The following is a 72,089-nucleotide window of genomic DNA, read 5'->3' as shown; positions in this document are numbered from 1 at the left end:
GCACGACAGATGTTACTGCCTATAAATTGTGTTAAGCTATGTCATTTACTGCAACACGAGTCGAAGTGCCGAGTTGGTTATATGAAGGTCGAAAACAGTTAAGTATCGTACCTGTCGCAGTGGAGCAACGCCACTAACATGCGACTGCACCTTTCGGGGGCCCTCTTCGCAGAACACTTCAATTTTTTACCCTCCGGACGTTTGAAAGGCGCTTTGTCTTTAAAAAACACTGATGCGACTCGCAGGGCAGGCCGGACGTTTGCGCGTACTATTGCCGCGGTTTCGTCGCCGAAGTCCTTCAGACTGATGAAAATAAGGTAATCGGTAGCAAGGATCCTTTTGGCTTCAATGAAACACCACAATGCTATGCCAGAAAACAAACTTCAGCAGAGCACCAAGCGAAAGTGCCTTCATGAAACTGGATGTCACAGCCATCTTTCCTTATTTAGACAATGTTGCCAGCACACGTAACAAATGCTGGAGTAGCCAATTGGCCAGCCGCTTCTGTGAATAATATGCCCAGCTTCAGGACTGGCTGTAATTTTTCAGTACAGAAATCTATAGCGCAAGGGATTTTGGTCTATACGGGACACGATTCGCCTAATTGCCAGTGCCTGTATTTATACCAACGCTCTTACGCTATGAAACTTTTCTGAGAAGTAGAAGTCATATAATCATGATGTCGCCTACATTATTTTAAAACGTGCCTGGTAATTTGCATAGATCACTAAGGAAATAACAGCCCTTGAAATTAGCTACAGAGAAGCAGTGGCCGAATTCACAAAGCCTTTTAACGCGATAACGTTTAGGGCCACGTGTCGCAGAAAATCCGGCGTCGGCAACCAGCGTGTCATTGCGGGTGGCAGAGAAAATCATCCAGCCACATCGACCGCGCAGGCCCTCCACATTGTGCAAGGTTTTCGTGAAAAAAATTGAACTTCTCACAGTGAACTCCGTCAGAAAGCTGGTAAAGTACGACTTTACCATTCGGCGTCGGATTCGCCGTCGGATTGTTTACCAATCGGCATCGGATTGTAATTTGAATGTACGAGAAAACCTAATTCTCCTACGAGGCAACTCATACATTTCTACCAGACCTCCTCGCGTCGGGGCAACAGCAAACAATTAATAAAATAATAAAAAAAGTGCTAGGGCCTTCCCATTTCATTATAAGACCACTTATATTGCCCCTGAAAAAACATCTTTCCAGCAATGCATTTCAGTTCAGAAGTGAAGCCGACTTTAAGAGGATCGGTGTAAGCTTGGTCTTTGTAAGCTGGCTTTCCCACGTTCAGTGTCTGCAGTGAATGAAACCTACTGGCCGTATGCGAGTGATGCGATGCGAACGGGTCCCGATAACGCTATCGCGTTCTACTCTTTAAGGCGAAGCTTAAGCGTCATCCAATTTTTGTTCATCAGTATTCCTAGCCCCATTCACAGGAAGACTTCGCAAATAATACATAAAACAACCCGATTGGCTACAGTTTCTTCTGACTAAAAATTGTAGCGTAAGTAGCTTTTGTGACATTAGGCCCAGTTTCTCGTCCTCTTTGCTATCACAAGGCGAAGAGAGCAGTTTTCTTTTATGTAGATCAATTCCTGTAGTTTTGTTTAAGTTGTGACGGTTCCTAAATTTTTGCTGCTAAAGTAGACGTTTGCAACCTACCCTTAGCGACTATGCAAAAAGCGACTATGCAAGAGCTCGAGTGCCTAGCGGGAAATTAGTAAAGGCTAAGTGTCGCGTCAGACAACGTGGTGAATGCATGCGCCACCAAAAAAAAAAAGGGCCTGCTAGTGTGCTGAAATGTTAAGGATCGTGAAGAGACATGACATTTCTAGCTCCCAAAAGTTTGGACTAACTGTATTCCAGTTCAATTTCGAGTTCGCAAAGCATGCATCTTTCATGATTTATGATGAATTTTTGACCTGTTGTGTTCTCTGTTTATTATTACAAGAAGTACCGAAGGGGGAGGACATCCAATAAGCCTACGCAACATTCTTTTCTCACAGGAACCCATTGCTTGACGATGCAACCGAGCCTCGCAACAGTGAGGCTGCCGCAGGTATACACATTACTATTGATATTCTTATATGCAAGTAGCATTTATGGAAAAAGTTTCTTGGTGCATGTATTACTCGGAATTGGAGCGACGAACTTCACTTCGAGAACTGTGGCAGGAGCGTTGACAATCTTTGGGATGAAAACATAGGCCGCAGTTAGTGTTGCTGAAACGCCGGCTTCGTTTTATACATCACGGATAGGTGACTGGAAAATCGTAAATTACACTTTGAAGCTTGCATGTTTTGAATTATTTACTACTGTGGCAAAATATGTCTTAGAAATTAAAGTCTACCTGGTAAAAAGTTGTAACAAAGGCCGTGTCTTCGGCAGTGGTCTCAACCAATGGAAGTTTTTGCACCAATCAAACAAATGCAGCAGTAGTGAAGCATTCATTTTTAAGAACGGATTTTTATTGGAGATCTGCGAAAGCAATGGCTTATATGTGAGTACATGTTTTTTATTTCTTTATTTTTATCCCGACGATATATATGGGTCCCTACGAGAAAGTAAGTGTTTTTACATTTCTGTAAAGGTGAGGGAAAAAAGAAAAAAAAATGTATATTATTCTATATAGCACAGCAACCATATAAGGCTAGTTTCTGAGTGTTTCAGTATACACAGCGTGCCACCAGGATCCTAAACTTTCCTCGTTTGTATTTGAGTACGTGACAAAGCTTCATGTACTCCTGGCTTACATTGGTGCCAAACCTGATCAAGAGTTGTCAAGCAAAGTATCAGTAGAGATAATGTTTCAACAAGACAGCTTCTTTTGTTTGTCAAACAAGCGAATATAAAATAAATGGTATGCAGGGCAGTTCATATCATCTGTATTCGGAAGAAGCGCAGCACAGTGGAGAGATGCCACAACAAGCCCAGATGCTTTGAAATTAAGGACCTATGTGAATGCTTGTGGCTAATCTCCCTGTCTTTCCGTCTATTCTTCCTTCCTTCCTTCCTTCCTTCCTTCCTTCCTTCCTTCCTTCCTTCCTTCCTTCCTTCCTTCCTTCCTTCCTGTGAACGCTGCATTGGCACTTCATCTTCATCTGCATGCACTCATCTTTGTGGCATGGGACCTTTGCACTGTAAATTAGAGAGACCTGAGACATAACCATTGCCTTACAAATGACGCATGTGCTCTACGGTCGCTATGTTTTCTGCACCTTTGGGTTTCACCTATAGAATGCTTTCGTGGAGATCAGTTATGGTCCCCTAAACCCTGCATGGCAGTGCTACAAAAACACCACATATCCACGGGGTGAATGATGATGAGTGGGCGAAGCTCCGGAGGGAATCATCGGTAAACCGTGAATCTTACGTGTAATTTGCCCAGTCTCGCGGCACTAAATCGAACGATTGACTTCCACCAATGACACGCGCCATATGTGACGTCATTCCTATTTTATAACAGCGCCCTTCATTATAATTGCACCATCTCCCACTTAAGGGGACGCTAGCACAAAGGCGTTAGAAACGTGCAGTACTCTCTAGTAAGGGGGAGCGGCCACAGCGTCTTACGCAGCCGTTTACACATGCTGGAACGTGCACCGCGTTTGCCGACGCCATCACATGACTGCTGAGAGAGTATAACCCCCGTATTCATAAACGCTCCTCGACTTGAACTTGACTTGCCACCGCCTTAATTGGGCAGCGCGTTCGAAACGCGTTGAAGGCGGTGGCAAGTCAAGTTCAAGTCGAGGAGCGTTTATGAATACGGGGGTAAGGCGGAGAGGCCACAGCGTCTTACACCAGCTTCTTACACGGGCCGTAACGCGCTAGCACAAACGCGTTAGAAACGCGCAGTCTTTCGTTAATGTTGACCCTCCTCTATACTTTTCGTGCCCGCGCGTTGGCGCGGAATACACAGGCGCCGTCCGTCCCTCATAGTTCCGGTGCTTGCCGCTAGAAGCCGCCCCGATCCCACAATAACAGCAGACGACGTGGCCTATGTGCACGCTTGCATTGGTGATCGTCTAGAAACGTCTTCATGGCATTAGACTATGCGTATACGCTAAATAGGGTGCACACATAAAATTTTTAACACAAACACTGTATGCGGAATGCAATGCGAACTTTTATATTTGATTTCGCGCTCATAGCTTGAGCACTTTTCGAGACAACGGTTTGGCGTGGAAATCTTTCGCAAAGTCGTGTTTGTCAGTCACGCTCGTCGCGAAGTTCACAAAAAGTGGACGGAGAAACTTCATAAACACAACGTCCAAGAGTTTTTCATGATGGCCTGGGGCTGACCACTTGAGTTGTTCACGTTTCTGAAGTACTTTCGCGGCGTTGTCAACGGCAGCCTTTAGTGGCTGCTTCATCTTTCTCGCTTTTGCGAGGAAAACTTCCAGGTACTTCTTTAGCGAATGCAGAACCATTACAAGCTCAGCAGACGGATAGAGGAGTCCACCTCTGTCCTGGTGCCTAATTAAGGCATCCGATGGCGTAGAAGTGTTTGGTTTCGTTACTAGAGTGAAGCATTCATCACAGGAAATGGTTTCGTGGATTTTTCGTGCGATATATCCACCAACCATTGCTAGTGCAGCAGCATCTGGTGTTGGGAGCAACGTCTTCCCCCTGTCGAGATGCTCCTCGAGGGTCGTGGTACGCTTCCTGAGGGCTGCATCGCTTCTTTCGGTTTGCTTTCGAGGCTGCAAATATGATGGATACTCTTGGAAGACGCTGGGCACAACGCCTTTCTTCAGTCTTCGCGTCGTGCACCCTTCTTTAAAGTCGGACGGGACGAATTATGTGTCGGCTACAAACAGTGGAATAACAAGATGTGCTATTTGGGGTCCAGTTGTCTCTCGAGATTACCTTAAGCCACTTTTCGCGAAGTTCTTGGTCACTGGGAATTTCGTGGAATGATACTCCGGTTTCTTTCCGGCCGCTCCATGATTTGCAGTGCGGTACGCAGCAGTACGGCATTGTGCAGCATTCGGGGCGCAACCAAACTTCTGAGCTTGGACAGCCGCCTTTTCTCTTTATCGGTAGTGCTGCACACAACAAAAATACCACTTTTAGGCATGTTGCCTTGAAACAAGCGAATTTTCTTTAAGATGTAACACATTTAACAGAGAACTTACCCGAGTCGACCAAAAGTTGGAAGAAAGCGCACACAGGCACGGCTGTCTCAGTGAGTGCTGCAGTTAGCAAAGCACTTTGGCGACACGCACCACACTAGAAAGAACATCAACTGGCAAGCAGAGTTTTAGAACAAGCACGGTAAACTAATTTTGCACGCGGCGGGAAAACCGCAGCGTAGCGGTGTGCACCTGCTGTTGCAGCGAACGCCGAGTGAGCTATTATGGGACGCGAGCGCCCCTAGGGGAACGCCGAGGCGTTCAGGGGACGGCGGTGAGGGACCGACCGCGCAGGCACAAAAGTTATAGAGGATGGTTGGGTATTTATTGTCATCGTGGTGCGTGTGTCCATGTGCGCTTCGTGGCGTAGTGGTTAGCGCCGCGCAGTTCGGAAGCGAGGGGTCCCTGGTACGATTCCGCGCTACGGACACAACTTTCGGATTTTTTTTCTCATAAAAGTAGGCGTGGCTACCTACTACGACGACTACTACTACTACTACAGAGGAGGGACAGACCCACACCCTACGGAGCTTCGCCCCTAAAAAATGCCGTCTTGGGCCAACATCACCCGTAGAAGGTGCCGCAGATGCTTTCTGGGCTTCGCGGTGACAGCATTCGGGATTGGTTGGAACATTACCACCCCTTAAGTGCAATCATCCACCGTAAAATTATGTGAAATTGGTAAACGAAATAGTCTGCCTACCTGAAGTTGCGAAACTTGAGTTTCTTAACCATGAACACTACTAACCTGACGAGACCTTCTTTAAATAACAGCTTCAACGTAATTTTGCAGTCAGTTATGTCCGCACAATAAACGTAATAAAGAAACTTACTGAGCGTGTCGAACATTCCGGTGAGCTGTATACGTTACACATTAATAACATTCTCGCAGCGGCAGCTTACACAGCCCAATTGTGGAGAAACACTACGTCAGTCAATAACTGAAAGGCATTGGAGGCGGCGCCTTCAATGCCCTTGCGGTGTACAACCCCAATACTGCGACTGATAATATGACTAATGCTAGCGTCTAAGGCACTATAACCCGTCTCATCTCTGGGCAATGAGTGACAACAACAAGCTAAACACGTTACCTGCGCCATCGTTTACGATGGAATGCATGCGAAAAGTACATCGGGTCCTATCGTTGCCAATTAAACGCCTCATAGTGGTATGTTACGGGCAAGTGAGGAAAAAGAACTCGCATGGATGGCGTGTCCAGGTGTTACGCCCACGTTGCTGTATGGCATCACCTTCTCCGCAGCACCCACACTACCGAAACACTTCACATCTCTCGCAGCAGGAGCATCATACTAAACTACCAGGCCCACACTCAAGCTTGTCTCCTTTCACTGGAGCTTTCGTGGTCATTGTTCACACATTTGTTGATGCCGCCAACAAGACAAACTACTGGCAGCGATGCTACTTACTGGGATAACGAAGCCAGATAAAGCATAGAAGTTATTTGCTATGCTGATTTACAATGTAGAAACAATAAGGTAAAAGGGAATCAAAGTGAACGAAAAGATAGTTTCCGTTAATGGGATTAGATGGAAGTATTTAGAACGGCAGAGGTGGTCGCAGTTACCGGAAATAAATCATCGGCACTGCAATACGAAAGTCACCGTTCGCGAAATCAAGTACAAAGTTTTCCCGTACAATAAAGACACAAAAGCGTGGCACAGATCATCAGCTATAATTGCTGGATACATTACAACAGATTCCACAAAACACTGTTTCAAATCATACGCAACACAGGCTTCACAGCAGACGTATAATACCCATATACACATCCAGAATATTGCCTTAAGGCCAAGTCTTATTCGCAACAAAAAAAGAAAAAAAAAAGATCACCAAGGGCAATATTTTAAACTCGGATAGAGTGTGTCGTATTGGGATAAGTGTTATAGCCGCAGTAGGATGAATGTTATGCACTGCTGCTAGGATGTATGAGCACTAGGGTATACAGAAATGACGAAATCAAATTCAGAACGGACTTTGGTACACACACTACAAAGCTTACATGCTTAACCTGTGAAATGACTAGTGGGGGTCCTATGTAGAATCTTGAAATTGTGCTTGCTCCCTTCCCACATCTCACTTGCGACGGAACTCGTACCGAATGAAGACGGATTTCAACTGCGCTGTATTCAACTTCCAGTTCCTGTGGTTCTCGGGCGCACGCTTAGTCAACTCCGGCTGTATTTTCTTACTCCGCCGGTTGAATGTATTTGGGAGACTCCTGCTTGATACTCATGGGCTGGTCTCGTCTACATTGATTGCATTTGCAGACTTCCACCTGATGGCTCGCGAGACTGCCTAGAGTACGTTTCACTCGTAGACATTTGGGCCTTCTGCGCTACAGCTCCGTATCGATACGCGCATTTTCCGCATAATCAAACGGGGGATCAAACGATTGGCATCCCTTTTTCTTTCTCCCCGAGTCTCTTCACGAAATTTTTGAGCTCTACGTCTGGAACGCGAGGGTGCCATTGCCAAGCAAGTGCAAAATGTGTTCTAGTTACAAACTCGTGAGCCCTTTAACCACTGATGAGCACCGGTGTGAGTTTGATGAAACATACTAACTGTGGTAGAGTGAGCTCTCTTAAACCTGACCATTCCCACTCGAATCGAGAAAGTACTCCTGAACTATGACCTTATGAAACAATGTGCGAGGCTAAATTGCGCTCCGTTTGCGTCATGCATGACGAAAGAAGGTACCATTTGCGCTGGCATCTACAGAAACGTACGGTACAATAATAGAAATTGTGCCTTCCACACGGCAAACAAATCCGAAGTCAGTTTACTGCAACTCCGAAGTAACGGTCTGAAACGATGACCGGGTGGTTTTAACGCCGCGGATGTAACCGATTCCCTGTTGAGGGTGCAGCGCCAAAGCACTTAGCACTAAATGACATTCACGGTGGTATTGTCAGAGTTGTCGGAATCTGAGGTAACGGTAAGCTCGGCACCTATGCGCATATTTTCCTAAATCCTGTTTGTACCTGCGAGCTATAAAGTGGTGCGAGAGGGGCCAGCGGAGTTCAGATGGTACTGTCTCAGAGAGAGAGAGAATAAACATCTTTAATGTGTAAATGCAGATTGCTCCCTCAAGGCAGAGACGCCTTAAGGCAATTTCCTTAGGAGGTGGGGAACATACTACTGCTTCTCTAAAGAGCTTCCGAAATGTGCCGTGCTGAATCATGAAGTTACTCAAGAGATGAGAAGGTTCAGCCAGATAGGTTTGACTGATAGCGAGGATGACAACGCAGCATAACGTTGGCAACTTTTATGGCCTTGGCTGTGCCGAGTGTAGCGCATCAAAAGAGGTACCCAATCGTGTGTGCGCATTCAAGCTGACCTTCGCCTAGATGTTGAGTTACCGTTTTACACCTGTATGGCGTGCTCGCATCTATAGGTCATGGTGGATACGGTAGCAGTAGTCACCTGGAAATAACTCCTGACTGGAAGGACTGGAGAAAATAATGCCAGAACTAGAACTGGAGTTGCAGACTCAGTCAGCGAGCTGCCGCTGAATGCTGCTCATCAACGGGCGATAATTGTAACAAAAGTACTGCTCAGAGATGCAGTAACCGGTCCCGTAAGCAAGACCTGTTTGTGTTTACTTCCTTTAGTCGAGGAAGTCAACGACGCACCTGTTCTGTTCTCGTCTGGTATACGCTCAGCGTCAACTTCGTCGACGTCACGTCTAGCGTCATGCGCTCGATGCCTGTGGTCTCGATAACCATGGACACGAGCCGTGCTAGTAAAAGCTCACACAGCATTCCTATTTCACGCGAATCCGTCAAAGAACTATCGTTGCATCGCTCACCCACCCGCACTGCGTTCAGTTCTGCGAAGTGGCTTAGATAAATTTTACAAACTATTCTTCCGCACTAAAAGACGGTCTCCGTGCCCTAAACAGTAAAGCGATAAAGCGTGCGCTTTTTTGGAGATAATAATGCAGCCCAACAATCCATACAATCAAATTATGTGTTTCAAAGAACTCATTAAATTTGATCGTGTGCCATTTGGCTTAAAGCACTGGTCCAGTTTTTGAACGCCTAATGAACATAATTCATTATTATCATCATCATCATCATCATCATCAGCCTATATTTATGTCCACTGCAGGGCGAAGGCCTCTCCCTGCGATCTTCGATTACCCCTGTCTTGCGCTAGCGCCTGAAAATTTCCTAACTTATCACCCCACCTAGTTTTCTGCCGTCCTCGACTGCGCTTCCCTTCTCTTGGTATCCATTCTGTAACTCTAATGGTCCATCGGTTATTCATCTTACACATTACATGACCTGCCGAGCTCCATTTTTTCCTCTTAATGTCCCCTAGAATATCGGCTATCCCCATTTGCTCTCTGAACCATACCGCTCTCTGGCTGTTGCTTAATGTTAGGCCTAACATGTTATTGCGATAGCAATTATATGGACACTTCAACCGGATTGCTGCCGTTGGCGTCGCTGTCGGCGTCGTCGTCGCCGTCGCCGTGAGGTTCCCTATAGATAAAATCTTCGCCGCGCGCCGTATTCCCGAGCGGAAGCGTGCGGGGACGCGCGCTGTCACGGAGAGCGAACGCACTCAATCTCCCACGCGCAAGCAAGGAAGCGGGAAGCCAGCGCCGGAGGGAGCGGGGGGGGGGGGGGGGGGAGGGGCGCACTTTTACTCTGCCAACAACCGCGCTCGTCGCTCCGCCCGCACCGTCTCTTATCTCCCCACGGCTCTCACCTTTATGCGCCGTGCATTTGCCGCTCAGTTTCCGTTGAAGCGATAGACCGCACGTACCTTCGCCGCTGCGGCGTTTGCGCTTGCTGCCAGCGTTTTGACAGTCGTTGTCTGCGGTCATTCAGTGTGATCTATTCATGTTTGTACGCGCTCACACCACGCTTGTTCATTCAGTTAGTAATAGTCGGGCCACATTTTCCAACGCACGCTACACATGCAATTAATGCTGCCCGGATCGGCAGTGCAGCGCTACAGGTGTGTCCCTTCGCACGCGCTGCCCACGGGAAGTGCTTCTCATCAACACCACCGTTTCACACGCGCCTTCTCGTGGTCATCGAGTCTCTCTTCATGTCGGTCTACTTACACCGCAGCACACCTGCCTACTTAATCAGCTCATGTTTACTACAATTCATATTGCTACCAAAGCCGCTCACCTTACTTCGTATGACATTGCTGTGTTGCTATCGCATTCATTGCTTCGCCCTTAGGGCGAAACTGTGACATTTTTTTCGTTCCATCGCTCTTTGTGCGGTCCTTAACTTGTTCTCGCGCTTCTTTCTTAACCCCCAAGTTTCTGCCCCATATGTTAGCACCGGTAGAATGCGATCATTGTACACTTTTCTTTTCAACGACAGTGGTAAGCTCCCAGTCAGGATTTGGCAATGCCTGCCGTATGCACTCCAAGCCAATTTTATTCCTCTGTAAATTTATTTCTCATGATCAGGGTCCCCTGTGAGTAATCGACCTAGATAAACGTACTCCTTTCGAGAATCTAGAGGCTCGCTGGCGATCTCGAATTATTGTCCCCTTGCGAGGCTTATCTTTGTCTTCTGCATTAACATTAACATTATCTTTGTCTTCTGCATATTAATCTTCAACCCCACTCTTACACTCATCAGTATGTGCTGTACAAGTTTGCTATGACATGTAGGCGTGATGTCATCATTCGCGATATTTGGGAGGCACCATGAACACCTCAGAATCGTTATGGGGAAATGCAACGTATTTGACTAACAGATAATTCAATCAAAGTACAAACAATCACAAGGTGTGGGTAGCTTTGGTCAAACAGCGGGAAGCTTTATGTAATCGTCGGATATCTTTCCCCGCACAGGGCTAAGTACTAGGAGCATTTTCTGGGCATGAGGTCCTTTTACTTTAAGTTCATCCGACGGCAGTGACTGTGGTCTGGGAGCCGTTTTATTGCAGAAAGCCGAAAGCGCGCTTCAAACAGTTGCTTTCGATAGTGGCACAGGCGCCGACTACGGGGGGGGGGCTCCGGGGCTCGAGCCCCCTCCGGAATTATCTCGGTGGGGGGGCCGAGCCCCCCCCCAGGAAAGCTATAGCCTACCCCCCCCCCTCCCCTAAAATGTCATTACCGGAGTTCTGTTACCCGTACAATTTGAGGATTCTTTTGCGTTGCCTCCACATTTTCACTTTTGTTGTGGCTAAAAGCTTAGGGCACCATTGTTGGCGCGGACGTGCACGAATTTTAATTTATACTTTCGCTTTATTTCGGCAAAACCTGACAATAGGAGACAAGCGCATTAGACGCACCAGCGGCGGCTACCTCATCCGTGCTTCCTCACTTTACCATTAAAAAATTATATATCGTTGTCCCGTTAACACATTCATTTTTACTAATTTAATCTAGTGTCCTTCCAAAAAGGCCAACGGGACAAGGATTAGGATACGATTGCACAGATATGTTGCCTATCTTTGACGCCCGATTGTGCGCGGATATATGTTTTGTAAAAGTGCTGTTTATCTGACCTTGCAGATATGTGACGTTGGAGGGTGCGCGGGTATATAAAGATGAGGTTTTCGTTCTAAAATAAAATAGTTGCGAGTGCAGCGAGTGTCATGCATTCTTGTGTCTCTCCACTTTGGCTTTGTCAGTGCGCTGCTTCACCAATACGATATGATGTATAATCACCAACTCGCCCAACTTTCCACATTATGAGGCTTGCACATATTATATATATATATATATATATATATATATATCTTAATAAAAACAAGATCCCGATCAGTATTTCTCACATCTTCGTTTATGTCCCACAGACTTGGAGCCAAGCCTATCTACATTTTTTACATCCCTTACACGAGAGAACCTCACGGAAGTGCAAGAAAAACTGTCGTAAGTACCGATAACATTCTTTGTATTGACGCCGCTGTTACATTTCCTATGAAAGAATATTTTACCTTTTGGCTGTTGAGCGTATTGTTGATTAGAAAATTATGATTTCTTTTACACTTGCTGTTACGAAGTTGCGCCTTTACTGCTTTAAACGAAATTGACGTTTCTTTGATGTCAGCGATGGAATTCGCCTTTGCCGCGTGTTAAACTTCGTGTGCTATTGCCGTATTCGATTAGATATAATTTCGCATTCAATGCGCGAATGCATAGTGCGTTCAAATTTGCGCTTCGTTGGTATTAACATTGAGGATAATTAGGCCAATGAACGTGAGCCTTCTTTAGCCTTCATTTAATGCAAACAATGCGCCCCTTGACCAAGCAGGCAAACCCTAGTCCTTGTCCCCCATTTGTAAAACAGCAAGTCGGAGGTGGCGTGAAGCAAAGGTAGAATACCGGGCTTATAATCTGAAGGTTCGTAAGTTCGAATCCTCCTCCAGTCCACTAAATTTTCAGCTTGAAGTGGCGCCTGACACCGGCAAAAAGAAATTGCCGAGAGCCAGTGGGGCTATAATAGTCCATGGTGCAAACAATTTAGGAAGGCTCAAAAAACTCCAACAAAGACACTCTCTCACCAGATGAGGAACTTGTTTCACTGGTGCAGTATTCGCGGCTACTACCTCCTTTATGACTCCTGCAATTAAACTATAGCCTTCCTTCCCCAGCGGCTGCGGTAGCACTTGACCAAGGCAGCAGTCAGACCTGCGACGCGGCTGAGGGTGCTAAGAATCTCTAGATCCTCACAGGCCGCCACTGCGGACTGAATCTGGTATCTTTAACACGCGAACCCTCTCGAGTGAGGCAAGCTTAGCAGGGCTCTTTGAGGGATAGTCAAGCATTTCCTAGGGGCACTATTGGCCTTAGTGAAATTATAACTGGTGAGGCTTGGCTTATAAAATGCTGACTAACGGCCACGTCTTCTGCTTCTGCGTCTGGAACACCTCCGTCTTCCAGATAAGAGAGAATACGAGGTAGGACTTCTGATCCATAATGACATAGCGTCTAGCATTGATGAATTGTAGCAGCATTATTGAAAGTGTCGCAGTAATCGTAATAAAGCTGAATAATAGGTATAGAATAAATGTGGTACAAGCCTAAGCTCCACCCTCCAGTCACAATTATGAAGAAACAACAGCTTTATGAAGATGTACTAGCAATGATAAAGTGCATGCTCAGTATACTATAGTCATTGGTGACTTGTATGCAAAAGGGGGAAAAGGCAGGCTGAGGAACACGCAACTAGCGACTACAGAAACGATTCTACGAACACTATAGGAAGAGATGTTGGTAGAATTCACGGAAAGGAATAGGCTCCTAATAATGAATCCCTTCTTCAGGAAGCGCAGTACCAGGAAATTACCCTGGAAAACCACTAACGGACATAATGGACTCTAGAGCCTATTTCATGCTCCCGGCCATTCCCAGCATTGACAGCGTGATAATGAGGTCAAGGAGTGAGGTGTAGGAGGTGCTTTGAACCTTATAAAATATATTTGAACGTAAGATGCCACCCTTCATTACTTCGTCAGAATAATTGTTTTTTTTACATGGTTGACATAGCTTAGATGACCTCCTATAACGTTATACTTGCCTGAACTTGAAGTTTAGAATTTGCACGCCTTTCTTTACAATACCATTTCAAAAAATATTTGATGTGCATAATAATATTTCTATGGTTTACAGAGCTAACAAAACATAGATCGTGCTTCACCCTAAAAGATACTACTCTGGTTACATGAGTGTGGCATAGTTGGCTACATCTATGTTTTAGATTTGCTAAATATCCTGTAAATGCAGTTCCCTTTATTTGCTCCTCACACAACAGTAACTTCAACAGTAAGGGCTTATCAGAGGCGCTTTCGTCATGAATAGAATAATATTATAGAGTGCAGAGAACGTACCAAGCAGATAAGGCATAACACCAACGCTTCAAACAGTGCACAGAAGCGAACGCTTTATGCTCAGGATGGTGCTTGAAAACTGAAATTGAAGCAATAGCTAGTAAGAACCCAGTCTGAAGTTTAATTCTAACTTCCTTGGGATTCCCGAGAGTAAAATTCATTGAGAGGATAGAGAATTTTGAACATTCAATTCTGATTCGTCTTGCGGACTGAATTACGTTGCAGACTCTGCCAGAAAATGCTTGCGGAAGAAAACGAACAAGCTGGAAGTGAAGTCGGAGTTGGAGACGGTACGGTTTTGTCATGCTAGCAGCAGACTGAGACCTATTTGGAGACTTCATTTGTTTAGAAACGTTTAAATAAAGGCTGAATTCACAAATCAGAAGGAGGCATTCCTTCTTTTATACGTGTGATTTTTATTATTGTTTCGCAAAACAACGCACGCGATTTCTTGTAGATATGAGAAATAAATTATCTTCGTAATGTCTCGTGCGTAATGTTTGGACACATTGAATGTGACAGCAACCTGTTCTTTGTTTTTCATTTCAATACCTTCAATACACGAAACCAGCGGGGAAACTGAAGGCGCATATCTTAATCGGGTAGTACAGAGAATAAATTTCAATGGGGAAGCCTTGAGAATGGTCACGACAGAGATCGGAAAGCAGTTTTACCAGCGGAGCTGTTTAACCTCATGGTTGGGCCGCGTAGTGCGAACAAAAACTGCTCCTGGCGATGAGGTCACCGCGCGTTGTCTAGCAACCACCTCGCGGAGCGGCGTGTGCTTCTCCTCCTCTCCGTGCCGTGCACATGTTGCCTTGACATAGGAGCGTTTGATTCCATCGATGTGTTGGAAATTTTCCGGCAATCTTATAATAATGAGGTTAAAGAGCATGGGCGATATCACGGAGCCCTTAGGCGTACCCGAACTGCCCATCACTTAGACTTGAGTTCCCCATGGTAAAGGTTGCCTTCCTATTCGTTAGGAACTCTCGGATGTAATTGTACGCCCTTAAATCTAGGTTTATGTTGCTGACCCAACTTATTATGGCCGAATGTACTGCATTGTCGAACACCTTCTTGAGATCCAATCCTAATATAGTTCTGGTGGACTTCGTTTTAATGTCCAGTACATGCTGCTTGATTTGCAGCAAACGTCCTGAGTAGAGAGTCCTGCCTGAAAACCCAACATAGTAATTAGATATACTTCGTTTTGTTCCTGGTAATTGTTCATTCTGATAAGGTATATGTGCTCCATAAACTTTCCTGCGCAAGAGGTGAGAGATATGGGCCGTAGATTTCAGCTATTAGTTGGTTTGGCACGTTTGGGAATAAGTATGATCTGGGCTTCCTTCCACGGTTGTGGTCTAGAGCCATTGCCCTGCATTCGTTTATGTATTGTGTGATATTATCTATTACCTGATCATCCAGGTTTCTTAGCATCTTGATAATAATCCTGCCTCGCTCCGAGTTTTTGCAGCACTGTGCTAATCTCTTGTGTAGTGAAGTACTCATCCAAGGGCACATTAGGCTTTCCCTCATACTGCCGATGCTTAATGATTGGGTTGGGGGAAGGTATGTAGCGCTTGCCTCAGCGATGAGTTCATCTTCGTTCCTGTTGTATCCATGCACAAGCTTTCGGAAATTATATATTTGAGCTATCATGGCAGGTATTTGAGTATACTGTCTGGCCAGCAAAAATCTGTCCATCCACAGCATTCTAGAACTCGTCCCATTGTTGGTTGCATAACTGGTTGCTATGCTCTTCGATCTTTTTGTTTAACTCAGCTATTCGCCTTCGTAGAGCCCTATTATACTTTTGTTGACACCACCTATGTGGTAACGCCATGTAACACCATGTATGTTGTAGGCCATGTAATGCGTAGGATGGATAACCGGTGGACCATTAGCGTTACAGAATGGATACCAAGAGAAGGGAAGCGCAGTCGAGGTCGGCAGAAAACCAGATGGAATGATGAAGTTAGGAAATTTGCAGGCGCAAGTTGGAATACGCTAGCGCAAGACAGGGGTAATTGGAGATCGCAGGGAGACGCCTTCGTCCTGCAGTGGACATAAAATATAGGCTGATGATGATGATGATGATGATGATGTTGTTGTAATGATTGTTTTGCCTCCCACATATGTGCGAGGCCACTATCAATCTTCTCTTCCGGCTGGTCCGGCGTGATAGTGTGAGTGGCTACGCTTACGTCTTTGATGGCGTGCCTAGCACATTTTTCTAGGTTTTCAATCGGCTATTTCTTTCTATCATCTCTTATTTTGCGAAACTTGTCCCAGTCGATCCATTTAACGGCTTTATTGTTTGCGGCATCTGCGGCTTCATCGATCTTGATTTCTATAATTCTATTATCGCTCCCAAGGTCTTCGAAAGTGTTTCGTCATTTACCTTCACGACCTTGTTGACGATTGTTAGATCCGGCGTGGTATCTCTGTTGAGCCCGGTCTCTATACGTGATGGGAAGGTGGGCTCATTTACCAGCGTTAACTCGGTATCTTGAATGTCTTGCCATAGAAATTTTCTTTTACGGTCGAATAACCATACGCCCAGACACCGTGCCAGGCATTGAAGTTCCCCCTATGATTAGAGGACTAGTCCCTGCCATCACCACAGCCTTCCTAAAGAGAGTTATGAAGCGCTGCCTTTTAAGGGTTACAATAAATATAGGCTTACAATAAATATACTTGAGGATTTCCTCCATCTGGATAGGAGCTCTATAAGCACGTGCTCAATATTCAAGGTTTGTGTGTCATGACGAATCACCGCTTGCCCTATCCTCAGGAGCGTAGGTAACGTTCTATTATTCCCGTTCTGGGGCCCGATAGCTTGATATCCCGGCTTTTTCGCTAGTCCACGTGTTTCCCGAAGAATCATAACATACTGCTTAGTTTGGTTTCTAAAGTATTGTCGCAGGACTGCCTTTTTGGCCTCGTAACTCTTGAAATTCCATGGCCAAATAATAAGGTCTATTTTTTCAGGCTTTTCTATATTATGGTGTGGTTGCCGATGGGGCCACCAGTCCAGATGTTGGTGGGCCGTCCTTCGTCGATGGGGGAGCAGCGTTATCCTTCGTGACCTTCGTGATGACCCCCCTCCCGTTGGCAGATGTAGCGCCCCCGCACTGCACCACACAGACACAAATGCACACCCTTGGGTCCGTTGACAAGCACAGAAGCAACAGCGGCAGCCCGCCACGCGGCGCCATATTTTCGGACAATACATACGCTGCTAGAAATTTTTGGACACGGTAGAGAGCAAAAGAGAGAAAGCAAGCACACGATGAGCCGAGTACTACACAACTTCGGAGGCACAGACGATCAGCTATTGTGTGCCTTACAAAGTAGATATATCGGCCAGCCGATACTTGGTGCAAAGCCAGCGGCTGACTACGCCGGACTGGAAAACAGCGAGCTCGACCGGGACATAACGCTTTTCCGAGCTGACACGAGCGATCGCAAGACTCACTCGAAACACCACTCCTGGCAAGGACGGAATCACCAACAAGTTGCTACGTAACCTGGATGATTCAACCGTGCAGGCAATACTGGAACTCTTAATTACACACTGGAGCAGAGGGACCTTACCCCCGGAATTCAAGCATGCGGAGATTACACTGATACCAAAGCCAGGAAAAACGCCCTGCCTGGAAAACCTAAGACTCATTTCGCTTACGTCTTGCCTCGGTAAATTGATGGAACGTGTTATCTTAGACAGGCTACATTCGCATCTCGAAGAACGTCAACTGATGCCGAACACGATGTTTGGTTTTCGGTCCAACTTGTCAACGCAAGACGTGCTTCTGCAGCTCAAAGAGGAAGTTCTGACTGGAGCAACGCCGTGCTGCCCAAAAGCAATTCTCGCACTAGACCTAAAGGAGCCTTTGACAAAGTGGAGCACGAAGCCATACAGCCAATTTCAGTGACACGACTCGCGGCCGACGAACGTACAGCTACGTGATGGCTTTTCTCACTGATCGCACAGCCACAAGAGGGCTGGGAAATGTGAGGTCACAGCAAATAGACACACCTAACAGAGGAACGCCACAAGGAGCAGTGCTGTCGCCGACACTTTTAGATGCGGCCATGATGAAACTCGCAGCCCAACTCGAGAAAATACCGGGGATCAGACATGCCTTGTATGCAGACGACATCACCATATGGACGGTCGGAGGGTCCATAGGAGAACAACAAGAGGCATTACAGGAGGCAGTAGACGTCGTAGCAAGCTATGCGGAGACATGCAGACTGCAATGCGCGCCGGAGAAGTCGGAGCTCCTCATAATGGAGAAGCGCTCACGAGGACGATCAACGGCCTCGGCACCAACCATCCACCTGCGAATAGGTCCTAGATAAATTACAAAGGTAGACAGACTTCGGATCCTCGGCTTACACTTACAAAAGGACGGGGCGGAGGATACGTCATACAGAAGCTACAACACACGACCACACAGATCTCGCGCATGATTCAACGAATTACCAGCAGGAAGAGGGCACTCAAGGAACATGACCTTATCCGATTAGTGCAGGCTCTGATTGTGAGCCGCATTGCGTACTCGGCACCATATGTAAATTTCAGTAACGCGGAAGTGGAGGTACTCGACCGGCTGATACGCAAGGCGTATAAGCAAGCGCTCGGACTCCCACCCGGAACGGCTACTTTTCGCCTCGAGGAGATAGGGGTGTACAACAACGCACGGGAAATCATAGAAGCCCACCTGGTAAGCCAGAAGGAAAGAATACTACGCACAATAGCGGGACGCTGCGTCTTGGAACGTGTTGAACATTCCGTACGGAAGACCAGCGCACTGACCAAAATCCCAACACGAATACAAGAAACTATGCACGTCTCACCGATTCCTAGGAACATGCACCCAAACTTCCACATCGGACGGAGACAAGCCCGAGCGCAGGCGCTCGCGAAGAAAGTATGAAAACCACCCCAATGTCTTGTACGTAGACGTGGCCAGCACCGCAAGAAGCACCGCATTCGTCCCCAGCGTAGTTGGCAATCACGGGACCGAAATAAATGCGTCGTCGGTTTCCAGAGTGAGCGCTGCGGAGGCAGAGGAACTAGCGATAGCGTTAGCCATCACGACAAGACCGCACTGGGATTGCGTCATAGTTCTGACGGACTCTCAGACGGCATGCTGAAATTATTCCAGGGCCAAAATTTCCAGGGCTGCACATCGCTATCTGAATGGAGCGCACCAGCTCCCACCATGCATACAAATCGTGTGGACTCCGAGGCATGAGTCCTTACGCGGCAATCAGCAGGCACACGCCTACGCCCGAGAGCATGCACACCGGGAGCCGCGAGAGGACCGCACCGAGCAGTTCTAACCAGAGCCAATACCATTAACCTACACTCACATCCTACAACACTATCGCCTTTTAGGAAGAACTCTACCCCACCGCATAATGCTCTGACGCGAGAGGAAGACCGTAATATGGCGAAAACTCCAAACAAACACATATCCACATTTGAGTCTTTACCACGCCATACACCCTGCGCTGTATTCCTATAAATGTCCACACTGTGATCAATGTGCAACGCTTTACCACATGGTATGGGCTTGCGCAAACACACCACAGCTCACACCCATAACACACCCCACCACACGGCAATGGGAGGCAGCGCTGTACAGCTCCGACTCGACGGACCAGCTCAACCTGGTCAATCTAGCGAGAAGGGCAGCTAAGGCCGCTGGACTCCTGGACTGAGGGGACCACCCACTGCAGAGCAGAGGAGCTACCTACGCTCGCGTGCTCTTTGGATTAAAGTTTATTCTCTCTCTCTTAACTTGGTAGGCTCACCGCACTCTGCTTCGCATAGCATCGATTCCCACAGGATGCGGGATCTGCCGGATTTTTTTAGTAAATAGAGTGGCTCGATAGCCTTGTCTTTCATTATTCCGTATGCCCGAGCGGAAGCGTGCGGGGACGCGCGCTATCACGGAGTGCGAACGCACTCAATCTCCCACGCGCAAGCAAGGAAGCGGGAAGCCAGCGCCGGAGGGAGCGGGGGGGGGGGGGGGGGGGGGGCGCACTTCCACTCTGCCAACAACCGCGCTCGTCGCTCGCTCGCACCGTCTCTTATCTCCACACGGCTATGACCTTTATGCGCCGTGCATTCGCCGCTCAGTTACCGTTGAAGCGACAGACCGCACGTACCTTCGCCCGTTGCTGCGGCGTATGCGCTTGCTGCCAGCGTTTTGACAGTCGTTGTCTGTAGTCATTCAGTGTGATCTATTCATGTTTGTTTGTGCACGCTCACACCACGCTTGTTCAATCAGTTAGTAATAGTCGGGCCACATTTTCCAACGCACGCTACACATGCAATGCTGCCCGGGTCGGCAGTGCAGCGCTACAGGTGTGTCCCTTCGCACGCGCTGCCCACGGGAAGCGCTTCTCATCAACACCACTGTTTCACACGCGCCTTCTCGTGGTCATCGAGTCTCTCTTCATGTCGGTCTACTTACGCCGCAGCACACCTGCTTACTTAATCAGCTCATGTTTAGTACAATTCATATTGCTACCAAAGCCGCTCACCTTCCTTCGTATGACATTGCTGTGTTGCTATCGCATTCATTGCTTCGCCCTTAGGGCGAAACTGTGACATTTTGTAGCGTTAGCTACACTGGCCTAGCCAAGCCCGTTTCGCGCGGCACATCAAGAGCCGTGCTGCGCATGCGCAAGGATCAGTGATGTCACACGGCTTGCGCACCAGAGCCACCGGAGCCGGCACCTCTCGCGCACTCCGCCGCCGCCGCGCGCGACTCACCGCCGCCGGTCTGCGCATTCCAGAGGAGTGACGTCATAGCCGTGGTAGATGCACTGGCGCCGGCGCGCGCTCGCTGTGCAGTCGCCGTCTGACACTGCGCTGGAGCCGCTGCGCTTCTGACTGGCGTTTGCCAGTGTGGTATAGCCATGGAGAAGGAGAGCGCAAATGCTGCTCAACAGTGTGTGTGTGGTGGCTGGTGACTTCAACCGTGCTCCAGACTCTCTTTGTGTTCCTTTGAAGGACAAGTTTAACCTCGACTTAGTAAGTCTTCCAACTGCACAGACGACCCAATGGGGAAGCACCATTGATCTTGTCCTATCAGAGACAGACAGACAACTCCAAATACTGTGTTGGGGCCATAGAGACGGCAGCGTGTTACTTCACTGATCACCGAGCCGTCTTTGTGGCAATAGAGAAGCAACGTGACGTTGAACAAAAGTAAATATACATGTGCCACATAATACGTATACCGCGTGTGTGTCATTGGAGCAGCAGTAAGCATGACAATCAAGCTAATCCTTGGCAATCTAGACAACCAGGAAAGCTAAGAATAATCAGCTGAACCTTTGCTAACGCTACGTATATCCTGGCATAGCCGAGCTAAGCCACTGTAACTTTTTTTTCTGTGTTTCGTAAATTTTGCTAATGCTGCAGTAAGTCTGAGGGTTCCGAACGACTTCTTCGTAGTCAAGCGTGGGTCTGACAGTGGTAGTGTAAGTTATTGGTGTATTGCATGGTGGGGCGTTGTGCACTTTGTGTTTAGCGTAGTATCAGAAAGGCCGACGTGGAGATATTATCAATGTACTATCGACCAAAAAGGTTTACGGACCAAGAGATCTGAGAAAAAAACTGAATATCTCCATAGATCATGCCCGTGGCCTCATGACATGCGGAATGGTGATTAACGCAGAAAAATTGCATTTCTTTGTATCAGGCGTAAAAATAATGTCCTATCTAAACCCTTACACTCTCGGTTTTAAGCCACACTTACTTGAAGTTAGTCTCACTAATCATTTCTTCGAGCATGTACTATCGACCAAAAAAGCTTATGGACCCCAGGATCTCAGAAAACGCTAAATATCCGAGCAGCCTTTAAATGTAGCCAGTAAAACCGCACATCAGAATGTTGTTCGAATATACGGGTATAGGCTGTTATATGCATTAGATAGCATTCTTTTTCTTGCACCATTATTTCTTTAGTACTTTTTCACAATTATGCTTCAATAAACATTATCGAGATGTATCCCACCATGCCTATGCCGGCCTTTGATGTTGCAGACTTTTGGTAGCTTAGCATACAATTCTGACAATTGGTTGGGCTGCATCTCATGTTTCTTTAATTTATTTGGCTTTTCTCTTAAGCATTTTTTGGGTTTATACCCCTTTCCATTTATCTTCAATTGGTTGAAACCTTCCATACCTTTGGTGATGCATGCCTCCCTCACTTTCATTTATGTTTCTTTCATTTTCGAAGGGCCACAAAGTTGCCGTAGTGGAGGGGTCCGGATTAATTTTGCTCACCTGGGGTTGATCAGCGTGCAATACAATTAACGACGCAGTGCCGGAGTTAATATAATTAACGTCGTGAGGTATAAGGTGAATAGTTTCGCTGAAATCTAAAGATCATATATGCGAGCGCTTAATGTCAAGTTGAACGCTATTGTGTGGACTACTGTGAATACCTGTGTAACGGTTGAGTGCATTTCTGAATCCGTGCTTGGAATTCATCAGGGTAGAATGTTCGCTCATGAATCCATTGTTTTCTTTGTGACTACATGCTTCAAAAGTTTACAAGACGACGATAATATGAAAGCGTGACATTCTTTTTTTGAGAGCGTGAACAACACGTGTTGTGCTCCTGTTATCAGGCAGTCTGCCAGTCGATAGCCAGACATAAAAAATACAAGAACAAAATGAGCAATCGACTCAACCTAACACTGCAGTAACGCGTAACGAATGTGGTCGGGGTCACAATGCTTTTTAATTTATACGTGCAGTATAAGCAAAAGCACCCAAGCCTACGAAAATTAGTTTACCTTTGACCAAGATCGTATTTCTGAGCTAGCCACACAGAAAATGGGACTTAAAGACGCAGTGCCCGAGTTAATATATTAAACATCGTGAGGTATAAGGTGAATAGTTTCGCTGAAATCAAAAGATCATATCTGCGGGCGCTTGTTTTGAAGTGAAACGCTATTGTGTGGACTACTGTGAATACCTGAGTTACGGTTGAGTGGCCTTTCTGAACCCGTGGTTGAAACTCTTGAGAGTTGAATATTCGTCGACTGACCAACGGACCAACGGACGTATGTATAACCAACTGACAAACAATGAAGAAAACACTTTACAGTTGAAATTAAAGAAAGATTCCTCATTTAGTTTTTAGAAATAAATGTGTGTTCACTATCAAAGAGCTGTGTAACACGTGGTTAGCACAGTGTCGTTTAAACCGCTGAATTCAAGTGTCAGCGCAATAGTATGGTTGCCACTGTTGTGTAGAATCGGTCATAGTTTATGGAACTAAACCTCGTGTGGCATTGGAAAAAAAAGACATGTATGACTAAGTCCCATTGGGTTAGGCAATGTTATTGCTATGAACTCTCTAATGCGTATTATTGCTATTTAGTACACTACTCTGTGGTAGCGGAACCTAAAGTTGTTAGTGTAGCACACTGTATGATAGTTTGGCCAATACTGCAGTACTTCACAGACATTATCACTTTCAACCTTCGGTGTATTTCTACCTCAGCGAGCATATTACCAGGATTTTGTATATTACATCAAAGCACAACATGCTGCACAAGGTATTCATTGCGCTAATGGATATACTGTGTAGACAGCAGTTGCTAACGTACAATTAGGAGTCTAAAATAGCAAATAACCCTCATGATACAGGCATGTTCACCAGATTTCTCCCTATCATGTGCGTGTTGAGTCTAACACAGCAAATAACTCTCAGGATACAGGCATGTTCACCAGATTTCTCCTTATCATGTGCGTGGCTGACGCACCTATTGGAATTCTGTTTAAAAGCAGCGGCCATACCAGATGACAGAATATGAACGCATTCTTACATTATCATTTAGTGCTCTGCACTTGTACAATTGAAGCTGCCAGATTTCACTCAAGAAGCAGCACTTTGGGAAGTGTTGTGTCTGAAGAACACGAAAACATGACGAAGAGACAGGAATGACGCATGGCATGGCTTTAGTTCTGGTTGAGAACTGTTCCTAGAGTTAATGTAATCTGACCTCGTGTCCTCCAGCATGGGAGCTGTCACCAATCCTGCTGTTGTACCTCAGCAAACATCCATTCTAAGTGTCACCAACGGCAGCCAATCAAAGACTGTGAGGGAATATTCAAAGTCGTTCCCTGGACGTTGTATGGCTTGTCTATTACCGTAATGAATTTCAGTTTCACTGTGAGAAGTGCATTTTTCTGTCATAATATTCCTGTTCCCTGTATGAAACATCTCTGACCATAGGACCACCTTGTTGTTCTATGGTTAAAATGTGCGAGTTTATCTGTGGTGATCGGGAAGAAGTACGACAAAAAACCATCCGGCTTTGCAAGTGCTATCACCCCACTGTAAGGAAATCACTCTGTTCCTGGACTAGTCGGTTCGTACTTATTATGACACTCAGGACGCAACGCCAAGTGAAGGAAACAGACAGGAAACTTGCAACTAAGTTTATTTAGAGAAAACAGGCACATTTTAAAAAAAGTGCCTGCGTGAGCAAACCCATTTGTGTGCCGAAATCCGACCAAATTGCAATGGGAATTAGATTTCCAAAATAATTATTCAGGTGCAGTTTTATGCTTATTGCTGCACAGTCACGGAGGTACCATTGATAACAATGTCTGGTTATTCCAATTATTTTACATCTAGAGTAAAGCCTCTTTTTTCTATTTTATTATGCTTCCATTACCGAAAGCGCCATGGGTTTCAAAAAGATATGGCTTACGTTTGCGGGAGCCAAAGCTCTTTGGAAAATGTGCAGTGATCTTTTCATTAATAAAACGTTCACGCCTCTTTGATTTGTTAATATTGCGGTGTCGTGTTTGGCCAATAGAATCGTACCACAAGTGAGTGGAATTGCATACCAACTGGGAAGGCAACATACGCTCTATCATAATTCTTTCCACACAGGGACATCATATGTGGTATAGAAATTTGTATACTTAAGCTAGCCAGCTTCACTGGCCTGAGAAATTATATGTCGTATCTGGTAATGTTGATGCGGTCACATTGTGAACCACTTTATGCGCATAATCGACAATTCGTGACTTTTTTTAGCAGCAGAGCTGTTTAGGCTCTTGGTAAGGCGGCGTAGTGCGAACAAAAAAAAACTGCGCCTGGTGATGACGTCACCGCACATTGCCTAACAACGGCTCGCACAGCTGGTGCGAGAAGTTGCTAGGCGACGCACGTGACGTCATCGAAAGGCGAGATTACCACCCTCTCCCCGGTTACCCTGACCACAGCGCGGCGTGCTCCGGCTGCAGCCGGCGTCGAGATGCGACATGCTGCATTTCGCGGCGGCTTCGTCACCCAGAATAGACCGCACCCGCGTCTCGTCGAACAAGATGACCTGATGGAGTGCTGCGCTTTGGCTGGCGTGGCGTCGCCGTGCCGAGCCCGTTCGCGCGTCAACGCCGCGTCGGACTATAAAGTGGTCTTTAGAAGACTGCGCGCCGACCCAGAGTAACGTCCCCATACTCGGGGTCGGCTAAGTTTGGCTAAGAACCAGCCAAGCCAGACCAAATTAAGCAAAGGAAAGCAAAGACAAAGCAAAAAAGCATCCAAGCCAAACCAAATTAAGCAAAGGAAACCAAAGTTAAAGCTAGGGAAGGGCAACCAGCTTCGCTGTTTGCCCAGTCTTCGCACCACTTAGTGTGAAGCTGCCCCTAATTTTATATTAACTGTGCTGATTTTTTGCAGGTTTCAGCTACTGTGAATCTAGCAGATAGGAAAATTTGGCCTAGCATAGGCATGCTAACCAGTGAATAAACGTTTGCTGGATGATGTGACAACAAAACTTCGCATGGAGGCTATAGCTTTCTGGACGAGTGTAGTGTGGGCTGAGTCAAATGGAAAAAGCTGCAGGCATTATTGTGGAAAATAGGCCTAGCAATCTAACTTCGGAAATGATATTCGTGTTAAAAACTGCCGTTTGTCATTGCGTTTAAGGAACTGTCGCCTGCTTGTAGCATATTATTGCAAGCTGCCATGATTTCTGTAGCTCAAACCCTTTATCAAACAATGAAGTGAAAGTAGAAACCTAAACGGCTACTGAGAAAAAGGCTGCAGGTTGTCCCTTGTGCGCCCATAGTGGCTTACGACCTAAAGAAAGTGGTTACCAGGTATGAAGTACGTATTCAATGTCTGCCAATGTGTACGATTTTAACATAAAATGCCTGATCTTTAGCGCTTTTTACGATTGTCGCATTGACAAAAATATTTCGTAGTTTTTTCTTTCGTTTTCTTATACAGAACAAAAGCATAACTGTTCAAAAAGTTATTGGCATCGTAAATATTGTGGGTTTGGTAGGCTAAACTATCTGCAACTGAAAGAAAGTGCATTCGAAACAGTAGTGCCATTTTTCTTAAATTCCTTGTGCCTAAATGGTAATTTTCGCATATCAAATAGAAGGTATTTAGAAAGACACATTGGAGTTTCTAGGAAGAAAGATCTTCATTGATTGGCCGGCGAGTAAAAATCAACCATACATGCTGCTACTGCTAAATATTCTGAGTCACTGATTGGTTTTTATGAACTAGATATAACGTGGCGGCATTCATCGCTTAGATGGGCGTGGTTGGTTGCTTATTTGGCGTGGCAGCAGGTCAAACTATGCAATATAGCAGTGTTGCAGAAGCGTAACATTTGAAATAAAAATCTGCTGCGTTTTCTGATACTTGACTAAACGAATCGGGGAAACGTGCAAGTGCGATCTAAATGCCAACTCTAGAGTGAAATCAATTGTGGTGCGCACAGATAAAAGCAGGCAGAAATCTGCATACTTGCATGGTTTCAAAATGACAACACGCGTGTTACTTATGTTAGTAATATCGCGCTAAGAAAACATCCAGAATACTAGTAAATGGACAAATGTTAGTCTTTCCCAACCAGTTTCATACGTGTGCTCACTTCGGAACATTCTCACTCTTGATGGGTCAACGACGAGCACTGTCAATTACGGGCTTTTTCAGATGTCATCAACGTCAACCTTTACTCTGACTTAGATGCATCAAAGGCCATGCACGTGGTTTAGCAGCACTTAAACTGGCGAGGTAAGAGACTTAGCCTCTAATGTTTGGCACCAGATTTATGAGATCTACTAATTATAAACGCATTGACAATGCAGGGGCCTTTCTTTTATTCTTCTCGGGCTTTGGTGTGGAAAATTGCTGTGTGCCAAAACGTTTTCAGTTAAGTGCTCCGCAATGAAAACAGCCGAGTGAAAAACCATAATCCTTTATTTTGAATCTGCGCTGGTCGCCTTCGGAATACGGGGGTAAACATCACAGACACACATGGCTAACTCAAGGATACCTGCAAGAGTCGAGAGGATGAGTGACGGTGGAGGGATCCGCAAGTCGATTCTAGAGACTTGCGACGGATTTGACCACGGCTATACTTTCTTATCGATTTATTTCTCTTCTGTTTGGCAGCTCCATCCTCATACGTTTGTGTCAGTGGAGTAGAAAAACAAGTTAAATTGAGTCCTACAGAACTTTTAGAAGTTAGTTCGTTGATTTCTTTACGCTTTTAACAAATAATGCGCTGTATGGGGGACGCTGTAGAAGTCGCATTTAATTTGATTTTGAACAACATTTTCTACACTTGGTTTTATTCCAATATGTCAAAAGCTGTATTTTACGTGGACTTGACTCAACAGCAAACATGGTAACTGAAACAAAATAAATTACAATGATTAAAGATGCATGCATGTTTGATTCGCAATTGCAAGAAATCGCAAAAGCAGTGATGGGCCGGCATTAGCTGCTACAGCGAACCAGCATTCGGCCGACATGATGTTGCAATAAAATTAATGTTAGAGCAACGCTAGGTATGTGCCATTGGCAAAAGTGATCCGGTGCTGATAAAGCAATGGCAAGAATATCAGGTGATAACTGGAACTGCCTGAACTTTCCCAAAGCGCCATAATTGAACCGACGCCTGCTGCGGCTTCTTCTTAGATTGATACAACATTTATCTTACGCAGGTGTGCTGGCTGGGTGGCAATTTGTATTCTGAGTGTCTTTCTTAAAGGTCCTGACGGAGTCTGATGCCCACGTCACAATAGCTCCAGAAAACATTTTACGAATTTACTAATAGAAACAAATAAACACAAACATTTGGGCAATATAAGGCTAGAAGAAATCACTCAGGTTTTTTTCAACTAAGCTTTTAAGTAAGGTTTCTGTGTTCTTCTCAAGGACAGCCTTGCGCTTCAGTGTTACCTATTTCTTTATTTTTTTCTGCGCTTTGCACAATCGCGAGTTACATTGATGAGTCATAGTTCTGGCGCCGTGTGGGTTTCATCATCACAGTGTCATATTTGGTGGAGGTGCTCTTTATCACTCTCAGTACCTTCGACAATGACTCAGGAACGCAATAGATAACGACGATGAAGCCGTTCAGATAGTTTTATGGAAACAATTGCTTGACGCTGCTTGATGCTTTGCTACCGAAACTCAGCGAAAAAGAAATTACGTTGTTGCCGACTGTACCTCCCTCGTCCAGAACAAGCCCAGCATCTTGGTCACCTTTGTATAAAGGAGATTACTAAATCGCAGTGGCGCCATAAATCACTCGTTTTCGTCTACGCAGAGTGTCTTGGGCCGTTCTAGGGGTTCTGAAACACTGTGGGGCTTCTGGTCTTACTGCAATTGTTAGTTACATCTTTTTACACCTAATTGTATTGCTGTCGTGTTGTGTTTGCAGCGTTGACCTGGCGCTTTTTAAGAAATTGCCATTAATATGCGTACGCTGTTTGGCATTTAGTCGGCGACTATTTCATACTAACCTTATTTCACTCCGGATTTGTTTTTATTTATTACACAGGATATACACTGGTACTGATTTTTTGCGTAAAGGTTTCTACTGTATCTGAAAAGTATTAAAATGTCGCATGTATGAGGTGAAATTTTATTGTTTAAACAAACTGGGCGCGCAACGCAGGATGCTTTCGTACATCTTGGAATGCAAGAAACCATAAGTAAATATTATGCAATGTACTTGAATACCTGTATAAGTAGCGAATGAACTTCACCCGTCAGTTCAGGTTTTGTCGGCCGACAGGTGCACTTGGCGTTAGCCTTGTCATTTTTGTGCTTGCTATATTTTTGGGCAGAACTTCAGCCTATCAAGAATTTCATTTGTGACTCACAGTCATGGTAGTGCCTCATTAATAAATTATTGGTGAATAATGTTATTTATTTATAATATATATTGTTATAAGTACGGTGCTACGTATTGTGACATCGCGTGGCGTGTTTATGTGTTGCTAGTGTCGACAGGAAGTGATGTGTGTCGATAGGAAGCTCTTTAGTCAGGAGCAGGGATAGCAATTTATTCCAGATTTTAAACGCGAACCATTCCTTGGCAAACATTTGCACTTTTACAGTATCTATATATCTATCTATCTATCTATCTATCTATCTATCTATCTATCTATCTATCTATCTATCTATCTAGCCACCTACGTCTCGGTGCTCTCATGGTCGTTTCGCTAACTTGGTAGGTAGCAAAATTGGCATAGTATATGACAATAGTGTACGATGAACATAAATGATAGGTCATGACATGCATATCAAGACATGCGTGTCATGTAAGTCATGAAACAGCAGCCTACGTCTTCGTGCTCTCATGGTCATTTCGTTAGCTTGGTCGGCTCACCGAATTCTGCTTCACATAGCATCGATTTCCACATGGCGCGGGATCGGCCGGCTTTTTTTTTTTTTGAGTAAGTAGAGTGGCTCGATAGCCTTGTCTTTCATTTCTTCAGAGGATGAGTTATCCTCGGAATACTTAGAGAGAGTGAACCTCGCGGCTTTTTTCTGTGTTTCGTAAATTTTATAATGCTGAAGAAAAGTCTGCGGGTTCTGAACGACATTTACGACATTTGTGTAGTCAAACGTGGGCCTGACAGCGGCAGTGTAAGTTATTAGTGTATTGCATGGTGGGGCGTTGTGCACTTTGTGTTTTAGCGTAGTATCAGATTGGGCGACGTAGAGATCATATCAATGTACTATCGACCAAAAAAGTTTACGAACCAAGGGATCTCAGAAAAAAGCTGAATATCTCCGCAGCTCATGCCCGTGAGCTCATGACATGCGGTATGGCGATTAATGCAGAAAAACCGCCTTTCTTTGTATCAGGCGTAAAAATAATCTCTTATCTAAACTCTTACATTCTCGGTTTTAAACCACACTAAGCTGAAGTTAGTCTCACTAATCACTTCTTCGAGCATGTACTATCTACCAAAAAAGCTTACGAACCACGCGATCTCAGAAAACGCTAAATATCCGAGCAGCATTTAAAAGTAGCCAGTAAAACCGTACATAACAATGTTGTTCGCACATACCAGTAGAGGCTGGTCTATGCTTTGGATTTCCTTCTTACCCTTTCAGCACATTTTCTTTAGTGCTTTTTTCACACTTATGCTTCAATAAATATTATCGAGATGCATCCCACCATGTCAATGACGACCTTTGATGTTTCAGACTTTTGGTAGCTTAGCATACAAATATGACAATTGTTCGGCTACATCTCGCGTTTTTCTTTTATTGAATTGGCTTTTCTCTAACACCTTTTTTTGGGGTTTATACCCTTTTTCACCTATATTTATTTGGTTTACACTTGCCCCACCTTTGGTAATGCAGGCATCCCTCACTTTCATTTATGTTTCTTTCAATTTCGAGGGGCCCAAAAACTTGCCGTAGTGGAGGGCTCCGGATTAACTTTGCTCACCTGGGGTTCTTCAGCGTGCACTACAATTAAACACGCAGTGCCGGAGTTAATATAATGAACATCGTGAGGTATATAATAAACATCGTGAATAGTTTCGCTGAAATCTAAAGACCATATCTGCGAGCGCTTAATGTCAAGTGAAACGCTATTGTGTGGACTACTGTCAGTACCTGATGAACGGTTGAGTGGCCTTTCTGAACCCGTGCTTGGAATTCATCAGTGTAGAATGTTCGTTTGTGAATTAATTGTTTTATTTGTCACTACATGTTTCAAAAGTTTACAAGACGATGATAATATGAAAGTGGACGTTAAATAATGAATGGGAATTAGTTGGTCTTCTTTTTTTTAGAGCGGCAAAAACACGGGTTGTGCTCCTGTTATCAGCTAGTCTGCCATTTGATGCCATTTGTTAGACATAAAAAATACAAGAAATAAAAATTAGCGATCGATTCAACCTAGCACCGCAGAAACGCGTGAGGTATGTTGTCGGGGTCAGAATGCGTTTTAGTTTATAAGTCCACTAGAAGGAAAACCACCCAAGCCTACGAAACTTTTGACAAAGATCTTATTTCTGAGCAAGGTGCACAGATACTGATTTAAACACGCAGTTCTTCCTCTTCTTTATGGGGTTTTACATGCCAAAACTAGTTGTGATTATGAAGTACGCCACAATGGAGGGTTCCGGATTATTTTGACCGCTTGGGATTCTTTAAAGGGCACTGCAGTTAAAGACGCAGTGCCCGAGTTATATTAAACAACGCGGGCTGTACAGTGAATAGTTTCGTTGAAATCTAAAGATCATATCTGAGTGCGCTTATTGTCAAGTGAAATGTCATTGTGTGCACTACTGTGAATACCTGAGTAACCGTTGAATGGCCTTTCTGAACCCGTGCACCCTCGCACGATTTCACTCGCACCCACAGCATACGGCGCCGATGACGATTTCATCACCAGTGGATTTTATGCGGAACCTCATGGCGATGGCTTCGACGACTACGACGACGGTAGAAATTCGCCTGGAGTGTCCATTTAATTGATATCGCAATTAAATACCACAGTTTAGCCATGAGGGTGCACCAATGGATGCAATAGAAACAGGTTAGCATATAACACGAAGTGTGATAGTCGTGATTTTGTCTTACGTTGGCGTGCTGTGTGAGCGGCTGCTTGTATTCTCAACGTCTTTCTTGACGGCTATGACGGAGTCTGATGCCCACGTCCCAATAGTTACACAAGAATATTTTAAGAATTTAGCAACAACAACAAAGAGAAACACCTTTGGGTAGTTTAAGGTTGTATGAGAAACGAGATAACCCCTTTTCTGAATACGCGTAAAAGACGACGTTGTTTTTTGTGTTGCTAATGCTGCCGTTGTGCTAAAGTGTTATATGTTGTTTTTTCGCTCTAGTTTGCACAATAGTGAGTTACACTCATGAATGAGTCACAGTTCTGGACCATGGTTTTGCATTATTACAACGTCACAATTAGTGGAGACATTCTGTATCAATCTCGGTACCTTTGACTACAACTCAGCAATGCAATAACCAACGACGATGAAACCATTCGTGTTGTTTTATCGAAAGAATTGTTTGACGCCAATTGATGCTTTGCTACCGAGCCTTACTCAGGTAAAGTTTACGTTGTCATACACTGTAACCACATCGCGTGGAACAAGCTCAACAGCTCGGCCACCTTCGTATCAAGGACAAGCAAAGAATCGGCACTCCACAGAATCACTGACGACGCTATAGAAATGCTATATGCGATCGACGAATCGAATAAAGTTGTGGGAAAGAAATCGCCTCACACTTTCACACAATGTAAATTGCTTAACAAATTGAAAGGCGGGATAATTATGCCACAAGCATTCCTTGGAAATGTTATGCGCTTTCAAGATACTTTCTATATAACAGTTTTGCCGCCAACTTGGACCAGTGTGTAGCATGATGTCAAATTAGTACATCCCCAGGCTGCTGTACTAAAGAGACAGGATACAAAGCCCACCTTAGGGCCAACATGTGTCACATTATGTTCGTGCCGCTCTTCAAGGGACCTCTATCACTTAAACTAGAGTGACTTGGTATGTGCGATTGGTTATCGGCTCTTCTCAATGACAAAGAAAAATGACAGCAGATCCACGAGGTGAATGATGATGAGTGGGCGAAGCTCCAGAGGGAATCATCGGATCTCCCGCTTAAGGGGACGCTAGCACAAACGCGTTAGAAACGTGCAGTACTCTCTAGTAAGGGGGAGCGGCCACAGCGTCTTACGCAGCCATTTACACATGCCGGAACGTGCACCGCGTTTGCCGACGCCATCCCATGACTGCTGAGAGAGTATACCCCCCGTATTCATAAACGCTCCTCGACTTGAACTTGACTTGCCACCGCTTTGGGCAGCGCGTTCGAAACGCGTTGAAGGTAAGGTGGAGAGGCCACAGCGTCTTACACCAGCTTCTTACACGGGCCGTAACGCGCTAGCACAAACGCGTTAGAAACGCGCTAGAAACGCGGCCTTTCGTTAATGTTGGGTATTTATAGCCATCGTGGTGCGTTTGTCCATGTGCGCTTCGTGGCGTAGTGGGCTAACGCCGCGCGCTCGGAAGCGAGGGGTTCCTGGTTCGATTCCGCGCTACGGACACAACTTCGGAATTTTTTTCTCAATTTTCTCAGACTGGTTACACACTACTACTACTACTACTACGACGGGGACGGAACGGGTGCCGCTATAAGGAGCTTCGCCCCTAATAAAAAAACTATATATAGCTATAGCGTCGCCATATTCGGCCTCCGTTATCTTCCCTGTATATAAATTGTAAATAACCTTGGGAACAAGTTACACGTAGCATTATTTGGTGGAAGTGCGGACGTTCCCCCTTCCCGTCATGGAGCTTCGCAGTGCTCGCAATGGCGCCACTGAAACATCGGCTCCAGCTGCCATGACTTCATCTACGCTAGCGTCTCCGTATGCAGCTCCGACCTACGTAACCGTTTCCCCCCTCGGGATCCTGGTGTTTTCACCGCAGTCGGCCGTCCTGATGTCGACTGGCTCCACTTATACGAACGTGTCAGCACCAGTCACAGGTGGGATCCGACTGTTATGCTTGCCTACGCTATTTTCTACATCGGCGGAGCTTCACTGGCATGCTTCCAGACCCACAAAGAGGAGATCTCGAGCTGGGATCTCTTCAAAGAGAAGCTCCGCGACCTCTTTGGCAATCCGTTAGGTTGCCAACTAAATGCCAAGAAGGCCCTTGCCACACGTGCTCAGACATCCACTGAGTCCTACGTGTCGTACACTCTCGACGTCTTGGCCCTTTGTACCAAGGCTGACCTAGACATGTCGGATGACGATAAGGTTAATCACGTCCTCAAAGGCATTGCTGACGACGCCTTCAATTTACTGGTGTTACGAACGTCACCAGCATCGATACGATCATCAAGGGGTGCCGCCGTCTCGAGCATGCTAAAAGCCGCCGGGTATCCCAACACATCACGCGACTTCCCAACACAGCTGCTACGTCATCCTGTGACGACCTCTTACACCAGCCTTCGCGGTGTGACAACTTAACCCTCATAATTCGTCGTGAGGTCGAAGCAGCACAACCAGCGGCCCCTTCATTCCCCTCACCTGATCATTCTCCGGCAATGATCTCCTTGATCCAGGCCGTCGTCCGTCAAGAGTTGTCCAACGTCGGCCTGCACTCCGTTCGTTCCGTGCCCTCGGAACCTCTTTCTCACCGCACGTATCTACCCCGCTCTTCTTACTCCTCTTATGGACTGCGCAACCCGTCCGAATGGCGAACCGTGGATGACAAGCCGATGTATTATAACTGCCGCGGCATTGGAAATATCGCTCGCCACTGCCACAGCCGCTGGACTTCTCCGACGCGCTTTTCTTCTGATAACCACCCTCATCCCTCTAGCGCGTCCTTTTATTGCGATAGCAATTATACGGACACTCCAAAGCAGATTTCTGCCGTCGGCGTCGCCGTCGCCGTGAGGTTCTGTATGACGTCAATGGAGATGAAATCGTCGCCGCGCGCCACCGAACGCTGTATGTGCGAGTGAAAGGGCGCGAGGGACGCGCGCTTTCACGGGGATGATGATAAGTGGTTCTTGAGGGAAAGGTTGGCGCTATCACGGGGAGTCAACGCACGGCGGAGAACAAACGGTGGGGAGGGGAAGGGAAGGGAGGTGACGTTTAGCTGCGGCATCAACTGCCTATTTATATCAGAGGCTCCGGCAACAGTCACCAACGCCGTACGCATTTTGTGCGAACGCGGGCAAAACGCCGACGGCGTCGACAACAGTTCTGCGTGTTGCCGGTGCTGCTGCATGTCCAAGGGTATACACCTGATAAAGCTACTATCATTACTGCGTATAGCTCTCTACAAATTTGCTATCGCAATTGATGCTTCGCCTTTTAGGTGAAACTGCGACAACTTTTTTCTTCGCTCCTTCTATGCCCGACCCATCATCTGACCCTCCGACACTGACATGACCCTGTTACTCGCGCTCACCTTCTCCCTCCCGCCGTCAATCTCGTTCGCCCCCGCACGCCGTGCTCCTTCTCCGACCTACTCGCCGCACCCCCGACCGGAAAACTAGACAGTGCAGCGTCTGGAGGTGAAGCTGCAATGACGACAATGGCACGGAATCCTCGCTTCACCTTACCAACGAACACGAATCTTTTGGACGTTCTCGTCCGCAATGTTCCTGTGTGCAGCTTGATTGACTCCTGAGGCGCATCTGTCCATTATTCTGCTCTTCGCCGTCGGCTCGAGAAAGTTGAGACACCTGCCCCGAACCGAGCTGTACGAGTCGCCGACGGAGGGACTGTTGCTATTATTGGCATGTGCTCTGCCCGACTCCCCATTGCTGAGAGACACGCCGTCGTTCTCTTCATCCGTCATCGAGCATTGCTCTCATGAAATCATTCTCGGTCTGGATTTCCGCGCCAGTCATTCTGCCCTCATTGACTCTTCGGCCAGCTCACTGCGCCTTGACTTAATTGCCTCTTCTTGCCGACCCTGTGGACCCGCCTCCAAGCCATTTGAGCGGCATGGCTTTTACTTCTCCTTCTTTCTGGGGTTTTACATGCCAAAACCAGTTCTGATTATGAAGCACGCCGTAGTGGAGGGCTCCGGATTAATTTTGACCACCTGGGGTTCTTTATCGTGCACTACAAGGCAAGCACACGGGCGTTTTTGCATTTTGATGCATGGCTTTTATTCGCCTGCCGCCTCACTCTGTGACACACGTCGACTTGTTTTCCTCACCAGCTGTACCTGATGGCACTTACGTGGTCGCACCAATTCCGGCCGTTATACCTAACCATGGTGTTACCATGCCGCTCTGTGCTAGCAATTACTGGCAACCGCACCTGCCTTCTCCTTGTCAATTTCGCGCTAACCACGCAAGCCCTGCCTCAGGGGATCTCATTGGCTATAATTAGCGCTCGGCAGGGTGATGAGGTCGAGCCATTCACAGTTGAAGATAGCTACTGCTCAGCCAATACCGTGACGTCATCTCATGGCAGTGACGTCGACATTAGGAAGATGGTTTCCTCTGACCTTACAACTGCTCAAGCTGAAGCCCACTGCCACGTTCTTGAAGGCTATCGAGACATCTTTGAATTTGACAATCTACCGGGAGGTCAAACGTCCACCATGACCCATCGCATAAATACTGGCGATGCAAACCCTTCACATCGACGTCCATATCGTGTCTCTGCGTCGGAATGAGCTGTTATACAACAGGAAGTTAAAAAGATGCTTGAAAACGACATTATCGAGCCTTCCTGTAGTCCGTGGGCTTCTCCCATCGTACTTGTCTACAAGAAGGATGGAAGGTGGCGCTTTTGTGTAGATTATCGCCACCTGAGCAAAATCACAAAAAGGGACGTGTACCCTTTGCCACGCCTTGATGACGCTCTAGACTGCCTGTACGGTGCCACCTATTTTTCTTCTATCGACTTACGGTCCGGCCACGGGCAGATATCCATCGACGACATGGACCGAGACAAGACTGCATTTGTTACCGTTGACGGTCTTTATCAGTTCAAGGTGATGCCTTTCCGTGTCTGTAACGCGCCCGCCACCTTTGAACGAATGATGGACTCTTTGCTTCAGGAGTTCAAGTGGTCCACCTCGTTGTGCTATCTGGACGATGTCATCGTTTATTCGCCCACATTCGACACGCATCTAGGCCGTCTTTCAGCGATTCTTGACGTGTTCCAGCGGGCCGATCTCCAGTTCCACTCACCAAAATGTCACTTCGTTCGCCGCCAAATATCCATCCTTGGACACCTCGCATATGCCAGAGGTGTGCGACCTGATCCAGCCAAAGTTCGCTACGTTACGAACTTTCCTGTCCCGAAGTCTACTAAGGGTGTTCGTAGTTTCGTAGGGCTGTGCTCTTAGTTTCCGACGCTTTGTAAAGCTATTTGCGACCATTGCACAACCCCTTACCGACCTCTTGAATAAAGACGTCCCGTTTTCTTGGGGTCCTGACCATGCCGCATCTTTTTCGCAGCTCACTACTCTCCTTACCACGCCTCCAATACTGGCCCACTTTGAACCGTCTGCTTCAACAGAAGTTCGAACTGATGCCAGTGGTCACGGCATAGGAGCAGCGTTAGTACAACGCCAGCGTGGACATGATCGCGCTATAGCCTATGCCAGCCGACTTCTATCACCCGCCGAGCGCAATTATTCGATCACAGAGCGCGAGTGTCTCGCTCTTGTGTGGGCTCTTGCGAAGTTTCGTCCATACTTGTACAGGACACCCATTCTGTGTCATCACTGATCACCACGCTCTCTGTTGGCTACTCTCGCTCAAGGACCGCACGGGACGCCTCGATCGCTGGGCTTTACGCATACAAGATTATACCTTTTTCGTGGTATATAAGACGGGACGCTTGCACAAGGATGCAGATTGTTTGTCCCGCTATCCCCGTCGACAAAGCCGGCTGATGCGGACGCCATCGCTTCCGTTTTCTCTGTGTCCCAGTTGCTTTAAATTGACAACGAGCAATGCCGCGATCCTTCGTTACGCGTCCTCATCGACCGTCTGGAGTCAACTCCTGGTGACGCCTCTCTTAGGATGTTTCTCCTCAAGGAGGGGACATTACACCGCCGCAATTTCGATCCCCACAGCCCTGACCTTCTGCTCGTCATTTCATCACACCTGTGTTTGACTGTCCTCTGCCAACTTCACGACGCTCCCTTGGCTGTGCACTTGGCCGTCTCGTGCACATACGACCGTGTACGCCGTCGCTTCTTTGGCCGGGTCTCGCCCGCTCCGTGCAGCACTACGTTTTCCGCTTGTGAGCCCTGTCAGCGCCGGAAGAAGCACTCCACACTTCCAGCTGGATGTCTCCAGCCAATTGACTTCCCACCCGAACCCCTTTCCCGTGTTGGTCGAGCCCTTCTTGGACCATTTCCTCTCTTTGGACTCTGGAAATAAATGGGTCGCCGTCGCCACTGATTACGCTCCACGGCACGCAATCACCAAAGCCCTCCCGACAAGTTGTGCTACTGACGTCGCTGACTTTCTTCTCTTCGACATCATTTTAGTGCACGGTGCTCCGCGCGAATTTCTCATTGACCGTGGCCGTAGCTTTCTCTCGGCAGTCGTCGAGGACATCCTCCATTCCTGCTCGACAAAGCACAAGTTCACCACGTCCTACCACCCACAAAACAACGGCCTCACGGAGCGCCTCAACTGGACTGTCACCGACATGCTGTCGAAGTACGTTGCGGCCGATCACCACGACTGGGATCTTCATTTACCCTATGTGACGTTCGCGTATAATTCATCGCGTCACGACACCACCGGCTATTCACCATTCTATTTCGTATATGACCGAGAACCCGCGTTGCCCTTGGACACCTTGCTGCACTCGCGCGCACGTTCAGTCACTGAATACGACCGCGACGCGATCGCACACGCCGACCACGCACGCCAGCTCGCCCGCACCCGTCTCGAGGCCTCACAGGAGCATCAGAATCGCCTATTATTGCCACGATCGCGACTTGCACTTTTCACGGGGTTCTCTGGTGCTTCTCTGGTCACCAATCCGCCGTGTGGGTCTTTCCGAAAAGCTGCTGTCCGCGCTACACTGGCCCATACCGCGTGGTGCGACAAGTGACCGATATCACGGATGAAATTATCCCCGCCGACCATTCAGCGTCATCGTCAGCTGCAAGTGACATCGTTCACGTGGCGATACTTAAGCCGTACCAAACACCTTTCACCGCGGCTGTGTAGCTTAAGCACCGGACGGTGCTTCTACTGCCGGGGGTGATGATACGGAACAGCCGCCGCCACAGAGCGGCTACACTGAGGAGAAGAAGGGCGACGGGTTCCCACTTGCAATAACGTCGTCATTTTGGGCCTCCCTTATTTTTCTAGTAAATAAAGTGTAAGTAGTCTTGGGCATCAGTTACACGTGAGATTATTTAGACATGCGCCACGTGCGGCATTTGCGGTGGCGGCGTTAGAAGGCAAAGCGTGTTCTGTGGGAAGCGCTAGAGAGGAACCTGGCTACACACAGGCATTATACATAATGCGTCTTTGCGGCGGCAATACAGGGTGTGGCTACATTGTTTCGATGATAATTGCATTAACGTCACCATGATACGTAAAGCGTCTTTCCGGCGGCAATACGGGGGTGTGGTTACATTGTTTAGATGATAATCGAATTAACGTCAGCATGATACATAATGCGTCTTTGCAGTGGCAATATGGTGCGTTGCTACTTTGTTTCGATGACAATCGCATTAACGTCAGCATTAATCGTCAGATGAGTTGTACTGGGCGCCACTGAGTATGTTCGACCCTACGTTTGGGTAATTTGTCGTCAAAGACAGATATGATTGCTTTCATGAAGTCCTTAGTGAAAACTGCCAACTAATGTTTTGCATGTTTAAAGGTATTACATAAATTGCGAAGAAGGTTTTAACAGCTTACTCGGCGAAGAAAATGGAGAAGCTAATTCCTATTTAGAGAGCACGGTAGGAGAAGGCGGCGGGCATTTTAATAGTGATGTGCCAAGTGTTTGAATTCTGGTAAGTAGCTAGTTATTACTGAATTGAAAAATAATTGCTCAATAGACATTTTTTACTTCAACAAATGCGACAGCAAAGGCGTATGTCATATGAAGAACGTACTTTTCGACCATCGTCTATAGATACCGTGACGCAAAAACTTCATTTGCAGGCAGATAAGGGATCGGGGAGCGGGTAAATTTTCCTTACACCTCCTGGAGAAAGTATAGAGCTAAGTGAGGATAGTAGCTTTATCGGCTGTGTAAACTTGAAAACATTCGCTTACCAAATAAATTAACAAGCATGGTGTAACGCGTGCATCCGTAAGCATGAAGACATCTCGCTCGATGACCACGGAAACCCTCTGTAAAAACGCTGGAGTGAGGAGGCGCGTCGGCAGCAGCGAGCGAATTGACCGTCGTGCCGTCTCTAGCTTCAACGCGAACTAAACATCGAAAGCACCGCCCATACGAAACTACCGGTACTAGTTGCACTTTGTCCACATCGCAGATCACTTCGAAGATGAGGCGCGCGCGGACGCGCACTTTTCCCACGTCGCAGATCAGTTTCAAGATGCCCGGCCGCCGCTGGAGTAAATCCCCCCCCCCCCCCCCTCCAGCTTTTTCCCGCCACCGCTTCCACGTGCCTCGCGCGTCTCAGAAGATAGAGCACTGCACGGGCCGATTTTGTTATCCCGGGCCTGGCCCGGGCCCGTTTTTACGTTGGGCTGCCTGCCCGAGCCCAACCAAAAGTTCTATGGCGGGACCCGGGCGCGGCCCGGGCCCGGAAATAATCTACGTTACCCACCCGGCCGCGCAATTCATTTTCCAGGGCAGCTGGGCCTTCGGACTGTGGTGCCGCCGCACGGGAGAACGTGAATCACGGCGGCGCCTCGGATCTGTTGGGTGGCAATCATATGGTTCGCATGAATGCATACTCCGGAAGCGTGCTTGTGTGGCGTAGCGTAGTTGCGTAGCGTACCATGGCGCATCGTTAACGTTTATGCGTTCAATGATTTCGCAAAACGAAATGCCTTATTTGAAAACCTAGCTCCTTTACTGGATTCTGACCGTACTGTTGTTCTCTTGGGAGACTTCAACTGCGTGCGCGACGTGAGTGACAGTTCATTACGTAACACCCATAAGGACAAGAGCAGTGAAGTGCTATTTGGCATCACTGAAAATGCGGGCCTCATAAATATAGGAGCATCGGGGCAAATATCTTGTTCATATACGTACACTCAAGGAAGTTCACATTCTAGACTCGATCGTATATATGTTTCGACATCATTGATTTCTAGAAGTCTCCAATGCAAAATTCACCCTATTTCGTTCTCCGATCATTGTATGGGAATTACGCGACTAGGCGGAGACACTCGTGCTAGTTTCCGACCTCAGTGGGCACTCTGGAAGTTAAATTCATCTATAATTGGTGATAAAATGTTTAATGATCAGGTATGCTTAGCACTGAAAAATTGCTTCTGTCTTGATTTGCCACTATTCGCTGCATGGGAGCTTTTTAAGCAAGAAATCAGATCAGTCGCCATTGAACTTGGTTCTATTAAGTCGTTTTACAAAAAGTATGAAGAGAAGAAATTGTTGAAAAGTCTTTATAGCCTTTATGAGCTTGAATGTGAATCTCCTGGAACGTACGCTGATGACATTGCAAATGTGAAATGTGACTTCCAAAAGTTTGACGCAGTGCGCTATAGAGGCGCCCGTGTTCGGTCACGTAATAACCGCGCCTTGCTTTCTGAGAAGCCAAGCCGTCAGGCTTTGATTGATGAACGCCACCACGCTTCTACGAAAGTTATTACCGACATGTATTCGAAAGACGCATTAGTAACTGACACGAGTGATATTGTGTCTCAATTCGAAGACTTCTATTCAGTGCTCTTCAGTGGTGCTTCTGGAGACCAGAACATCGATATTCTACAATACATTGCGTCTTTAATAACTCCTCTAACTGATGAAGACTGTTCAGTCATTAGCGGCCCCTTTACTAAACAAGAGGTAGAGATTGCCATTGATCAGTTACCCATGTCAAAAACTCCCGGTCCGGATGGCATTTCGGGTGAATTTTATAAAACCTTTAAGTCAATTCTTACGCCTGTTCTACTGAATATATTTTTAACAAGTTTTGAACTAGAGGAATTACCACAGTCTTTCACAAAAAGCCACACAGTGTTAATACCTAAAAGTACTGACAGAGAAAAATTACGTTCTGTTGATGGTTATAGACCGACTACATTGCCAAACGTGGACTACAAATGTTTTGCTAAAATTTTGTCCAATCGGCTGCAGGTAGCGATTTCAATTCTTATTGGTCCTCATCAAACATGTGGTATCAAAGACCGTTCCATACAAGCTAACATACACGTCAGTCGCACAGTTCTTGAGTGCTGTTCGACTTCTTATGATTAACTTGCAATGCTCCAGATTGACCTCGCAAAGGCATTTGATCGGGTCCGGCATTCGTTTTTATTTTCTCTTCCAGAACACGCCAGTGTAGGATCCACAGTGCTTAACGACGTTGGACGTTGTTATAGTCATTATACAACCCGCTTTGTTGTCAATAGTAGCATCTCTAATCCCGTCCACATCCGTTCTTCAGTGAAACAAGGACGCCCTATGTCCCCGCTCCTCTTCGCCCTTTACTTAGAACCACTCTGTTTGAGCATTTTGAACTGCAGCAGTGTTCGTGGTTTTAATGTTTTTGGTAATTAGATAAAAGTTTTAGCATACGCTGATGACATTGCATTTTTCTGCAAGGACAAGCCCAGCATCGATAAAACTCTTTCTATCATAGAAGAGTTTGGTTCTGTTTCCGGTGCGCGGATGAATAACACTAAGAGCTCAGGGCTACGGTTTGGATATTGGGCCATTACACCATCACGTTACGCTGGCATTGAGTGGTCCTGTGTGCCACCTAAATATCTAGGAGTTCCACTGCATGGCTACAAGTTCTATGCACACAGCTGGAGAGAGCGCGTTCCAGCCCTCCAGCGCTACACAAATACCTTTGTCCCGCACCGTCTATCAATATTTGAAGAGCAGAAGCCTGCAACATGTTTTTGGCAACCAAAGTTTTCTATGTCTTTCAAGTTCTTCACTGCGCAAGGCTTTACATTCAACGTTTTCGTAAGATTTTTTCAACGTTTATATGGTCTTAAGGTTTTGAACCTATGAGACGCGACATTTTTCGACCAGTGAGTGCTGGAGGGTTAGGCTTGGTGCATTTATATGGGCGACAGTTAGTCTCGCGCTTTTTCTTTTTCGGGATAGCTCTCATCCGGTATTACGAGCTTTCATGCAGGTTAACCTGGTTCATGTCCTGCCAGAATTGGTGGTGTCCTCAGATTTAATTTCTAGACCTTGTTTATGGGGGTTTATGCGTGACGTTTATTTTTCTATTTCTTTTCTGACTGTTCGATTTTCTAGAGATTATTTGTTTACTGTGTCACGAAAAAATCTTTACAAAGATTTAATACCGATGTTGTTCCCTCCGCCGTTTTATCGATCCGTATACATCACACTACCTGGGCATGATGTGCTTGCGAGAGTGCGCAAAATGCCAGTCCCCCTTCTACAAAAACTTTTCTTTACAAATTACAGACTGAAGCATTGCCCGTTAGAACATGGCTGCATAAAAAGAATATTTTCGTTTCGTCTGTTAACTGTCGCCTATGTGACGTGCCTGAAACTATTGAACACTGTTTTATTGTTTGTAAAGGTGCCATTTGATTTTGGGATGTTATCGATTTATCCATACAAATTTGCCAAAATATTTTGATCTAAATTCTCACAGTATCCGATATCTTGTTGCACCGTATGAAGATGTTCCATTCGATATGTTTTTACTGATAGGCCTTCATAGCCTATGGAAATCTCGTATGCAAGACCGAAATGCAGAAAAAACAATTTCCTCGAGATCACATTTCATTCAGATGATCATACACTTAAGGGACATTTACGACCAAGACGAATGTCAGCCCGCTTGGTATCCACTTTTCACTAGGTGTTTAACTTCCCCTTACAAGTTTTTGCTGTGAAGGATGGTGTTGCTGTGTGTGACGTTATCTTCATATGGACGGCTCGTTGACGTTTAATTAGTTATGTCCACCTGGTGCTCATATTATTGTAAATAGTTCCTGTAAATACATTTCATTCATTGTAATAAATACCATGCTCAAAAAAAGTGCTTGTGTGGCGTAGTGGTGACGACGCTCGCTTTGAGAGCACGCTTAACGCGTGTTCGAATCCCGCCTTCGCCATAGTTTTTTTTCTTGAAACCACGCTTTTATTTATTTTTTTTCCTCTCTGTTTGCCAGCGCGGTCGGTTGAACCCCAGTGCCGTGGCGGAAGCCACGGTGCCGGGCGGAGTTGCGGAGGGCAGTGTTGCGGAGCGCAGCGTAGCAACACCCAAAATAAAAAAATACTGCTCCAGTGTGATGTGTTTTTCACCAATCTCGGGGGCGTGCGGATGTTAGTAAAGATGGAGAGGGAGACCGGATGGCAACACAGCAAGCAGATTTTTAATCACACTCAAAAGCTCAAAACAAACCAAACTCAAACTAAAGAATCATTCAAACTAGAACCCACTGAACAAATAAAGACTAGAAAATATACAACCTAATAAATTCATAAACAAGCCCTAATAAATTGATAAACATGCCATAAATTCTTGTACACAATAGTTCTGGGCATTTTCTACTCGAAAGTCTGGCATCACTGGCCTACTGTTGTGACGATACAAGAAAGAGCCGTTCTTACAAAGTTCGTGGATGCGCGTATCCTCTCGGCCTTCAACGTCGATGTACTTGCCGACGGTCGCATACACTTTGCTGCAGTAGAAGTCGGTCCGTCCGCTCGCTCGTCCTTGAAGCCTGTTTGACCCGGTCGCTGTTGCTGACGTGGCAGGGAGGCGCGATGGGTTAGGCCTAGCGACGTGCTCGGCCGCCGCTTCCGTCTAGCTAATTTCCCGAGTGCTGACGTGGCGTTTCGGGGATCATCGAACGTGCCGGTCTGCCGTAGAAGAGGGATCGTCTCTGGGGTGCCCGGTCCTGCCGTGAGAGGCTGCAGCCAGTCCAGGAGCGTCACTCGAACTTGCCGAGGTCGGCGGCCACATCTTGGACCGCCCGCGTCACGGACTCTGCCAGACCCCCAAGTCTCCCTTCGCCAGAGCGTAGCTGGCGATGCGACCTTCCTGGCCCGCAGCCACGTCGATAATGCTCGCTCAGCCTTGCTTCTGCCTCGACCATACCTCGGGTCACGCACCTCGCGCGCTCGCGCCGTTCGGAACGCTCCGTTCACTTCGTCATCTTCTTCTTTTCTTTGGCCGCAGGGCTCTTACTCATGACATCCAGTCAGGTAGACTGCTCCATCCCTGATAGTGAGATTATATTTGGATCATCAAAACAGTGATGCTTTTATTTATAAATAGCATCGATCCCTTAACAGCAGCCACAGTTGTGCCTACACGTCAGGTGATGAACGACCGCCGCTTCGCGTCAGCGCCCGGCAGCGCGGCCACCGGGGCGCAAACAGATCCGAGGCGCCGCCGTGGTTCACGTTCTCCCGTGCGGCGGCGCCACAGTCCGAGGTCCCTGCTGCCCTGGAATATGAATTACGCAACCCGGCCACGTGTTTATATTTGCGCCCAAGCCTAGTGCTCGACCGCTGGCGCCGCCATGCGCCGCTCGCGCGTACCATGTTTCTAGCCTCCGCCGTTGGAATGGAGGACACCCTGGGCTGGTGGTGACTAGGCACGACTGTGGCTGCTGCTAAGGGATCGATGCCATTCCTAAATAAACGCATTACTGTTTTGAGGATCCAAATATAATCTCACTATCAGGGAGGGAGCAGTCTACCTGACTGGAGCAGTATTTTTTTATTTGGGGTGTTGCTACGCTGCGCTACGAAACACCCCAACGACCGCCGATTCGCGTCGGCGCCCGGCACCACGGCTTCCGCCGCCGCCCCGGGGTTCAACCGACCGCGCTGCCAAACAGAGAGGAAAAAAAGAATAAAAGTGTGATACCAAGAAAAAAAAGAGTTTCTAGCCAAAGCGAGATTCAAACCCGCGTACCTCTGCTCCCGAAGCGTGCGCCGTAACCACTAGACCATACAGCTTTTTTTTTATTATTTATTCGCTTGAAGGTACATCATGTACAAAGAACAACAGAAGGACAAAACGCTTTTACAGAAACAATGACACTGAATAACGTTAAAATAACGTCAAGCACACTTTGCTTGGCGTGGGATGATTAAAAGTGCTTTAATGAGATGAGCTCATTGAGAACGGGTAACCATTCCGGCGGATCTTCGCCTGCACAATATACATCCCTCGTGTACGCTATACTTTCTATAAAGTATTCCCTAGCTGGGCGTATGCCTCACCGCCATACTCGTCTTCCATATTGCGTGCATGCTCAACAACATAAACATATCATACGGTATGTCACTTTCACACTCAACCGGCAAAAAACGAATCACGTATGGTGTTATAGGGAGGTCTTTCTTTAATGTTCGCTGCAGTATGTCCCAGTGAAATACAGCATCCCAACAGTCCAAAAAGATGTGATCGATACTCTCCGGCTTACAGCATAAAAAACAATTAATACTCCAAGGAACAAATAGTCCCTTTTCCTGTAACCATGGTTTTACTGGCAATGTACCGGTATGCAGTTGAAAAAAAAAAAGTCTTGGCTGGCCACCCAAAATCCTATCTTATGGGGATGCTCTGCCAAGTCTCCTCCGAAAAAACTACTGCCAGCCCCCTCGGAGAAAGCCTGGGAGGCCCTCTTAAGGTCAGAAGACAAGACCGTCAAAGAAAATCTCACGACCTGGGCTCTGCAGGTCGCCTCAACCGAGGCCACCTAGAGGCCAAGGCCTTCAGATCTACTGTCTGAAATTCTGAATAAAGTTTATTCCTCCTCCTCCTCGCTCGAGGCGGGCACCTTAACCACTGTAAAGCGCAAGCGCGCGTAAAAAACACCGCGGAAAGTACAAAGTGTGACCTTGTGGCAACGCCGCAAATACGGAGGAAACATTTCCCCGCGCGCGTAGTAGCTTAGCTAGTACGGCCGCAGAAAGCGCGATAGAGGCGTGCCGAAGGAAAGGCAAAAGAAGGCAGAGACGCGCCTCCGTTGCTAGACGACACTTGTCTGAGCGGAGCATGCGCTCGCAAAACCTGATCCGTCGGCGCTTCAGCAAGTGTTCGAACGGTCCTGCGCCTGAGAATCGCCACTTCGGGACCTTCTCAGAAAGAACGGCACGACTGACTGTTCAGCTGACACACTGTTACCTTGCCTTGAAACGAAAAAGCGCGAGTCGAGAGCGAAAGTATTTTGCGGTGATTCGCCACCCGATGCACCCGTTCTTGCCTCGCTGGTCCCGCTGCGTTGTTGGAATATCCGTCCACGCGGGACCTTCGGGCACACTGCGCTGCTCTAGAGCGCAAGGTCGCTGTCCTAAACCAGGGACATACCCAATGCAACGCGCGCCAGTGTGTCCTCGGCCATCCTTAGGGTTGGGTGATATAGAAGAGTCGTGCACAAAAGAACCTGTCGCGCGCACAGGTGACTGCCGATTTCCTTGTGCCACACCACTGTCCTCGATGCGCGCGATCGTCACGCTGCTTTAGTCTTTTTCGGAACTCGTGGAGTGATTTTCGGGAGCGATTGGCCTTTCGAGAGGCGGCCGTCGTTCTTTCCGTCGCACCGAGGCTGCTTGCCAGCGTACTTTTTGTTTCTATTTCCTCAGGCCCCAACTCAGGTTTTCCGAACCGATGCGCTGCGGCGTCCACTTTCTTGGCCCTGTCGTCGGCCAGCCTCCTCTTTTGGCTGCCGTGACTCGCTACACGGAAATCTAGGAGTCCCCAGATTTTGGAATATTAGTTCGTAATACTCAGGCGTTATTACATGACACGGAAACTGAATAACGATCGTTATTCTGAAAAGTTCGGTATTTTGAAGTTCTTAGTACTGAAATATTTTACCTGAGGCCCCAAGACAATCAGGCGTTATGCATTTTTTACATCAGTTATATTATCAATGTTTGTCGTAAACATTGATACTATTGAAACTATGAGAAGTCAGCGGGGAATTCCTGAAATATTCGTTAATCTGAAAAGTTCCTTAATGTGGGGCTCGTAGTAATGAGGCTTTACTGCATGAGGTAAGCCTCAGCGACGCTTGTTCACGTCTCTTGCTCTAGCTAATATGGAAGCGGTCAGAAAGGCACGTTGAAAGAGACTTTCGCCGAACACGTCCCACGTTTTTGTTGTCCCAAGTTCGTTTCCACTGTCCCAACCGCGACCGTTGCCCGAAGGCTCTGCTATTTCCAATCCTTGACTACAAATGATAGTATTTGTTTGCGCGTTGACCCCCAAAAACCACCAGATGCGCCAGAAAAGCTGGCGTGACTCGGAGAAGAATTTTGGGCAACAAAATTGGCATACCTTGATCAAGAATATTGTTTGTAAACCAAAATCTCCTTCTAAGTGCTACAATATTGAGTGATTAGAATAAATTACTGGATGCAGAATATTTATAGCTGCCCAGTACATGAAAATGCAGCTCTACGTTTCTTTGCAAACGAAGAAGCGGAATTTTACAACAAACATAAGGAAAACATCAATTTGTTCATGTACACGAATATGCTGCCTTCAGAACTTAGCTGAGGTATTGCAAAAATATGTCTTAACATGTTTACGACAAACATTCATAATATAACTGATGGAGAAAATGCATAACGCCTGATTGTCTTGGGGCCTCAGGTAAATGTTCGACAAATGTTTAAGGTGTCACGTTAAACAACCTTTCTGACAGTTAAACAGACATTTTCGTGAGAGTTAAGGTTATGTTTCAGGATCCATCTACCATGTCTTACTGGTGTCCTCGAACAACTGAATTCGGAGAAATGTTTACAGTATAAGCAAATAGGTGTCGTGTAAGGATGGTGCTTGGGGAATGGCTCATGAATGTGAGTTAATAACCGGCCTTGGAGTAATGTGCTCATTCAAAGTGCTCGACACCGGTCGGCGGTCGTTATACGACTGCCGACCAGTTTGACTGCCGACATGTGTCCTAGCAGCACGAAACGTACTGCCGGGGTGGGCATTACGGGATGTGGGAGGCATGCTAAGGGTATTCGATTGCTAAAGTTTAAAGCTTTTGGTGCTACATGCGTACTGGGAAAAAAATCACACCGCCAGAATCCAAGTCTTGAAGCAATACACTTCTTTTCTTTAGCATGTGCGTAGGTATACTTTTCTTTCAATGTAGAACAATTGGGCTAGTTCTTAAAATGGAATTAGCCACACAATGTAAATCAGTCTACATAAAGCTATTTAATATTATGCTGTGTTTTATTTACTTTCAGTACACTTCAATTGTCATCCGCTGCATGTGTACGCACTGCAATTTCGAAATGTTAGGTTACCAATTGCTTTATAACTTTTCTTGCCGTAGCACAGCTGCCCTTTATTACGAATAAATTCAGCAGGACGTAAAGTAGCAAAAATTGATTCACCGTCTGAACAAACTGGTGAAGCCGTTCTTCTAAATCGTCCGGTGATTTACCACCTTCTGAGAATCTCCACATGCTACCAAAATCTAAATTTGTAAACCACGAATACACGGACGTTTTCATCAACACTGTGCAGCAGTGGCACGCAAGCAATAGTAAAAGATAAATCGTCCGAATAATATGGCAGGCTCAGCCTCGAATACATTGATGCATAACTTTCGCATTGCGTATATTCAATGCAACGGTTCTGTGATTCGCGCCATCAGCGTCCTTCTCGAATGAAAGGAACGGGGTACAAGTATTGTGAGTGCAACGTGAATAGGTGTTTTAAACAAATTTGACCCACTGATTGAACATATCGTGCTCATGTACCAATTAATGTTTGGTTTATTATTTACGCCATCTTGTCTTTAAGGGAAGCTTTATAGGCTCACAAGTGTCGCGGTGATGGTGGCCGTGGTGGTGCAATGCTTAAAGTAGGCCGATCCTGGTGATAGTGCAGAAAGGGTCCAAGCTCAATGGCACATACCCCTGTTATGTGGGCCGATCCCGGTGATAGTGCAGAAATGGTCCAGCTCAATGGCTCAAACCCTTGTGGGCTCGGTGACCTGTAACGCGCCCTTGAACTACCCTTGTCACACGTGGGACCCAAAGAGACGAAATCACCAGGGGGTAAACGAAGCTTGTCGTCCGATCCTAGCGTAAGGGCTTCCGAAGCCCAGGCGAAACGTCACCAAAGAGCCGCGGACCCCACGTTGCGGGAGTGCGATGTTGAGGCCAAACGTCAGCGAAGAGCCGCCGACCCGGAGTTTAAGGCATACGAATCAGAACGCCTGCAACAGTGTCGTCTTGCCACAAGTTTCGTTTACCCCCATTTGCTCGACAGGGGAAGGGCTCTGAATTTTCACCCAAATTCTTTGACCATTTATCGGGCAACATTGCTCTTACTGGTGATTTTACAGTTTGTGCCTCGTGCCCAAGCATCTTGACCCAATAATTACACATTTACATTTTTATTTAATTGTACGCTCACATGATAGAGAAAGAAAGTGGTTAAAATACTGAAAGGAGGCCTGTATAATGACACCAGGCAGCAGCGGTACTTTTAGCATTTTAAATATAGCATGGTGTATTCTTTTCCAAATAATGCCCAATGAGTATACCGTGCGATGCCGTCCGATGCCTTCTGCAAGGAATATAGAACGCAACCTGAATATATAAAAATGAGCACCCAGCACTCTACAGTAATACTCATTCTATCATATTTCTGAATCGTTAGTTTAACTATCACAAAAACTCATCAAGTAAAGTCAATGATTGAACATCCAACGTCGGAAAGAATGCTAATCACAGCACCGTCGCTAGCCATCATCAATAGATGAATGCACCGACAATTGTTGCCCGGAAGTGCTTACAAAAAATCCATATCACAGATACGTGCACCTTACATGAAGTAAGCAAAGACGAAATTGTTTTCATAAAAGCACCAAACTTGTGTGGCCTTGCAGAATCATAAGGCAATTTCCAGTGAAGCTCTTTATTTGTAGTAGCAGCCGTAAGAGTATATGTCGCCTGTACGAAAGCACATACCTGAAACACCTTCCCCGCATGTAACTGGTTTCACCAGTTAACAAGTTTTCACAGATGCAGTGATTCATACGCGTAGAATTTCTAGGGATGTGCGAATAGCAATTTTTGAGACTGAATCGAATACGAATTGAATAGCGGAAGCGAATCAAATATAATAACGAATACTTTTCAAATAGTTTCGAATAATGAATAGCCGTTATGGCAATTATATTAAAATGAAGTTCACATCCTAGTATTTATAAAGTTTGCAAGTTTCTGTCACTACATAATAAGTTATGAAGCGTAGTTTATTAAAAGCACAAATGGAGGATTGGGAGGAAACAAGTAGTTCCTTCGCATGAACAGGGCTAAAAAAAATTAGTTGCGCGGTTTTACGTGCCAAAACCACGATCTGAATATGAGGCACGCCGTAGTGGGGGACTCCGGGAATTTGGACCACCTGGGGTTCTTTAACACGGATGTTTTCACATTTCGCCGCCATAGAAATGCGGCCGCTGTGGCCGGGATTCGTTCCCGCGACCTTGTGCTCAACAGCCCAACACCATAGCCACTGTGCAACCACGGCGGGTATGAACAGGGCTCTTCAGAGAGTGGGAATGATTGCTGTATAGCCTGTAAAGTATGGCTACTTAACTGACATAGCCTGCTCCACTGTGCAAAGTGTCATGTTTTATGTCTATACTATGCCCGCGGGGGTGAGAGCTTACCGTACCCTTGCTTCAATTTTATTATTGTTTGAGCGCAGTTGGCATAGTAAAATATTCGAAAAGTATTCAAAAATTTTCGCACTTATGAATAGTGACCGACTCGAATCGGACACATATTCCGATTCGGAAAATTTACGAATCGGAAATGTTCGATTATTCGCACACCCCTAACAATCTGTTTCAAAGAAACTTTTCCAAAAAAGACCCCTCCCTCTCCCCCCCCCCCTGACTTCGCCTAACTATTGCCATATTAGAACTCGGTTTCCTTCATATTTTTGCCAGTGCAGCGGCCACAACCTGCCCTTTTTGTTAAGCACAATTATAAAGCTCAGAATCGCTTGCTTTTGTATTTACAGCGAAGACAGTGCTTCGTCCGAACTCTGCACTTTGCCTACATATTACACAAAAGGTTTAATTCATTTTCGACAAAGATAAACATGTGTCTTGTGTAGTTCACTGAAGGCAGTAGGCAAATCGTATGCAAGGACGTCTCATGTTTTGTAAAAAAATGAAAACACCTACTAGGCTCCCGCTAGATGCTTACACTTGAAGAGGGATCTTTTACAAGTCCATTTTTTGTCCGCATCACACCATGCTTTTCTCGAAAGGATTGCCGCTGACATTTCTCCAGCTTATTCTAAAAAATTTCACCGCCTCACTTAGTCATACAATCACATCCTTGACGTCAATTATTTTTGTAAGCAAAAATCTATCGTCCAGCAGCAAATCGATTGTGAACACACGACGTTGCTGTGAACTCGGATAGCTAGATTTATTGACATTAGTTATACATATGTGTCTGAACGCCTAGCCTGGCCGCAGAGTCAATCGCGTAAGTGAAATTCCAGCCAACACAAATATATCATCACACCTTAGCTTCAATTTTCAATAGGTTGTTAATGATGGATGGTGTACAGTAATGATTGTTATACATTTTTTATAATTTTTTTGGTGTGCTGGAATGTAGCAAATGCGTTTGGCGTAAGACAATACACTTAGATACACAGGTCTCGACTATATATAGCGATCAACCTGAGAAGCCTGCGCAGTAGTTAGCTCCCGCTTCTTACTTGAACAAGATGCACAGACTCTGCGTTTTTGTTGTCTGCGTTCTTGCTTTTTCGTACGTGGTTCCTGGTAATGGACAAAGTAAGTTCTAGTGAGATTTTATTTATCGCTAAATGAATGATAAGGTTGGCGACAAGGTTCGTGAACACCAGAGCAAATTGTGTTCCTGATTATTGAAGAAATTGAGAAATTGCGAAATAATCCCAATTGTGTGCTGTAAACCGCATTTGAGCGACATTGAATGAGGCAGTATAAATCTCGGAAACAATCCCGGTCTTGTATCTTCTTAGCGCATGACCAGATGTAGTGCCTGCGATAGCAGAATTTGTCAGGAGCATTGTATTCCCCTTCTCATTAAGCTATATATTATCAGCCCTACTTATTTCCTTCCTTCCTGCATTATTTTCACGCAGAAAATCTTCCCAGAGAACGGTCAACATTTTAGAAAATTTGGTTTTGACAATCATGCTGGCGACAAATGAAACTGCACAGCTGAGGAAGTGGGACGGAATCCTGCATCTTTGCATTATTTTTGAATGAGTCTTTTCTTTATTTTGCTTCATTGACCACACATTGCGTGAATTGCGTAATGCGGTTTGCTGTTTACTGCAAAGGTGTGACGCTCCATCTTTCAGTTAGCTACGTCATCAGATTCACTATTCTTGTCTCATGTACTGATTGGAAGTTACAGGAAGTCTCTCATAGCTTAACACGGCTAGGTTATTATCGTAGGAGTTGCAACAAAATATACCATGCTGTTTTGTGGATTAGCCCCCATTGTGGCGTTGCCAAAGTACAATGTGAGCGAGACGGCTCATATCGCTGACCAGGCAGCAGTGGAGCAAATGGTATTTTAAAAAACAATAGATATCATCATAATCAGCCTATATTTATGTCCACTGCAGGACGAAGGCCTCTACCTGTGATCTCCAATTACCCCTGTCTTGCGCTAGCTGATTCCAACTTGCGCCTGCAAATTTCTAAACTTCATCACCCCACCTAGTTTTCTGCTGTCTTCGACAGCGCTTCCCTTCTCTTGGTATCCATTCTGTAACTGTAATGGTCCACCGGTTATCCATCCTACGCCTTACATGGCCTGCCTAGTTCCATTTTTTTTCTCTTAATGCCAACTAGAATATCGACTATCCCCATTTGCTCTCTGATGGACACCGTTCTCTTCCTGTCTATTACCTTTAGGCCTAACATTTTTCGTTCCATCGCTCTTTGCGCGGTCCTTGTTCTCGAGCTTCTTTGGTAACCTCCAAGTTTCCGCCCCATGTGTTATCACCGGTAGAATGCAATGATTGTACACTTTTCTTTTCAATGACAGTGGTAAGCACCCAGTCAGGATTTGGCAAAGCCTGCCGTATGCACTCCAATCCAATTTTATTCTTCTGTAAATTTCTTTCTCATAAGCAGGGTTCCCTGTGAGTAATTGACCTAGATAAACGTACACCTTTACTAACTCTAGAGGCTCACTGGCGATCCCGAATTATTGCTCTCTTGCAAGGCTATTGAACATTATCTTTCGGTTCTGCATATTAATTTCAACCCCACTCTACACTTTCTCGGTTAAGGAAAACAATAGTAAACCACCTCAAACATTGCATTCCGGAGTATTATGCGTGCATCCCTGACATACAGAGAAAGAAAGAGTGGTGTTTCTTCTCTGTGATCGCAGCCATGCATCCATAGTTGCTATATGTATAGCAATATGACACTTTTCGACAATATGTATTGTGTATCGGCCGTTGTTCCGGTCGATCAAACCAACAGCACGCGTGTCAAGACAACAGTGAACAGCTTTTATTGAGCGTCGGTAATTATAGGGCACTCGGTCCGTAGGAGGTGGAGTGCGCTATCGTACATGCGACAGCGGCATGATGACGGCTTGCGCCCACTGCTGGTGCGCATGTGTGCGATGCGATACATCTTCCCTTCTTACAGAAGTCTGGGTCGTTTCAGCGCCTGTATCTGACTTGCTCGAAGTTGTCATCATTGGCCAGACGTTCAGGTGGCCTGGATTGCCTTTGTGATCTCCTAGATAGCGTTCGAGGCGGGCTTTGTTGTCTCGCTGTTCCCACGCACACCAATGCGTGGGAACAGCTGGTGGAGTTTTTGCACTATCAGACGGCGTGGTATGTTGTTTGTCGTTTGACTCAATTGCCGACATGTCGGTACTGAAGCTTTCTTTCGTGGCTAGCAAGTGTGGGCGGTTGCAGCGTAGTGTCTTGTGGCTCTCTGTGCGGACATAGAAGGAGTGTGGTCCAGCTGGTGCCATTACCATGGCTTTCTCTGACCACGACGTTCCCTTCACTCGCACGACGTCATTATGTTGATGGGGGGCAAGGTATGATGCCTCCGACTTGTTTGCTTGTGCTTCGTTGTGTGTACTACTGGCTGCGGTGTGAAGTCAGGTAGAGGGGTGCGCAAACGCCTTCCTTGAAGAAGTTAGCCAGGGGACCGCCCGCCTTCCAAGGGGCTGGCTCTGTAGCTAAGCAAACCAAGCCAGAAGTCTTCGTTTGCTTCGGTGGACTTTTTCAATATTATTTACACCACTTACACGCCTTTTTCTGCTAGTCCCTTTGAGCGCGGGAACCGGGGACTTGAAGTCACGTGCTGAAAGTCGTACAGCTTAGCGAAACGGGCACACTCCTGGCTGGAAAATTGGGGAAATTGTCAGTGCACACTTCTGTTGGGATGCCGTATCGTGAGAACATCGCTCCGAGCCTCTCCGTCACGGAGTTGGTTGACAGGTCACGCAGCTGGTCGACTTCTGGAAAGTTAGACATGGAATCGTAAGCACGCAGGTAGTACTTGCCGCCGTATTGAAAGATGTCAACTCCAACACGCAACCAAGCCTGTGAAGTGATTGATCGAAGCATTAACGGCTCAGCTGGTTGGTTGTATGCATGCCTTCTCCAAATAGCACACTTTTGTACTAGCGCTTCAATATCCGAGTTGATGTTTGGCCAGAAGACCAACTGTCGTGCTCGTGCTTTGCATTTTCCTATACCTAGCTGCCCTGCGTGAATTCTATGCAAAATTTCAGCCCGCATTCGTGTGGGAATTACAAGCTTTGTCCCCTTGAGAAGTATTCCATTCACGACTGAAAGCTCTGAGGACGCAGACGAGAGGGGTCCTTCCACAGCCTGTCGCAACACTATCTTCAGGTACGGGTCGCATGCGGAGTCACGTGCGAGGCGAAGGGCAGTTCTTTCGCTGACGACCGACGACACCACGCTGACGGCGTGAATTTCAACATCGGTGGGGTCCCTGGCAGTGCCGTTTCCAGGAGCGGGTGCCCTTGACCGCATGTCCGCCAGCGCCATCTGTTTGCCGGGAATGAACACGATTGTGTAATCGTACTTCAAAAGCCTGAGAAAGAAACGCTGCACTCGTGGTGGCATATCAGATATCGCCTTTTTCACAATGTCAATGAGAGGCCGGTGATCGCTTTCAAGTGTCACCGGGCGGCCGTACACGAAGTGATGGAACCGTTCACAGCCAAAAACAAGCACCAGGGCTTCTTTTTCAATTAGAGAATAGCGCTGTTCCGTCTCCGTTAAAGATTTCGACGCATAGGCTACCGGTCTCCATCCGTTATCACGTCTTTGCAACAAAGCTGAACCAACGCCGTATTGCGAGGCATCTGACGTCACCTTTACGTCCAGGTTCGGGTCAAAAATCGCTAGCAGTGGTGCTGCGCTCGGAGTTTTGCAAATATCCCGCCACTCTGTTTCATGGTTTTGCGTCCATTCAAACCGTACGTCATGCCTGAGAAGCGACCTCAACAGCACAGTCCGCTGCGCCAAGCTTGGCAAATATTTGCTGAAATAGTTGATAGTCCCAAGCATCCTTTGTATTGCCTGCTTGTTTTCAGGTTTTGGCATCACTTGGACGCTGGCTATTAATGGCTAAGCCCCGCACGACTCGGCACGGCAGGGTGCCACCCTCATGTGCTCGAGCCCAGGGTGTCGCAACGCAGCACTCACCACTTCGCAGCACTCACCAATTAAGTTCTTGCTACGCCCTTGAAGATGAGGATGGAGAGCACCTCCTCTGCTGTTGAAGATGTAATAAACAGTATTGGAATCTCAGATAACTTCTTCGAGCCGCAGCTTTACTTCGTTGGAAACTTTGCTCTAGCACTCATCCATCACAGGAAACCATTGTGTAGAGCCCGCGAATGCTTTCCTTTACGGTATTCGGTGGAACTTCACAATTAAACCTGTCACAAATGATATAGCTAACTAATTTATACTTTGGAATGCTTTTGGCCAGTAGCGAGTGTCTATTATTCAAAGTAAAACACATGCACATGCACTTGCGTCAATGTAATACTGTTCCGTTCGCTATACATCAAGCTATGGTGGCAAAGGCATGAACACTAAAACACTCGTCTGACAATTTAGCGCTTCGGGAACTTGTATCAAAATACTTGCAGCACGCATTTTTCAAGGATGCCTTCACTGCCAGAACGTCTGTGAAAACGGGCCCTCGTTTGTTCTCATAACTTCTTGTCTTTCAAGCAACTATATATATATATATATATATATATATTAAACAACGAATGACAGTTATGGGCTGGAAGCATGGGTAGATACCGTGATAATGAGTCGGGAAAACGGTGTAGACAATAACAAACCCTTACTACACGAAACACCTGGAGGTGCAGGGAAGTCAATTATTGACACAAGTATACTCGACAGATTTAAGGATGTCCATACCTCAAATCAGATTATCGTACCAGTAGAGTTGCTCAAACAAAAGCGTTCTCCCCCCTCGTGCGTTTACTAACCGCTCCCCCATTGCTTGCTCATTATGATTCATCTGCCGCCACTGAACGTCACATGGATGCCAGGGGCCATAGAATTGGGTCTGTACTCGTTCAATGGCAGCGTAACGCAGAGGACGTAATTGCATGCGCCAACTGCCTCCTGTCAGCCGCCGAGAGGAAGTTTTCAATTATTGAACGGGAGTGCCTGGCGTTAGTTTGGTCAGTAGCCAAATTCCGCCCCTTCTTGTACGGCCGCCCATTTTTCGTGGTTAGAGATCACCAAACCTTGCGCTGGCTCTCGTAAGTGAAAGACCCCACTGGACGATTGGGCATGCAGATGGGCGCTATGGCTCCAAGAATATTCATTTGCTGTTTTGCACAAGCCAGGCCGGTTGCACAAAGACGCCGATTGCATCTCCCGTCGTCCCTTTGACCGCCCTGAAGATGATGCGCATGACTCCGAATCTTGCGTCCTGGCCATTTCTGATCTGCGCGACAACCACACTGAAGAACGGCGTGATGACTGCCTTCGTGTTCTTATCGATCGTCTCAATTCTGTACATTCGGAGATAACGCTGCGCGTGTTTGTGCTCCAAGACGTCGTTCTCTACCATCGCAGCTTACGTCCTGAAGGACCAGAATTTTTTACCCGTTGTACCAGGCCATCTCCAGACCTCAGTTTATGAGCAGTTGCATGACGCCCCTACTGCAAGCCACACTGGCGTTTCGCGTACCTACTACCGAGTACGGCGCCGCTTCTACTGGCCAGGCCTGTACGGCACTGCACACCGCTACGTTACAGAGTGTGCGCTTTGTCAGCGCCACAAAAAACCTGCTGTGCTGCCCGCTCGGCTCCTTCACCCCAATCGATGTGCCCTCCGAACCATTCGTTCGCGTCGGTCTCGATCTTGTCGGACCATTTGCGTTGTCGACATCTTGCAATAAGTGGGTCGTTGTCGCGACTGATTACATGACCCGGTACGCGATCACGCGAGCTTTGCGAACAATCTGTGCAACTGAGGTGGCGGATTTCCTTTTACATGATGTCGCCTTCCATCACGGCGCACAGTGGCAGCTCCTCACTGATCGCGGCCGCACCTTCTTGTTCCGCGTTGTTGAAGGCCTACTTCGCTCCGGTTCTGCCGAGCACAAGCTTTCAAAAGGCTACAGCCCACAGAAAAATGGACTCGCGGAGCGGCTCAATCGCACATTGACATAAATACGGTCTGTGTACGGTTCTGATGACCACAGTGATGGGGACCGCACGTTACCCTTCGTGACCTTCGCCTGTGATTTGTCCCGTTACGACACTACAGCCTTTTAACCCTTTTATCTTCTGTTCGGCCACCGCCCTACTTTGCCCTTTGAAACGCTCCTTCCTTCCTCGACGAACACTCCCACCTAATATGCACAAGACGTCTTTGCCCGGGCTCACACGGCACGCCAGAATGCCGGCTTCCGGCTCACTGAGTCTGAGGTCGTGCAGAAAATCCAGTATGAGTGAGTGAAATAACTTTACTGAGGTCCAGAGAAGACGCAGGGGACACCCCGCGCCACCCGGCTAGTCCCACGTAGGGACCGGCAAGCCGAGCTTGACGGCCCGATCGCGGGCACTCTGGACGGCCAGGGTTTGGTCGTTGAGTTCGGAGCTGCCCAAAAGCGCAGCCCACCTATCCTCGCTGAAGGCGGAGCCAGTATGACCGGATTTTTTCTGGCTTTGTTTCTTCCTGGCTCTGTCATGCTCTGATAGACAACACGTAGCCGCGTCGGCTTGTCTGAAAAGCTGCTGCCACGCTACACAGGGCCCTACACAATATTGCGTCAGCTAGGCGATGTGAACTACGAGATCGCTCCACTGGAATTCCGTGTCCCCACTGACGCTGTGCATGCGTCCCTGCTGAAACCTTACTTTGCCGCTAGTTCACATTCTATATAGTTAGCGCCGAGACGGCTCCTTTGCAAGCGCGGGTGATGTTACGGCCTAACCAAGAGTAGCGCCAGCCCGGAGAAGGTGATTGGACGGGTTGAGGTGGACTCAGTCTCGGCAGCCATCTTATGTATGTATAGTTGTCTATTCTAAGTAGTGTAAATACATCTTTATATTTGACTTCCACATCGTAACGATATATGGCTATATATATATATATATATATATATATATATATATATATATATATAGTAGTAGTAACTGGATTTTTCAATGGGCCAAGCGTATTTAGGAAAGTCAGAAGCACAACTTCGCGGTTATCTTAGGTTTAATATTTTCCCAACAGTTTCGGTCGGTGGACCGACCTTTTTCAAGGGATTTTTTCCCTTCAAGGGATTTTTTCCCTTGAAAAAGGTCGGTCCACCGACCGAAACTGTTGGGAAAATATTAAACCTAAGATAACCGCGAAGTTGTGCTATATATATATATATATATATATATATATATGTGTGTGTGTGTGTGTGTGTGTGTGTGTGTGTGTGTGTGTGTGTGCGTGGTATATGTCGTAACGATATATACCATCCCGGGCTCGACTGGTGTAGCCAGTGGTTAATGAAATTAAACGTAAAAAATGTAAAATGATGAAATTTTCTCGTGGTAGTGCTGTTTATACATCCTCATACAAAATTAACAACACTATTCTGTCCTCTGTCACTTCGTATAAATATTTAGGTGTTCACATTACTAACAACCTGTCATGGCAAACTCACATTGAATCCGTGACAAACTCCGCCAATCGAACGCTAGGTTTTTTACGTCACAATTTTTCTCGCGCGCCCTCTTCCCTCAAACTTACATTACATAAAACGCTAGTAAGATCAAAACTAGAGTATGCTTCATCAATTTGGGATCCATCTAGAGCACAGCTAACATACTTACTTGAAGCCATTCAGAACCGCTCTGCACGTTTCATTGTATGCAATTCTTCGCCCAGTGCCAGTGTATCTGCCATCAAAACTAGCCTTCATCGGCCAGACCTATCATCAAGAAGGAAACTCGCCCTGGTTATCAGTCTTTCATAAAATTTACTATACTAACCCAGAAATAAAAAATGACCTTTTTATATCACCCCCTTATATTTCATCGCGAATCGACCACAACGTCAAGGTACAAGTACCAACTTGCCGCACAAACCTTTTCTTCAATTCATTCCTGCCCAAGACAGCATCCGAATGGAACCACCTCCCCGCCTCGGTCGCCAGCAATCCGGTTCATTCATCCTTTCAAACTGCTGTTTCTAACATTATATAATGATTCACCACTCCTCTCTCTAACGCCATCAAGCATTGAGAGTATGTCTAATAAATAAATAAATAAATAAATAAATAAATAAATAAATAAATATAATTACTATATTTAAGCGCATTTTATGAAAGATGACTAAATTATTAATACACAAAAAGCGTGATTTACTTCATGTGCGGTTAATTCTGGTGGAGGGCACTGTTTGACAAATCCGCCGATTGTGGATTAATTTACGAACGATATATCTAAGAAATTCTATACGTTCTTCTAATGGAAATAAACGGTCACCTGATTCGGATACCTAAAGGCATCTTAAAGTGGTGGCGCTGAGACGGGCTCCTGCATGGGCTGCAAAATAGATCGCGAGCCTTCCACTCGTTGAGAACGACTTCAGGATGGAAGATAAGTTGAAACAGACAAAAACAGGCAGCACTTTGACACGTAAAAACAACCGTCTCTGGCTTACATTTCGCGCGTCGTAGGCGCCGAAATAGGAAGTCGTGGCATCTACGTGAAGATCGGAAACCAAATTTGAATTTCGCGCCACGGTGACGTTCAGTCGGCGGAGCGTTGTGAGCACGCCCCGCTCCGCCGTAGCATTCTCAGTGCAGGACCATGAAGGAGGAGCGGAAGCACCGCGAAGGCGGTGTTTGATTGCCATTAACTTGGCATCAGCTGAATGCATTGAAGTAATTTCTAATGCGAAACCATATTCCCCACTATACACGAACACCCGTTTGTGTAGTTGCCGTGAACGAAAGATGGTAGCAAAAATTGCTGACGGTGCCGCAAAGAGCAAAAGAAAAAACCGACTGCCCGCCATCCTGCCCTGCGAACGTCAATGTCCAGCGAAGCTGTATCAAACACCACACATGGTCGAGCATTGTATTCACGCTGTTCTAGTGGTGTCTAATTTACTTGGCCTGCCCATGGCAGTCTTAGAATGAACTGAATGGGTAGCTAGACGGGTGTCATTTTTATATATGAAAGCGTCGTGACGCGTCACTAAGTATATATACATATATATATATATATATATATATATATATATATATATATATATATTGCAACGAAAGATATGCCGTTTGCCTTCAATTGGTAATCGGTCGTTTTTTGTTCACGCCACGCAATTTTCCGACCAACGAGACGTATACAGCTGCGCTGTAAAAATTATGCGTGGCTCTGCTACCGCAAACACCAGAGATCAGCGGAGCTGGGAAAAGCCTAGTGAAGTTGTGGCAAACCACACACTTCGTTTCCTGGCGCTCAGGATTTCTACGCGCTGTTCTGTGTAGTATCACGATGAACTCAACCGGCCACGTTCACAAGCCTCTGTATCTTCATATCAGGAGGCTTCCACCAACAGTTGCGCTTGTGGTACGCCCATGGATGGACCAGTGAGCCAGAAACGTGGCACATTATATACCCGGTTGACAGGCTACACGCGCAACCATTAGGCCCCATCGGATCTATCAGAGTTACTTGTAAGTTGATTCTATAAATTTTATCCTCCTCCACAGAAGACCAGAACTTAGCTTCACACTGCCTGAACGTTTGTCGGGAACCAGGGTGCGTCGCCAGACTTCGACTTTGAATAAAATGGCGAAATACGGCTATTGCGACGTCTTCAATACGCGCACGATAAGATATGGCACCTCAATTACTCTATGTATCATTGGGCACGGCTGAGGTCAAGCGAAATTAGATGCGACAACATTCGAGTTGTCATTCGATTTCATTATGTGCTTCGGGTATTCTGATCATAAAAAAAAAGAAAATCCCTAGAGAAAAATCAAACCTGCAACGGTCTATAAACCCCCCTGTCCCACATTATGAAACTGGCGATCACAAACTGTTTATTAAATCTAGGATTAGCTCATTGACGCATTTCGTTGCTGCGAATTCAGATAGTGAGGTTTATTGACACTAATGATGTTGATGAATGCCTAGCGTGGCAGCACAATCAATAGCATATGCGAAATTCTGTCGAGCACACGTATTTCCTCACACCACAGCTTCGAATTTCAAAAGGTTGTTAATGATGAATGGTCTACATTAAAGATTGCTATACAGTCATTTCTACATTATTAGGGTGCACTGGAATGCAGCAGGTGCCTTTGGCGTCACATAATACATATGAAGCACTGGTCTCGACTATATATACCGATCATTCTTACTAGCGCACACAGCAGCTAGCACCAGCTTCCTAGTTGAACAAGATGCACAGACTCTGCAGGCTCTACAATTTCGTTGTCTGCGTTGGTACATTTTTTACGCGACTCCTGCCCATGCTCGAACAGGTAAGATTTTATTTAGCCGTAAAATAAATCACACGGTTCTTGGTATTACGCTGTTCTTTCTCCCTGCGGAAGCAATCGCGAAATTGTGAAATTATCGCAAGGGTGCGCTATGAAGGAAATCGGTGCGACATTGAGTAAGGTAGTAAAAGTTTCGGAAATAATCGCGGTGTTGTATCTTCTTACAGCACAATCTTGTACAGAGCATTGTAATCCTGTTGGCAACGATATAATAGCTGTGCGTCTCTTTGCCTTCCGTTGTGCATTATTTTAACGCAGAATTCTCACTACAGAACAAACACTAATTTAGAAATTTGGAGTGAACCGTCATATTGACCCCAAACGTAACTGCACAGCTGAAGAAGTAGGATGAAATTCCGCCCTCTCTGCATTAAGCTTAATGAACCCCTGCTTTATTCTTGGTTTATTGACCAAATATTGCGTGAATTAGCGTAATGCGGGGGTATTTAATTGTAAAGGTATGACGCTCGATTTTTCTGTGAGCTGGCTCGTCCGCTTCACAATTGAAGTGCTATATACCGATTGATAGTTACACCAAGTGCTTTGTAGCCAAGCATGGGTGATTATCTTAGCGGACGCAAAAAAATATACCCTGCTATTTCGCTTATTATCTCCCATTTTGGCGGTACTACAATACGCAAAAGTGACTCATTCAATGACCAGGCAACGGTGGAGTATGTTACTTTACAGACATAAGTAAACCACCTAAATTATTTCACTCCGGAGGATTATACGCGTATCTCTGAGATACATGGAAAATAAGAACGTTTTCTGTTCTTTGTGATGGCAGCCATGTATCCTTATTTGCTATATTTCGTGGTATGACACTTTTCAACAATACCTTTTGTCCTACTGGTTACAGGGTGTGCAAAAGCACCCGGTATGAAATGTCGAATGGCAGGGTAAGCTAAGTTTATGGCGATGCTGAAAAATTAACCGATACTGACCTACTCATAAATTACTGAATATTGATCGACACAATTATCAAGACCGTAAAAGTGAGCATTTCAACACAGCTTTTGAAATCAGATAAAAATATGAGGCACAAGGGTTCAAGTGAAACACGTGGAAACTTCTCATTTGCGGGATAACCACATTAATATATATATATATATATATATATATATATATATATATATATATAGTAACTTGATTTTCAATGGGCCAAAGGTTTTTAGAAAGATGAGAAACACAACGTAGGGGTTATTTTAGGTTTATTTCCCCAAAAGTATTGGTCGGTGTGCCGAATGGTCGGTCCACCGACCGATACAGATGTGTACATGAATGTAAGATAACCGCGACATTGTGCTTCTCATCTTTAATAGAGGGAAAGAGAAAATGAGAGCGACATAGAGAGAGAAAGAGATTGTAGCAGCACCAACGAGGCAACGCCCATAGCTGCTGCCGAGCATGTGCCGAAGTAGTAGCGATCACGTCACCTCGCGTTGCCTAGTGATCGCCGGCGCAGGTGCGCGCTTGCTTCGCCCAACACAGACACGGCTCTTGCCTGCCTGCCTGTGTTGGTAGCATACCAGGAATGCTGGCGCTCGTAGGCGCCGACGCGTCCAGCACTAGTCTCCAGCACTAGGGAAGGTACCTCCGAAAATGATCACTCGAGAATACCTCCGCAACATGCGTAGGTAAGTTAAACCAAGACCTGGCAATAACCAAGTGAATACCGAACAGTAGCAACCAGTAAGACTTCAGAATTGACACTTTCGCTGTGCCCAAGCTTTGCACGACCGAGTGCAAACTTGCCCGCTCTTTCTTTTTTTTTACCCCAGGTCCATGGTGCCACATAGCCATAACCCAAGTTGGTCCGACGGTAGTTCCGAGCGCTGTTCCCTGTGTACAGCAGCTGGACGCGCTGCGTATTCGACTATTGGCTACCTATTCGCGATGGATAGACAGATAGCTAGACAGACACTGGAAATTACGTGAAGCACCCTGAGAATGCTAAACGCATTGACTGCTACCGAGGAGAGCTGCACAGTTTTGAGTCTCTGGAAAGCTGTAACGATGGTGCGGCTTTTCAGGTAGCCTAGTTGGATATGCACATATTGCAAGAAGAGAGTCTGGTTATAGTAGGATTATACGCGTATGTCTGAGATACATGGAAAAGAAGAACGTTTTCTGCTCTTTGTGATGGCAGCCATGTATCCTTATTTGCTATATCTCGTGGTATGACACTTTTCCACAATACCTTTTGTCCTACTGGTTACTGGGTGCGCAAAAGCACTGGCACGTAGCTTGACATATCAGGCTGTATGGGGGAAACAACCACAGTGGGTTACATGAAACGTCTTCCACGTGCTGCTGAGGGTGTATGCGCACTAGGGAAAAGCAAATGCGGCTAACAAATACACACGTACATTTATTACGCATTTTAAAGCTTACGTGCTTAATTTAGGGCATGGCTAGTGGTTTTACTTTGGTGTATTGTTGCAATGCTCAACCCCAGCAATTCCGGACATCGCCTTTAGTTCACAGCTATTACACCACGTGGCGTACGGACCTTTAAGATTCAAAATTCGCGCGATGACGCACGAAGTGTACTGGACGATAACAAAAAACACGTTTTAACAAGAAAAGAAAAAAAAAGGACCACGCCAATAGCTTTCACCGTCGAGCATGGACGAGCGCGAATCAGGAACGGCTGATCTGATAACCGCCGCGCATATAAGACGAGCGGCCAGCTAGTCTACTGTGAATCAGCAGTTCTGCTGCTATTGATGGGCGTTTAGAGGCTCAGCCCCGCTTCGAGAAAGCGGGTGCAGAATCTTGAAAGAGCGGCCTCCGCCCCGCCCCCCCTTCCGGCCATCTTTTCCTCGTCCAACTTTTTGTCCGATCGAATCAAAAAAGCGAAAATGCCCTTTTGTCGCTTCATTTCTCGAAAGCTGATTCTAAAATAATAATGTAAGCTTGCTAAATGGTCGCGATGGGCGCATGTTTCAGGATATGCAGTTGCATGATTGGCACCCTTAATACCCGCCGTGGTTGCTCAGTGGCTATGGTGTTGGGCTGATGAGCACGAGGTCGCGGGATCGAATCCCGGCCATGGCGGCCGCGTTTAGATGGGGGCGAAATGCGAAAACGCCCGTGTACTTACATTTAGGTGCACGTTAAAGAACCCCAGGTTGTCCAAATTTCCGGAGTCCCCCACTACGGCGTGCCTCATAATCAGAACTGGTTTTGGCACGTAATACCCCATAATTTTTTTTGACACCCTTAATCTCGGTTGGCCTCAGCTAACCATTTGCGCATTTGCGTGCAGGTGCCTGGTCGAGTTATGTTCACTGCCACGGAATTTCTGTTTTTCGAAGGCCAAAGCCTTAGGTGCTTGGCTATACTTTCGGTGCCATTGGCAGTGACCTCGACGAAACCGCGCCGTAACGAAAATGGCCGACGCCGCAAAGAGTAAAATCACGTCAACAAATGCTCGGATTGACGTCAGTTTCCTCAGGGAGGTTCCTGTGAACAAAGTAAATCAGTGGCTTCGTAAAGAAAATTTGCTACATTTCAGCCGAACACCTTTTCTAATCTCTTGGTAAGCGACGGGTGTAAATGCAAAAAATCATCTGTAACTGGTCAGTGTTCAAAGACCTGCTTCACTGCACAGTGGCATAACCAGAAATTTTGTTCAGAGAGTGGGGGGCTCACGTTGCAGCGCGGCCTCCTCCTTATAGAATTTGTCGAGGGATCAAATATCTGAATAATAACTGCATTGCTATTGCCAATGTCATTGTATATTAGAGGCTGCAAACAAACTACTGAATGCTACCCACTGTCAAGTAAAATATGTATTTTTTCATAAAAGAATATATTAGTATGTCCCAAAAATTGTGCAGAAATAACTGATATCAATGCTTCCGCGCTTTTTTTTTGTCTATTCAATTAGTAAAGAAAATATCACACGAACCAGCAAAGCAGTGCATACAGCTGGTGTGAAAAAAGTAAAGGCCATGAAAAGAACAAGTTGAGCACAAATATCTTGATAAATCCTTGTCATTAAAGAACCTTGTTTACTTTTTTGTACAGTCGCGAGCAGAAGTTTGGAGACCATGGCATCAGCAAAAAATTTAAATATATTCAAGCGCAGCTGCACGGCCCCGAATTGGCTTAATACGTTGTATTGGTCCATCACGCGCACGTAGGCTTGCGCTCTTGATTTCAGCCGGAATGCCCAGGCTGCGAAGGAAAAAAAAATAAAATCGTGGCAGCAGAGAGGCTCGGCCTTTCTGTACCGACGTGGGAGCGGCCCGCTACGTGCTGACGCGCGTTCCGAGGGACCATAATAAAGTTTTATCATACCATCATACCATACCTTTGGTCCACAATCTTTTGCTCGTGACTGTGCATATGCAACCGCCAGAGAAAAACCTCAATAACGCTGTCCTTCGTTGCAACAGATTGCGCATGAGCAGTTGTTACCGGTCGTGTATTGTAATTACACCGATAATATAGTCGCAACAGTGAGTACATATAAGAAGCAGGAGTTCTGCAAGATGTACATTAGAAATGCGAAAATAGAATGGAATATATAAGTGCGAAGATACAAGTTGATAAAGGCACAAAAGTGTCACTGGTAACAAAATGCACTGTTTGTATACGCAAAGCCTCGCAACAAGATGTTTAAATATATGCATAAGTATCCAATAAATCCACGTATTTAAGCAAGCGTCACTGTATGTAACGCGTCAAACAAGGCAAATAAACATGTTGCGCAGTCACACATAGTAGCTTTACGCATAGATAGACGATCCAGGCAAGAACAAAACTATGATCGCAGAAATCGTCATATGTTCCGGAAGGACCACCTGTTGGGCTAGTTGGTCTAACATAGTTACTTTCAGTTTGGCAGAGCAGTTTGGTTCTCCTAGAAGCTGACAAGGAAGGTTGATTTGTTGTGATGCCGAAAGGCATCTTCCATGAAAAAGTCCAAGTGGCAGTGGACAAGAACATTGTAGCTGTTTAAAAAAGTGCAGTGAGGGTTTAGACTAAGTTCATCAAATTTTGTAAGGACTTGGAAGTGAACGCTCTTGCTAGTGCTATTAGAAATAGTAAGGGGAACAGTCAGAAGGTTTTCTTTTCTGTAAAAATACATAAGGTCCCTTTCAGAACCATTGTGAGCGAAGGGGGGGGGGGGGCTTGGCAAAAGAATGTTAGTCAGTTTTTACTGAAGAGCCTTAAGTGACTCACGGTTGTTGATCCTTTCCGCGTGAGGAAATCTGAAGAAGTCACTGAATATGTGAAACACAACGAGAGTATCGATTATGGTATGTCTGTCGACGTTGAGGACTTGTGTTATTCAGTACCTCAAGATAAGCTTTTAGTTGCTGTTAGGAAGTGCATTGAACAGAGTGGCGAATGCGATTTCCAAAACTCCGCTTGCTTATCGGTTCATAATTTGACGCTTTTAGAATGTTATCTTAGTGTAACATTTAGTGTTTTTAACGAGCGGCCTTTTCTGCAACGTAGAGGAGGGTGCATTGGGTCTTGCGTGGCTCCAATTCTATGCGACATATCTTTAGCTTATATTGACAGTGCGCTTAATTTGGCTTTTATTTGGGGGAAGGTATTCAAAGTGTTTCGGTACGTCGATGACTTTTTAATTCTTTTAAAGAAAGAGGACGGTTTCCCTGCCCCTGGGAGTATTTTAGACGTTTTTATTCAAGCTGGGCAGGGTTTGAGTTTCACTCATGAATTGCTTGGAACTGAGGGGTTACAATTCCTGTATCTCAGGCTGAAATTTAGTGTAGGCCATGTTCGCTGAGAGTACCTCCCACGGGTTAAGAAGTGTCCCCTGCCTTTTGAGTCTAACCACCCTAATATAGTAAAAAGGGGCATCGCATTACAATGTCTGGATGCTGCGCCCCGTAAGTCATGCCAGCATTCAATGCAGCATAGTTTTGACAATGAGATTGGTCGCCTTTTAGCAGCGGGATTCCCTGAGTTGCTTGTTGTTGCGGTGGCCGAGTCTATCCTGCAGAGGGTAAAGAACAGAGCTGGAGCGGAAAGGGCTGAGACCCAGCGATGGATGGCGAGACCCGTAGTCATGCTTTATATGCATCAGGTCTCGCACAACCTGAAGAAGGTCGCGAACAGGCATCGTATTCCTGTGGTCTTCACGGATCCTAATAAGCTATCCAGGCTCTGCCCTCGAATTTGCGGGGACAGGAAAGGAGGTTGCCAAACCAGCCACGATAGCCGCTTCGTGGGGTGTGCGACAGCAGTGGTATACTCCGTCCCCTTGTTGTGCGGGAAGGTGTACATCGGCCAAACCGAACGGTGCATAAACAACCGGCTCAGGGAGCATGCGCTAAAAGTTAAGAAAAAAGAGGACAAGTATGCACATTTGGTTGCCCACATCATTACGTGTGGTTGCGAGGCACGATTTTATGAGACCACTATCTTAGGCAAATCAACAAACTACACGGCTCGAGTGGCTCTATAGAAGCATTCTACATCCACAAGAACTCAGATATTTGTATAAGCGAAGCGCCATTCTTTTGCCCAGTGCCGAACTGAACTATTGGAACTCTGTTGCCCGAGGCAGAAAGTACTGTTAACTTTTTTAGATTTCTTTTTATCACCTGGCATGGGAAAGGGACGTGACACTGGTGTACGTGGTTCACCTTATAAATCGGAGGGTTTGTTGACTGAAATAAACGGTTGGTAGTAGCGCTCGTCCGCGTCTGTCGTGTCTTCGTGTGTGTTGTGCGTACTTTTGTGCGCTATGTCTGAAAGTAACTCGTGATATGTACTTGGGTCATGCGGCGGTTGCGACAGCACCATATGGGTAGATAATAGAAGAATAATGCAGAAATCAGTACGAAAATGTGTAATATAACTGCCTGCAGAGCGGCGACAAATTTTCTGCACCCAAAATTAAAGAAGGGTATTGCTTCCGCTTAAAAAAGAAGTAAAAGCGGCTAGCTAAAAAGGAAAGAAAAGACCAAACGAAAGCCACAGATGATGCGGCAAGTTAAACTACCCAATATCCGAGTGTGTTTGTTGGGAAACGCCGCGAGGGCCGGGCTTTCAATAAACAAGATCGGTAAAAATTGGTTATTGATGTCCTCGCAATTTTCGTTTTCACACGATAATTTTGATCATGATGCTAACTGTTAGAATAAACGGCGAAAATTTCTGCGGTTTTAGAAACTTATGAACAGTCATACGTTTTCATAATTACGAGTTTATGGACCTGAAGGAACAGAACTTTTACTTGCATTGATTTTTGCCGCTTCGCTATCTAAAGGACAAACTTCACTCGGCGGGGAAGTTTAGTGAAGCGGTCAATGACTTCGGACACGTTGATGCCGACGTCTCTGTGGACGTATATAAGCGCCTGCCTAACCATGTGTTCCTCAGACATTGTAAAGCGCAAGTAGTTTTTTAGTAATCTCATGTTAAAAAAACACCGCATATCCACGGGGTGAATGATGATGAGTGGGCGAAGCTCCGGAGGGAATCATCGGTAAACCGTGAATCTTCCGTGTAATTCGCCCAGTCTCGCCGCACTAAATCGAACGATTGACTTCCACCAATGACACGCGCCATATGTGACGTCATTCCTATTTTATAACAGCGCCCTTCATTATAATTGCACCATCTCCCGCTTAAGGGGACGCTAGCACAAACGCGTTAGAAACGTGCAGTACTCTCTAGTGAGGGGGAGAGGCCACAGCGTCTTACGCAGCCGTTTACACATGCCGGAACGTGCACCGCGTTTGCCGACGCCATCACATGACTGCTGAGAGAGTATAACCCCCGTATTCACAAACGCTCCTCAACTTGAACTTGACTTGCCGCCTTCAACGCGTTTCGAACGCGCTGCCCAAGGCGGTGGCAAGTCAAGTTCAAGTCGAGGAGCGTTTATGAATACGGGGGTAAGGCGGAGAGGCCACAGCCTCTTACACCAGCTTCTTACACGGGCCGTAACGCGCTAGTACAAACGCGTTAGAAACGCGCAGTCTTTCATTAATGTTGGGTATTTATTGTCATCGTGGTGCGTGTGTCCATGTGCGCTTCGTGGCGTAGTGGTTAGCGCCGCGCGTACGGAAGCGAGGGGTCCCTGGTTCGATTCCGCGCTACGGACACAACTTTCCGAATTTTTTTTTCATAAAAGTAGACGTGGCTACCTACTACTACGACTACTACTACTACTACTACATACTACAGAGGAGGGACAGACCCACACCCTAAGGAGCTTCGCCCCTAAAATATACTATCTGCGCTGGAAGTTGTTACTGGAAGGGTGACTAGAATCTGAAGCCGTTTCTACACATTTACATAGAACCTGCAGTCGCAATGAGAGAGGGCATCTATTCCGGTGCTAAAACCTAAAAGTACTCCTTCGATGTCGTTGGCATCCTTGTTTAGGTACCTTGCAAAAACAGTAAACTGTTGGATACCGGCAATATCCGTTGTTTCGTCAGCAAATATGGAGAAGGAGCCTGCACCATTTACTTTTGCATCTAGGATTTCTTTGATAATTTCACCACAAATTTCTATAATTTGGCTTTGTACATCTGGGCTTAAATGCGAGGTATTACTGGGGCAACATCCAAATGGTTCTTCAGATATGTATCTCCACAATCAGCTCGCAAATGAAGAAGCACTCTGAAAATACCAATATTTTCAGAGGGGATTTGCTTAAATCCATTGGACCACGGTCCCTATGGTCACGGAGAGCCAGACCTTGTCGTCCGCAAAAAAGAACCGCCTCAATAATAGGCCGTTAACCTTTATCAGTTTTCGCTTATTTTACTTTGCCTGCCCTGGTCCAGCTGATTGATCACACCGGGTGCCCTTCCTGAAAATGTTTGGAGAAAATTATCAGCTGCTAGCTGGCAGTCACGGTCATATTCAGTATTTTCGTGTGTGTGGAAGATTGCGAGCGCGGGCTTCCATTTCTGAAACGGCTTGGACACGAGGGCTCCAGTGCGCGCATGTTAGCTCAAGTTTATAAGAATATTAAACCCATAAAGTTCCAGAATTGAAAATCTAAAGCACGCCTTTGGAAATGTCAGTGCACCTTTCGCGTCATAAGTTTA

This window comes from Dermacentor silvarum, chromosome 9 (assembly GCF_013339745.2).
Source record: "Dermacentor silvarum isolate Dsil-2018 chromosome 9, BIME_Dsil_1.4, whole genome shotgun sequence".
NCBI lineage: Eukaryota > Metazoa > Arthropoda > Arachnida > Ixodida > Ixodidae > Dermacentor > Dermacentor silvarum.
Note: the sequence above shows the minus strand (reverse complement) of the source record.